At 38.6% G+C, this 72,089-nt stretch overlaps 1 protein-coding gene across 3 annotated transcripts; it reads right to left on the bottom strand.

Moving 5' to 3' along the window:
- Window positions 1–21,552: 21,552 nt before the first annotated feature.
- Window positions 21,553–50,016, bottom strand: LOC148029651 (DNA-directed RNA polymerase). Of its 3 annotated transcripts, none has more exons than XR_015692069.1 (6): window positions 49,808–50,016; window positions 27,305–27,459; window positions 26,990–27,102; window positions 26,704–26,786; window positions 22,949–23,117; window positions 21,553–22,498 (listed from the first exon to the last, which is right to left on the bottom strand). XR_015692069.1 is itself a non-coding variant. In XM_087685896.1 (6 exons), the coding sequence occupies exons 1-5, from the start codon at window positions 49,921–49,923 to the stop codon at window positions 22,396–22,398; spliced, it is 570 nt and encodes a 189-aa protein (XP_087542022.1). In that variant the 5' UTR covers window positions 49,924–50,012; the 3' UTR covers window positions 21,564–22,275; window positions 22,376–22,395. The 3 variants fall into 3 exon arrangements, 2 of the variants coding, with proteins under 2 accessions (XP_087542022.1, XP_087542021.1); XM_087685896.1 differs by lacking the exon at window positions 22,949–23,117 and having other exon boundaries at window positions 21,564–22,275; window positions 22,376–22,498; window positions 49,808–50,012; XM_087685895.1 differs by lacking the exon at window positions 22,949–23,117 and having other exon boundaries at window positions 21,570–22,498; window positions 49,808–50,009.
- Between the last annotated feature and the right edge of the window lie 22,073 nt (window positions 50,017–72,089).

Here is a 72,089-nt window from a genome sequence, read left to right as displayed (position 1 = left end):
ATGCTTCTTAGGCCACATAGGGTACAACTAACTATTTGTGCTAGACTATGCATTGATTGCTAGATCTTTGTACAAACTATTGATAGTATTCAAGGTGGACCGAAGAATGTCAGCAAGCTTATGAAAGGCTTAAATAGGCTCTGACTTCAACTCATATCTTAAGAGCCTCAGATTGGTCCACTACCTTCCATGTGCACATTGATGCATCAAAATTTGCTGCGGGGGCAGTGTTATGCCAACCTGGTGAGCATAACCTTGATTGTCCAGTGAGCTTTGCTAGTAGACAGTTCACTAATACAGAAATGAACTATTCCACAACAAAGAGGGAAGGTTTATCCATGGTGTTTGTTGTTGTAAAGAAGTTTAGACATTATCTTCTAGCAATACCCTTTACCTTTTGTGTGGATCATCAAGCATTGCTCTATCTTGTGAACAAACCCTATGCAATAGGAATTGCTCGATGGTTACTTCTTCTTTTGGAATTTGACTTCTTTGTGATAGTATGCAAAGGCAAACAGTACTATATGGCAAATCATATGTCCCGCATACCCACAGGTGAAGTGGCTAGATAGGATATCACTGATGACCTATCAAATAAACATCTTTTTAATATGTCCAGCAAATGAGACTTGTTTATAGTAGACCTCACATTGTATTGGGCGGATAATATGGTCCACATCCTAGAGAATGGATTGTATGAACCACCCATAGAAAAATTTAGGTTAAAGGGACTAATTTTGAAGATCCAACCCTATCAGTGGATTGCCGATCAATTATATCAATTAGGACATGATGGACTTTTAAGGAGATGTGTCTATGAGAACACAAATGCACGATATGCTCACAAAAGCACATGATGAGATTATTGGAGGATATTTCAGTGGAGACACCATAGTATGCAAGGTACCCTAATCTCAATTGTGTTGGCCTACACTATTCTGGGATGCAACTAAGTTTGTGAAGCACTGTGATGAGTGCCAATAGACCAAGGTCCCTATTCATATAAGGACAAAATGGAGTTGATCCCAATGATTGCACACCAACCATTTTTTTGAGAAATGGAAAATTGACTCCATTGATCCAATCAGCTCTGCGGCACAATACTCACAAGCCAAGTATATCCTTATTGCTACAAACTATCTCACCAAGTGGGTGAAAGCTCGAGCAACTCAAAAATGATGCTAGAACCACGATCAAGTTCCTTTGGGAGCAAGTAATCTCATGGCTTGGTTGTCCCATAGAGTTGGTTAGTGACCAAGGCACACACTTTATCAATGAAGTGATTGCTCATTTATTATCCACCTTCTTGATAATCCACAAAAATTCCTCACCATATTATCTTCAAGATAACGGTCAAGCGAGATCTACAAACAAGATCTTAGTGAATGTCCTTACAAAAGGTAGTATCTGCTTCACACAATGACTAGGACAACAAGCTCATGGCAGTATTATGGGCATAAAGGACGGAAAATGGCCATATGATAGACCCTATTCAAATTGACCTACGAAACTGAAGCAATTCTATTAGTGGAATTCTTTGTAGCAAGCTTGAGAACAACAATCCAGGAGAGATGGGAGGGAAAAGAAGCCTGGAAAAATCATTTGGTAGAGCTAAAACACCTATCCAAGACTTGTCTCATTGCAATACATGCCCTAATTTGTGAGAAATCACGATGCAAGAGTTGGTTTCACAAGTATATCAAACAACACAGCTTTGAGCAAGGAGACCTAGTCTTATTGTACTCTATTAAGGGATGCAAGCAAAAGATGAAATTCAAGGGATTGAAACCTCTCAAGGTTTGCAACATCAGTAGAATGGGCAATGTAGAACTCCAGAAACCTTAGAGGGGGAGGGCATATGCATTTTCAAGTGAAAGTCACATCAAAAAGTATAGCCTTCGTCACATCCACTCCATGAACCTCCAATGGTAGAACCACCAATGAATGTAAGAGTTGCAAACTATCATTGAAATAGAGGATGAGGATGAGGAAGCAGTAACACCAACCTACCTGCATATAATAGTGACCGCTCAAAAGATGTACACCTTTGATGGGCTAATTGATGAGGGAGATGACTATAATATCTTAACGTATGATCATTGGACCACTATTAGTCAACCCAAATTGCAACTAGCCACAATGCAAAACTTAGCCCATTTGGGTCATATTGCTATGTGTGTAAACATGCCTACTGATGGGCTAGACTTATAGGGTGTAGAGGGTACACTCTTGAATGAAGAGGTTAATAGAAAGAATGTTGATGCTTCCCACACCTCTCATGCTTTGATAGTTAAAGGAAATAATGGTAGGAGCAGTAATGACCATCGTGAGACTCTCAATAGTCTCATTCTCAGTCACCTAGATAGTCTCACCATAATGGAGTGCCATAAAATCCATGATGACAAGCATAAAGAAAAGGATAATAGTAAAGTATAGAACTCATAGTTTTCATGCCTTGCATTATAGACCTAAATGAAGGAGTAGGCACCCCTATGGTACATAGGTGACTAGGACGCATTGGGTCCCAAAAGCCCTATTTCGTACCCAAGGTTACTATGAAGGTAGCACCTTGGTGTGGCTGCCCAAACTCACAAGTGGCATGTATTACCCTCAATCTCAGGCTCCAAAAAATAATGCCTAGAAATGTAAATCAAAATAGGGTAAGAGCAATGGCACGAGGAAGGGTGCTCAATCCATGAGTGCTCCAATGGTCTATTGACCAAAAGCTCAACCAATTGTCAATGAGAAACCAATCATCGATGAGCTCCCATCTAATAACTCTGATGTGATCACCACTACACAATCCGACAACAAAGTGTCAACCAAAATTCAAACCCAATCAACCTCTCATATCACCAAACCCAATGATAATCCCAAAGTAGAAATACCACATACCAAACTGTCTAGTAGACAAATGTAGAAAGAAAGGCCTTAACGAGGTAGACAAATAAAGGAATGCATTTGCAAACTACTGGCTAGAAAAAGTAAGACAAATGACTATAATAACCAAGGAAGTGATGGCGTTAAAAGAGGCCTTAAAGGCAAGGAAGGGTGAAGATAGCCTATGAGACCTATATGATGAAGAAAGTGAGAGCCGCATTGCTCTAAAGTCATAATGTGCTCTTGCATCTCAACATAAGAGATGCCTTGAGGAAGAGGTCAATAGCTTGAAGAAATAAACAGAACAGCTATCCAAAGAACTACAAGAGGCAAAGGCACAAGGTGAGCAAGAAGCAAGGAGGAAGAAGACTTAGCTACATAATCAACTTCATGCAACACTCCATGAGCATGCCATCCTAAGGAAAAAGGTAGAGTGCTAGAAACGACAGAAGGAACAAATGAGTACATTATGGCAAGAGCAAGAGAAAGAGCAAGTAATCACTACCCTCACACAATACCAAAACCAAGGATTTGAGCAAGTGAAAGGGAAGGCGGAAAAATGGGCAGCTAAGAATGATGACAAGATTAGAGATTTAGCTTACCGTCTGGCACATTCAACCTTCTTGAACATGGTATTGAATGTCACCCAGAAAAGAGAGGAAGAGATGATTGATGAACTCAAAAGGAAATTAGAGCTGGCAAGGAGACCACTTAGACATGAACTCCATGCTAAGGCACCCAAACCTAGCACCAACTTAGGTGAGGAGGAACAAAGATCCCATTTGATCGTGGCTAGATTATCCATGCAGGAATTTGAATTGCTAGGGTTTGGGAAGCAAGAACAGCAAGCACAGCCTCCCCTTGAGGAGGCGAGAGACCCAATACACAAAGAGAGGCTAGACTTTGAGCAATACCACGCTAAGAAAGAGCAACTATATGAACCAAGCCCCCCACTGTAAACACAAGTACTTACAGAAGAGCAAGGTGAGGAAACCATACCCCTCAAGAGAATGGTGGAAATGAGGCACAAGCAAAGAGAATAGGTAGAGCTAGCATGAAGAAAACTCCAAGCCAAACTACAAGTACCTAATGTAGCCATTCCTCAAGGAGTAGAGTGCTATCCTGTGAATTGAAACCGGGAACTTGCACTATAGGAGCTGTGGGGGAATCATAGCCAACCCTTTGAATTTTCCTTTACTTCGGTCAAACATGGGACAGAGTGTTATTTCCAAGGGAAGTGGAGGAAGTGATAAAGCTCTTAGCAAGGCTGGGGAAGTGATGGTCAAATGAGAGAATTAGACACCCCACAAGGTGGCAACAAGAGCCTACATACTATTGGGAGGACAAGGTGATGGGGGTGCCCAAGAAAGTGGAGGGGTATGAAGCACAACCAAAGTGACGAAGAAACTTTTGGAACTCTAACTTAGATGCCTAGATGGTGTTCTGTAACACACTACCATATGCGAGAAATAATCTTACCTACATGCCCTATCCATGGAGAATTGGAGTTGATTTCAACCAAGAGGTGCATGGCAGGTATGATTTTCCTAAGATCTACAATGTAAATGCCGCATCTTTGAAGGAGTACATGACCTTCATAGAGAGGAACCTCCACCCATCCATTGCACACTTCCTCAAGGAATTCTCTTCTTGCCCAATTCATGCATTCATCAGCACTTGTAATTATCTCCGCCTCTTGAGAATCTTACTAAAACAAAATCCTATTGTAGAGGAAAAGTGGTTACCGTCCCTCTTCTTTGACATTAATACAAGGATAGATAATTGCACAATGACCCGCCTCATGATGAGAGCCACCCTCTTGCCAGTGTTTTGCATGAGCTTCATAGAAGATATAAGCGATGGTAGGTTTACTAGGTGCAACCACCCATTTTTGTCCACCGCACCTCTCAATGCATGAGCTTATTACAAGATATGAGAGATACTAGATTTACAAGGTACAACCACCCGTTTTTGTCCACCACACCCCTCAATGCGAGAATCAACTTGAAGAGCCATATGCAAAGTTGACCGTTCCTAAGCAAATCCCTCAAGCCTCCCTCCTGTAGCTTAGCCCTTGTCCATGAACAGGATGCCACTTAACATGCTCCCTTGTAACCACAAAAGAGAGAGAGAGAGAGAGAGAGAGAGAGAGAGAGAGAGAGAGAGAGAGAGAGAGTGTGTGTGTGTGTGTGTGTGTGTGTGTGTGTGTGTGATAAAGAAAAGAAAAGAAAAATGAAATCCATCCATTTGTACTCTATGAGCATCACAACCACTACACCTAGGGAACACCCTAGCCCCTCCCCCAATTCACAACTTAGGGCACATCAAGGGTAGGACATTTTGATAGACATATCTCCCTAAGTCACACATAGTACCTCGTGTTACACGAACTGGGTCCTCAAGTGTGGGACAACACCTTAGTCTTTCCACCATCACTTCCACAATGCATTGCATGGTGAGGTAGAGACAATCCCCTAGGAAGTGCACTCATTCTCCTTTTCAGGTACATTATGCAACAGTGTGGCAAGCCAACAACTGTGGAGGCCTTCTTCAACCACCAATCTGTCTTCGATATCAACAACCTTAAAACTTGCTTCACAAATCATCTCCAACATGATAAACCTCCCCAAAGGCTCCAAGAACCATTCCACACCAACCCTCAACATCTTCAACCCATACCATCAAGTGCCATGGTGCTGCCACTCAACTAGAAGGGGTGTAATGTTGACCCTCAGAAAAACAAGATGAAAAATCCAGAAAATCAAAAGCAGAAGATAATTCCAGAGAAAGAGAAAGACAAAGGACAAATGCACACTAACAAAAATTTCAAGACATAAAGCATTTGAAATTTTTCTAAATGTAAGAGGGAGGTGCACAAGAATAAGCACACCTTAATATTTTTACAAAAAGAGCGCCAGGCACATTGTAACTTATTTTGTAAAAGAGTTCCAAGGTCTCTCCCATGCAAGTTGTAAATAATAAGAGGCATAGATTAAGGCCATGCTAATAGGAAAGGAGGAGAAAAAAGAGTGGAGAAATACCAAAAAAGGGATGGCTGCCCAAGGAGGAGGTAGGGCATGTATAAAAGTCAAAAGTGAATGAAGAAATCCATTCTTAGTGTGTGGCCAAACTTGCTCTCTTCTTGCTTCATTCTTGTGTATGAGAGAGGGAGAGAGGGAGTATGACAGAGGAAGAGTATGTGTGTGAGAGAGTGAGGGACTGTGGAGAAGCTCTTCTCCTCCTCTCTTCATCTTTCGTGGGAGGAGGCAACTCGATTGGATTCAAAGGTAAGCTCACTACACTTTTGTATGTGAGAGCATGCATGGCTATGTGAGAGGTAGCCATAGCTCTCAAATTAAAATGCTTGAAGCAATAAGCTGTGCATAGGTCTTGGTGGTGTGCTCATGAGAGCGCAGACGATGTGGAACCCACTTGTTTTGAGTATGCAGTGGGTAATGAGTATTGGGATCATGCTCTGGATGAAGAAATGGCTATACTTATGGAGACCAAAGTTTATTCTGGCTAGTTGCCTTCATAGTCCAACAAACATGCCCTATCCCGCCCATATAACCTAAATTAACAATTGCATATCCAACTAGAGAAACATAAAAATTAATGTAACATTTTAATAAGAGAGATTCATAACGTATCAATCAATTCCGTTCAAGTGCGCTAAAAATCTATTTTTTTGGAGTTTCAAAGGCGCTAGTAGCAACTCCTGTACTATAGAAATGAGAACGACGGTCACCTTTACTGAGGGGCCTACTCGATGACACGTGGGAGTTAGTGCCCTTATCTAAAGGCAAGAAATCTATTGGCTACAAATGGGTTTACAAGATCAAGCATAAATCAGGTGGATCTCTTGAGTGTTGTAAGGCATGGCTGGCTATCAAAGAATATACGCAGGCTCAAGGTATTGATTATGAGGAGATCTTTGCTCTAGTGGCTAAAATGGACACTATAAGGGTTGCCATAGTAGTGGTTGCATCCAAAAAGGTTGGATCATGCATCAAATGGATGTTGAGAATACCTTCAGTAAGGGGAGTTGCAAGAGGAAGTTAATGTGGAGTAGCCACCTAGTTATGTGAATGAGAATCATATAAAATATGTATGCATTCTTCATAAGGCCTTGTATGGGCTAAAGCAAGCACCTAGATCATGGCATGACAAGATTGCAGAATACCTTATCAGCATTGGATTTCACAGAGCATAGGTTGATCACTCACTCTACATATATGAGAGTGATACAGGTATTGTGGTCATTACTATAAATGTGGATAATTTGATCATTGTGGGTGATACTGAGACAAAGATTGACAATGTGAAGAGTCTTCTCAAGACTAAATTTGATATGAAGGATTTAAGAGAGCTACAGTATTTTTTTGGTATAGATATTATCAAGATTCTAAAGAATATATGGTTGTCACAAAGACAATATGCATTGGATATGTTGAAGAAGTATGGTATGGCTGATTACAAGCCTATCTCTATACCTTTGGATATTAATGCTAAGCTTAGTGCACATGAGGGTGACTTAATTGAGAATGTCACTATATGTATCCAAAGAATGTGGGCAGCCTTATCTACTTCATGACTACTAGGCATCAAACCTAAACTACATGATTGGTTTGCATTATTCTATGGTGAAGGTATATCATTAGACTTGCATAGTTACGCGTATGCAAATTGGGCTAGATTATTTCAAATAGGAGATCTACCACTGGTTTTATGTTCTCCTTTGGTAGTGGTGCTATTACTTGGAGCAGCAAGAAAAAACTAATTGTTGCCTTGTCTAGTAGTACTTACAGAGGCAGAATATAAAGGTGCTACAATTGTAGCATGTGAGGTAGCTTGGTTACACAGGTAGCCAAGCTACTTGGTGATTTAGGGATGCATATGGATAAGAAGGTTATCATCTATTGTGATAACCTTAGCAACATTCAATTGGCTAGAAACCCAGTCTATCATGCACAGACCAAACACATAGAGGTCCATTACCATTTTCTTCGAGAGTGGATTCTAACATGTGATATTGACTTGGTTTATGTCATGATAGAGTATCAAACTGCTAATATTTTTACCGACTTGGGGATTGAAAAAATTCAATGCTTCAGGACTATGCTTGGAGTTAACAAGCTCATGTTGAGCTCGAGGGGGAGTGTTGAGATGTCAAGCTCTACATGAGCTGGCATCCGCTACATGCCTTGGTGATGTGGCACGATATTATTTACTAGCATGTTAGGTGACTGACATGAGGATACACCCGTGATTCTACAACTAGACTACACCCATGTAATCCAACCTTGGTTATGGTACATTTATTGTGCTACATCTTCCTTCCTAGCACGTTCACACTTAGTGACCCATGTACATACGTTGTGGCACTTTCATATTAGTCTTTTATCATGTTGTAGACAGTTCTTTTGTGTGAAAGAAGAAGAATAAGAATTCAGCCCTATTTCTTTGTGTTCTCAAGTCTCTATTGATTGTGTGTGTGTGTGTGCGTGTGTGTGCGTGTGCGTGTGCATGTGCGTGTGCGTGTGTGTGTGCGTGTGCGTGTGCGTGTGTGTGCGTGTGCGTGTGCATGTGCGTGTGCGTGTGTGTGTGCGTGTGCATGTGCATGTGTGTGTGTGTGCGTGTGCTCTCTTGAGTCCTTCACCTCCCTCTCCTCTTGTTTGTTTTCAATGAAACTCATTGAAAAGTTCACATTACACTCTCCAAATTTGAGAATATTTTCCTTGTGGTGGACTTAAAAGCATCAATATATATGTGGAAAGTGATTGTTGAATCTAAGGCTTGTAGAATAGGTGCAGTTATGAGAGACTATTTTAAATTCATATAAGCACATTGATACTCCTCAACTGATTCAAGCACAACAAGCAAATTGTATAAAGCTCTAGTAATCAGCGTGTAATTGAGCACAAACCACATGTAGTGTCATGTGTGAGAAAGTACGCAATAGAGTTGTAGTTGGTTGGAGGTGGAAGCTCAATGATCCCTTTGACTTTCTAGTAACCTATCGCAATACCATCCTCAATACAATGTACCCTAGGATACATCCATGTTTGATCTAGAATTGGCACTTCAAGGGGCTCAAAGAGATACTGTATTGTCTATATCTTTCAAAAACTAGCCAAATTTCTTTTAGGTATTATTTTCAATTCAAGTTCACATAGTTCAATGACAAACACTTCACCCTACTTATTCAAGTGTCTTTGAATATCATGCATACAAGTCATTGGAAGGTAGTGAGAGTATCATATATCAAGCAAACATGCATGACTATGTGTGCAAATACTCCTCACTATGTGGCTAATACTATCTCATGTCTATCATTTAGATAAACTTGCACCTAGTTGTACCTATATAATCCATCAAGGAAGTTGTACGATTCCTTTCTTCTACTATTTCCAACATATGTTTTATGTAAAATAGAGGATAGTTATCTCTCTTTGTAGTGGCATTAATTATTTCTAGCATATATTCTATGTACAATGGAGTATAGTTGTCTCTCTTTTTTAGTGGCATTAACCTTTTCTTAATTAACACACTAGATCTTTCTATTCCTTTTTACCACAATGACGATTGATTAGACCTAATCTATGTGTTCAATTTTGAAAATGAATCCAACCCTTAGAAGTTTGTTAACTTCTTCCTTAACATCATGTCCATGCTTAGGATTTATTGTATAGGTCATACCACTATGGCATTGAGAACCATTGGTATATTGTGTGTAACAATGCTAGGATCAATTCCGTTCAGCTCTTCCATGGGCCATGAAAAGACATTAGCATCTTTCTCTTCAATCAGGTCACCAACAATAAATAGGGGTCAAGGCTTCTATCTCTTTTCAGTGAAATTTTACTTTCTTGACTTTGGCACCTCCTTTGATATGTTCATTCGCTTGTCCTTTGCATCTTTCCCCTAGCAATACCACAATATGATCTTATTTTTTAAACTTTGTAAACTATACAATATATATTTAGGTTTCTTATGGCTTTCTTCATCTAAGTTTGTCATTTTTCTCTCTTCTCCTCTTTTAGCTTTCTACACCTCAAGTGGATTGGCAAGTCTTCCCCCTTGGTGATTCTAGCTTTAAAATATTGGGGAGTCTCCATGTTGCTTTCAATGCTAACCTCAAACTCAAAGTTGAAATTTCATCATTTGTTAAATGAGGGTGTTTCACCTTAAAATTGTAGCTTGAATTCAATTTCGATCTCATATATCAATGTTGGGTTGGTTTGATTGAGTCTTGCTTGTTCATATTCAACTATTACAAGGTACTCAAGCCAAGTCTAGTTGCAATCCATTTTGACTACTCATGTAGCAACACATTAGATTATTGTGGTTTTGAATCTATGGTAATTTATGCTATCAAATTCCATCATGTTGCCAAGCCCATTATCACGTCTCTTCATCATTTGACTCATCATAAGGTTGCTCATCATTGGCTAGAACTCAATCTCCAAATAGTTGTACATGAGGGTCGTGCACTTTTTTCCACCTCCATTTTCCAACCTCCAAGAGTTCTTCTAGATGTTTCAAGTTTGTTGTTGGGCTATCTTTCAAAGCCAGTTTAAGCATATCTAGAATTCTACTCAACTCTAGCTTTTTGATTATGACTTTGAATTTCATGCCAGGTACCCTTACTTTCCTTGCACTACCTACCATCATGAAAAGGAGTAATGAGAGTAGGGATTCATTTGATACTTTGTCTACGATCACTATCTTTCCATGCACACTAGCTCATTTGATCATCATCTATTAATCCTCCTTGACATTCAAGAAAGATAGTTGATGTGGCTACAAGGATGTGTATCCAATCACACTTATCCTTTGGACACAAGATGTATTTTGCAAAACACCCATAGTTAAGAGTGCTTTGTAAGTCTACTTTAAGTATCACAAAGATGGCTTCTAGATTGACCACGAAGCCTTCCAAGTGTCCATCTCGATGCAAACTACTTCCATTTGATTTATGAAGAGCATTAACCCATTACCTAAGTCCTCATCATGACTCCAACATTCCTCATCCATGGTCTGCTACTGCCTAGTAGGATGTCATACTCCACTCTCTTCATAGTGATGAAATTTACAGAAAATTAGACACTTGCAATCTTCATAGCTAGTCTGTTAAGTCTCTGAAAGGTCTAACCTTTGTTTCACTAGCCAATGTAACATTTAAATGAGTTGTCTCCATAGGGATATTTCTCCATGGTTGTAAGACGGTGTGATCGAGGATACTCACAACAACACCAATGTTAACAATGCCCCTCTCAAGTTGTATCTCCTAATCCCACAATTGGTAGGACTATATGCAACTTTGTTCCTTCCTAGAATGTATTAATTTCCAAACTTCAAGGCACTGGACTAGGTATCAAGCTAGGTATATGTATATCAAGATCAGGCTCTCGCATGTTTGCACTGGTCAATCAACCTTGTGAGTCCATCTTTCCAAGCTTTAAAGGCTTGGTACAAGACCAAGTTCAATGGACCAAGACATAGTGAGACTTGAGTGAATGCTAGGGTGACTATTAGTCCTATGTCTACCTAATCAAAGTTGTTCCTCCAAATTCATAACCTCTCCCTTGAAAGGGCAAAGTTAGTTTTGCTTCTCACCCTTAGGTAAGTGAGTTAGATTCTCAATTCTTAACCGATCTAGGGTAAGTTAGCAATGATGGTAATTCTACATGAAACCTTTTTATTATCTTGATCTAACTTTATGTCTACAATTCTAAGGTGTGTTTAGGCCTCTTCTACCCAACTTTTGACTTTTTCCCCAATTTCCATTTGATGGTTGGGCTCAAGATATTCTCCTATCATAGTGTTCAGATATTCTCCTATCATAGTGTTCTCTTTCTTTTCAACTTTGGGGACTAACATTTCCAATTCAATATCCGTAACATGTCTTCTAGTTGTGATCATGGTAGCATTGTCAGTCTTGAGGTTAAGTTTTTCTCTAGCTTTGTTTTTCTTTTTCTTCCTTTTGATCGATCTAAGTTGCTAAGTCAAGCAAGGTATTGACAATCTTGCTTTATTTGCTTAAGCTCAAGTCATAACTTTAAGCAATATTGGAGTTTCCTCTTCATTTAAGGATTCTACTCTCCAAAGAGATCTAAGGGCATAGATGGGATGATCACCTTACTAATGGAACCTTTTCATTTTGAGTAATCAACATATAAATGTGTGACACTACATTTATTGCATCATTGTTGTGTCTTGTCTCTATTAATTTGATCTTTTTCCACATTGAGATAGTATGTGCTCGATGTGACCACAATTCCAATAGGCTATTGGGTGTTGACGTTGCATACCTCTTAGTCCATGGCCCCCTACTCTACATAACGTCATCACTAGAAATAGTCTATAATCCATAAGGATTGCATTACTTTCTTTGTCATATGAGATATAAGAGTTCGCATATGGCTCTTCATCCCGTGGCTCCTCCACATAGTGAATAGGAGCATCACTTTTTTGCGATAGTATTATAATTGATGTAGGGGGACTTGGTATCTTTGTCATATTGATGTCAACCTTCGATACTAATTGACTTTGATAGTTAGGCACCAATAAAGCTAGCATAGCTCCTCTAGTATAGGGAAACTACCAATTCATGTAAGGATCCTAGTAATAGGATTGAGGGTCAGAATGTCTCCTCAATAGTCTCCAGTTGGTTTCATCATGTTCATACCTCCCATAGTTTGTGCAAGATCTTGGTCACGAATCAAGGCATTCCACTAAAAAATAGTTGTCTCCATAGTGCACACAATGGATGTTGGGCCTTGTAGTCATCCTTTTGACACCTCCAAGATCCTAACAAGCTCTAACTTAAGATTTGAGACCTCCTAAGAGAGATCCATCTCTTTCCCCTTCTCATATTCATCAATAATTATTTACTCACTATGGGTAGTAGCTTTTGATGTGAATTGTGATGACATCTATGGGTTGAACGGCTTTATTCTTCCTCTCCTTCAACAATTTATCAATTATTATGGTATCTTCATATACATCTAACAATCTATCACATCTCAAGCTAGAATTGCTTACTATATATTTTTACAGTTCCTTCTTGTTGATCCAATGAAGATAGCAAGTGCAACCTTTTAATTTAACCTTTCAATAGCATGGATTCTCCTTTAAAGACTATAAATGTGGGTGATGTAGTCTCAAATTTCCTCCTTGCCTTTTTGGCTCACAAAGTTTGGACAATAAGGTTATCCATGTATCTTGCTTCAATTACCTCTTTATCAGGTCTTTAAGCACATTAAAATTGTTCTTTTTGGTATTGTCAAGAATCATAAACCAAGTCATGTGTGTGTCTCTCTCTCCCAAACATAGGCTAAAGGATTGTGCTCTTTTGTTAGCATCTTGGAGGTTACTAGCCTAGCAAGCTCCCCCCATAAGGAGACTTTGTTGGTCATAAGTGAATATCCACATATTAAGGAGGTAGATTGTATTACTATGTAATATACCCAAACTTTCCTAATAAATGTGCATGATCATGCTAAATTTTCTCCTCCTTGCATCAAAACTATCAAAGTTTACACTCAGATATATGTTTAAATACTTACACACATGCTTAAATTAATTTATTTTACTTCATTCTCTATTTAATTGATTTATATTATTTTTCTATTATCTCCTTTTAATTTTTTATCAAATCATTTAAATTTATCATAATTATCTCAATTTTACTTAAATTTTTTCCAATTTATTTTGATTTTATCTCAATCATTTTTGTTTTATATTTCTTCAACTTATTTCAAAATTAAATCAATTATATTAATTTCTCCTATTTATTTACTTATTTTCTCAATTTATTTAAATTTTTATTAATTCTCTTATATGATTTCAATGAATAATTAATGTTATTGACTTATCTTGAATACTTGTTACTTTTCTTAAATAATTATTACATTTTATAATTTTTTATTAATTTTTATCTTAAATACTTATTACTTTTCTTAAATTATTATTGAATTTTAATTTTTTATAAATTGAGTTATTATAATAAGAATTTTACAATGCAATTTTTTTCCTAACTTATCCCATTTTTATTTAAATTATTTCATTTAGTTTTTCTAAATTTTAAACTAATTTTTAAATGTAAAATTGTTTTCTTTCTTTAATGGAAGGGCGAAAAAAGACATAATACAAAAAATATTTGCTAACCTCCAACTATAACACTCGAGCTTTGAAAACTCATGAACACATTATGGATATTTCAATAGAGGTCACGTACCACCATCAAAGTATTCTAGACCCAATTGAATATGCTCTAATTATGACCATTTCACCAATGATGCAATTGATTATCCATCTCTTACATATCTTGTCAAACAACAATACATGAGGAGTATGGATGTGGTGAGAGAATGCTTCAACACACACACACACACACACACACACAATATGCAAATAAGCAATAGTAGCTATTCATACAACATCAATCTAGAATTCTCCTTGGTAGTACTAACATGGCAAAACAAAAGCATGTTGGAAATATGCACCTCTCTTTCATCCCTAATGCCCAAAACATGACAATCGACACAAGTCAAGTTTATTGCTTTTATTTTTGGAAATTCTTAAACAAATATGTTTACTTTAAAATTTTTATAAATTAGAATTAAACTTAAACTTGCATCCATTAATTCTTGATTAATGTTAATGTTTCTTAAATACTAACATTAATAGCATAAAAATATGCTAAAATATCAAAATCTACAACTTAAATATGAAAATTAAATTTAACTTGCATCATTAACATAAAATTATAAATAGTCAAATAAAAATAAAAATACATCTAAGATTATCAAAATAAGTTACAAGTAAATTGGATAAGAGATCAAATTTTAATTCCTCTTAAGTTATTAGTAAAATTGCTAAATATGCATCAAAAATTTAAGAAAATTTTAGATTTTAATTTCATTAAATTTTCAAAAAAATAAAAACTATTGTGATTATTAAACTCATTGAATGATTATCTATTTAAATTATCATTTAAATAATAGTTATATCATATAAATATTTTTAACAATAATATAAAAAATATTTCCTAGTAATTAGAATTATTCTAATCTCCTTTGTATTTAAATATTGTGTGTATATGTGAGTAGATTAAACTCAAGTCATGAGTCAATTGAAAAATTATTGATTTGAATATAAATTTATTGAGATCACATTGAAAAAGTTACATTAGATTTAAGATAAATATTGCTTGAAAATGACTATTTTATTCAATTAACTCACATGATTGATTTTGGTTGAAGCAAAATCTTGTAAATGATACTAATAATGTATGTGCTTTCGATAATTGGATAAGGTGGCTCACTGTTGGTTAAGTATGTGAGGTCATCCATATAGGAAGATAACCAACCACTGCTTAGGTATGTGAGGTCATCCTTGAAGCTAATGTAAATATGATAATAATGTAAATACCTTGTTTTCCAAAGCAATATATTTGTGTTTATACATAAGGAACGTGTTAAAGAACCCTATACTAAGATAATTAAGGAAGATGCCTTTATTTATTTCATGGTGTGGGTAGCATGTCTATTTTGAAAACTAAAATATGCCATGTCTGAATACGGGAACTAGGTGGATGGTTTTCCCAATGAAATCATCATATGGCTGGATGGACTTGGTTAGTTGGGTGGCTTCTTCCAAAAATTTAAGAAAATGACTATGAATGGTGACAATCCTAGGGTCGAGTCCTAGAACCAGTTTAGCATTGTTTTAGGATGTCAATGTGAAACTATGTCTAATGGGCAAAGGGGTTGACACTCAAGTCTCGTTTATTTCTTACTCTCATGGGTTGACACTCAAGTCTCCCTTGTTTGACCCTCATTGAACTAAGTGTAGCACTTCTATGGCCTCAAGTCTTTGACAGCTCTTGCAATAGTGACCATCTTAGCGAGCTAGATCTCAACATGGGGCAAAGAAGATGGATCGAAGTCCTATAAGAATTTGACTTCCAAGTCAAGTATTGCTCTCACAAGGAAAACATTACAGCTAATGCTCTCAACCGCAAAGCCTTGCATAATGCCCTAACAATGAAAGACTCTTCATGAAAAGGAAGCCTTGCAAGTCTTCTTTCTATGCCCAACAATCCCATTCTTGATTATGTGGCCATTGAATCTCCTAATAACTCGGAATACCTTGAGATCAGAAAGATTATCCAAGTAGAGAAGAAGACCCCAAAGGATGAAACCAAGTTCAAGAATTATCTTCTTCAAAATAAACTTTTGTGCTATTAACTAAGGCTATTTGTACCAAAAATTTGGGATTTGAAAAATAAGATCTTACGGAAAGCACATGATAGCCTTGTGTCAAACATCCAAACTATGTAGAGACCTTGAATATGGTAAGAATGAGCTACTTCTCGCCAAGAATGGAAGCTAACATTCTTAAGTGTGATCCATTGCTTGAGTTGCCAAAGGGTCGAGACCAAGAGGGTCCAACTACTTAGTGAATTACATCGTCTAGATATTCCCCAAATGAAATGAGAGTATATCAACATGGATTTTATAGCGGACTCACCCACTATGCAAGGAGGGTATAACTCCATCCTAGTGGCTATGGATATTTCAAACAAAGTAGCTCATGCTATCCCTATCAAAACAACTCATAAGGCCTTGGATACCACTAGGATATTCAACAAGTAGATATTCATTATACGGGCTTCCAAAAATAATATTCAACGATCGTGATATCGTTTTCACCTCTAAATTTTGGACTAGCCTCTTTCAAGCCATTGAAACCTAATATGTTTCACCATAACCTATCACTCCCAAAATAATGTGCAAATAAAAAGAGTCAATCAAGTCTTGGAGGATATTTTGAGAGACTACTGTAGTAGGAAATCAAAAAGGTGAATTGAATACATTCCATTGGTGAAATACACCTAAAACTCCAAGCATTATATATACAAGAGTGTATATATAACAAGCCAAGGCAATTCCTTGAGACATAAAGGTAGCCCAAGAATAGCACAAGACCTACATAGACCCAAAGAGGAAAAATCAAAACTTTAAGAAAGGAGAGATTGTCTTTCTAAGGGTTTGGCCCAAGAAGAGTTCATTATCTCTTGGAAAAATCAAAAAGATCAATCTGAGATATTATGGGTTGTACAAAATCTTAAAACGACTCCAAAAGAAACTAGATGACCTACAAGAGCAAGTCAAGGCAATCTATCAAGCCTTAAATATTGAAGCCTCCAAAAGATTGATTTCCCACCACTATAAAGGTTAAAGCCTCCAAAAGGATATTAGACAACAAGTAAGAGCAAGTCAAGGCAATCTATCAAGCCATAAAGGTAGCCCAAGATCGACACAAGCTCTATATAGACCCAAAGAGAACAAATCAAAGCTTTAAGGAAGGAGACATGGTCTTTCTAAGGGTTCGGGTCCAAGAAGAGCTCATTATCTCTTGAAATTTTCTAAAAGCTCAATCTGAGATATTCTAGGTTGTAAAAAAATCTTGAAAATGCCTTGGGACACATGCTTACAAGTTAGCTCTGCCTTTCCATCTATAGATTCATTATGTATTTTATGTCTACCTACTAAAGTCTTATGTTCCCAACCCTAACCATATCCTTGATTATAAACAAATTGTAATGCCAACTCAAGGGAAACTTCAAGTCCAACCTAAGAAAATCTTGGAAGTCAAACAAAAGCATTTTAAAAACCACACTTTGTAGGAATATCTATTCCAATGAAAGGATTTCCTAAAGCAAATGAGACCACGATAGAATCCATCCTCTAAATGAAGCATATTGAGTTTCCCTCAATATGAGAGCATCTTAATTTCTGTTAGGAAAAGAGAATGTAATATATCCAAATTTTCTTGAAAAAAAACCAATGATAATGCTAAATTTCCTCCTTGCATGGAAAATATTAAATTTTACACCTATATATGTGCTCAAATACTCATACTCACATTTAAACTAATTAATTTTAATCCATTTTCTATTTCTTTTATTTTAAATTACCTTGATTGATTGTTATATTTATCTAATTTATTTAATTGATTTATGTTGTCTTAATTTTTTCTCATTAATTTAAACCATTCTTAATTATCTCAATTTAATTTCTATTTACTTTAATTTATCTTAATTATAATAATTTCTCATTTTTAATTTATTTCAATTTTTTATCAATTTTTTAAAGATATTCTAATTATTTACTTTTTTAAAAAAATATGTGAATTTATTATTAATTCTTTTAACCTATACAAATTTCTTAATAATTTTTTTAACTTATTTTATAATATTATTACTTATTTAAATTGTTATTAAATATTTACTAAGGTTTTATTATTTTCATAAATTAAATTATTTTAATAATAATTTTATTAAATTTTAAGTAAAATATTTTCTTATTTTATCCCAATTTTTACTCACTTTTTAGTTGAATTATTTAATTTCTAAATTTAGACTAACTTTTTTTTCAATTATTTTATGTAAAATTGTTTTCTATTTATCTTTTGGGATGGGCTCTTAAAAGCAAAAAACAAAAACCTCTCTCTCTTCTCTCTAACCATTCAACCTTCTCCCCCTCAAAATGAAAAAACAAAAACCTCTCTCTCTAAACCATTCAACTTTATCCTTTTCTAATAAAGCAAATCCCCCATCCCACTCATTTTGTGATGAGAGACTATTAGAGAGAGAGAGAGAGAGAGAGAGAAACAAGATCATGTGACTTGGATCTAGTGTTCTCCTTTGATTACCATGACTCCACGCAAGCACATCAAAATTGTGGATTCCTCCTTCAACCTCAATGTTGAAAATATAACCATTAACAACTCTCAAAAAATCAATAATAAAAAATATTTTAAAATATCAATAATCTACCATTCAAATATAAAACTATATTAGCTTGCATAGTTAGCATAAAATTAAAAATAATCAAATAGATATTTTAAATAATTAAAACATCTTATTATTAATTAAATTAGAGGTAAATTTAAAATTTCTCTTAAGTTATTTGTAAAATTACTAGACACATTGAACAAATAGAAAATTTTTAATTTTAATTCTCATAAATTATCAAAAATTTAAGAAAAAATAGTATTGGGATTATCAAACTTATAGGAGGATTATCTATTTAAACTCTCATTAAAATAACTAAGTAGGATTAGTCTTTTTAGCAATAACATAAAAATTATTTAAATTTTAGATCCTTTATGAATAACATGTGCTAGTTCATAATATCCATAACTTAGTTGAAAAGGATAAGTAGATCACTTAGTTTTTTTTCTACCTTTTCAATAATTAAAATTATTCTAATCTCACATTGTGTTTAAATAGTACATGTATATACAAGTAAATTAAACTCAAACCATGAGTTAATTTAAAAATTGTTGATTAAAATAGAAATCTAAAGAGATTCCATTGAAAAAACTACATTGGATTTAGGTAAATATTATCTAAAAATGATTATTTTATTCAATTAATTCACATGATTTGTTAAAACAAAATCTTGTAAATGATACTAATAATGTTTGTGCCTTCAACAATCAAATGAGATTAAAGCATCGTACCTTTATAGGGCCACGTTAAGAAACTCTTCACCTAAACTAAAATTAAAACCACCTAAGATAGCTAACCACTACTTAGGTATATGAGATTGTACATATAAAAAGGTTTCCTTATGGCAAGCGAGGACCAATGGAACTCTAGTCAAACGGCATAATCACATACCCAATCCTTTAATAGAAAAGAAAACCTATACAAGATCGACATGGTTTATCATCAAAAGGCCCAAGATGGTTTTATGCTGGTTTTGCTTCTAAAAGCTTATATAACTATTATAACAACGTAAATATCTTATTTTTCAAAGTTATTTTTGTGTTTGCACGTAAGAAACATATTAAAGAATCCTGTGCTTAGATAGTTATGGAAGTTATCTTTATTTGCTTCACAACATGGGTAGGATGCTTGTCTAGAATGATAAAATAAATTTCATTTAGATGTGGGAAGCGAGTGAACATTCTTCTCAAGAAAACCATTCTGTATCTCAATGGACGTGTTTTCTAGATGGCCTCAACCGAAAATCTAGAAAAAGAACCATGAATCGTGATAATCCTAAGATTAGTTACTAGAACCAATTCAGCATTGTGTTAAGGGGCTAGTGCGACACTATGCCTTACCAACAAAGGGGTCAACACTAAACTCCCCCTCCTTTCTCACTCATTAAATCAAGTGCAATGCTTGTGGGCCTCGAAGTCTTTAACAACTCGTGTAATAGCGACTGTTTTCGCTCAATGCTAGTATACTACTAGAGATCATAGATGTGTCATTACTAGCTTGCAAGTCGATCCTCATGGATGGGCTAAATGCTTTGCTTACAAGGTAAACCTAGGAAACACCTAATTGTGTAAGTCCACACGCTCATGAGTAGCACAGATGGTGACAACTAATATCAGATTCCTAATGATTGCCAAACTACCCTCCCTATTCCTAATGTGGATTACATTAATATGGCATGTCCATACATCCATATATGCAACTATCAAATCATGTTCCAAGAAGCTAGGCTTGTATTATTCTCTCAATGGATAGTTTGTAAATTTATGTTCACACATTGTTTAACATAAATACTTGTCTTGTCCATGCAATGTTTTAGGATATGATCCGGTGATTAATTTCATCCATGTATTAAAGTCTAAGATGTATGAGAATGTTTGTATGGCATGGCACCATATGCAAGAAAATTTTCATAAATCAAGATAAAGAATGATATTTTGGAGGGCAAAGATATTAAATCCACTAATTGAAATGTGTATTGCAATCTCTTAACAAACTAGGTGAAAAGCATTTTTAGACTTGTTATGAAGAGGATCACTAATTGAGCATGTGAAATATAAATTGTGTGAAAACTACCTAAGGGGATAGTATCTGTAGAAAATACTTTATAGGATTACTCTTGTATATATAAATTGTGTGAAAATGACCTGAGGGGATAGTATCTATAGAAAAGACTTTATAGGATTGCTCTTGTATGCTTTTCTCCAAAGAAAAACGAAACAAAGGCCATCTTTTAATTACAATCAAATTACAATACATAATATCATTACTTATAAGCTTTAATGTCTAAAGCTTACTAGCATGACTTTGGATGAGCTACCTACCAATGAAAACAAACAATGCAGGCAAACAATTAGAGCAATAATGCAATCCTAGGTTAGGATACATCTCCCTTACAAATTCAGAACGCGTTCCAATAACCACTCTCGATAATAAATCAAATGTGTATTCAAGTCGATACATCTATAAGACTTTCACCCACAAATTCTCTCTAAAAACTCTTGGATAAGAGATCTAGCAATGCTGGGGCTATTACACACTTGTCCAAATAAAGGTATGATCATATGACCACCAAACACAATAGATTAAGCCCACATTTAGAGGTTTAAGAACATTTCTACACCAACTTGCACCCTATGCATAGCAACTTAGGTGATGCCCCACAGGAGCAAAATGCACCTCATTCCAATTTAGTGACCAATTTGCACAAAGAATGCATCCTTATGAGCCACTTGAAGCTATGACACAAGTGCTCATATATTATATATAATTTAATGTGATCCAAGTACTTCAACCATGTAAAATTCTCTTTACATTTTTTTATCATATCAATCCTTAAGATTGTAACACCCTTCTTGAGTGTCACTCCATCGGCCCGACATTGTCACTCTTTTGTGGCCCTTAATTAATATATAGACATATATATTAATTAACTTATCGAAACACCCCCAAAAAAAATGTATGACTTTAACTTTTCCAAATATTAGAGAATTCACTTTGGGAAACAAAAAGATCTAATGGAGAACCATTAAATGTCACACGATCGGCCACTTTGACCTTGGTGTAAGGCACCAAATGTTGATCGCACAAAAATAGCTCAAGCAAATGTATTTTGGGCCGAATTTTTCCAACCACCATTCATTGCTTTGGCTGTGGAAAATTTTGAGGTGTAAGCAGGTTGTTGAAAAGATGTCAGGTGTGCGCTTCCTTTGTTGTGCTGTTTTCCTTAGGTTGATATCTTGGGTGATGTTTTCTTTAGCTTGATAATGCCACCTTGAAGAGGACCAAGAATCGTTGCGATAAGTAGTGCACTCAGAGAGACAATCCTGTGTCAGAATCCTGTTCCTTCCATAAGCAGAGAGGCTGCAGCATGTGTTACAAGATACAAACCCTACGATGGACTACGAATGTCTTTGGAATAATCCCTTAAAGAACAAAAGGACAGTACTGTGTAACCCTTCCTCCAACTGTTGGAGTTAGGAGTGTAGCAAGCCTGGATAGAATTAAATAAAAGCTGGGTCTCGCTTGCTTGTGTATCCTGTCATATTGTTCAGGGTTCGCGCTACCCTCTTCAAGTCTGCAGTTGTTGGCTGAATAAAGGAGGGAAAGAAGGGATTGTAGAACACAGAACAACTCTAAGAAGTGGGCACACATAAAACACACAAAATTTTCAAGCAAAACAACACAAACCGTCCGTCAAATAAGTTGTCCTAGAGATCATGATTCGAGTATTCAGAAATACACGCCAGAGAACCAGTGTCCATTGGTTGCAGTGACCCTGTTATGTCTAAAAACTCATCTCTTTCTTGTACACTGGCACCAAAAAAAAAAAAAAAAGGTTAACACCTCTACCCCTCCCTCTCTCTCACAAAACTAGAACAAGAAGAAGAAGTTTGAATAGTGAATTGAAATATTTACAAAGGGCCTTTTGCCCAACCAAGCAGACTCAGAGACTGGTAGAAGACAACACCTTGAGCCAAAAGGCTACAAAACACACAAGGTTACAAAAGGATCTCTTTTTCCCGTAATCAAGTAGCTACCCTAGTGGTTACAGAAGGATCTCTCTCTCTCTCTCTCTCTCTCTCTCTCTCTCTGGTAATAGGTGGTTGTATTAATACAAAAACATATATACAAGATTACATGATTGGAAGATGCAGGATGACTCTAGGCCATAGTGCATAAACTCAACTCTCTTTTACAAACAACACATGAAAGGAACACGAAGGAGTACAAAAATCAGGGCAGGTTTACTGAAGAGACCACCTGAAGCCAAGGTATCAAATCCTCTACAGACAAAGTATCGACATGCTGAATAAGATCAAGCTGCCACCGAAGAAGTCCTTTAAGCTTGGCCACATAATTCTGTATGCCTGAGGCAGCATCAAAAAGGAAAGCATTGCACGTGACCCAAATATGCCAGCAGCCCTAGAATCTGAGAAAGTGAAATAGAATCTTCATGTGAGGTCGCAACAGACCATGATGCTTAGGCTTACCCAAAACCCAATCCAAAGAACGTATCCAGGCACCCACCACAGCATGCCAAATGTCAAAAAGAAGCCAAATTTTGCGGACAAAAGGACAAGATAAATCGGTGACAGGAACATTCCATTGCAGTAGTATAGAAAAAATAGCTGCCATTGGAAATACCCAGTGGCCAAGGGCCGAAGCAAGGGGAAGACCTCCCACCCACACACACCAAATGAATACCTTGCATTTGAACAGCATCTTGTTATGCCATCCTTCCATGATTGTGAGCTTCCACCACACTTTAGTTTTGTGCAGTCCCCAAAGTGCATTAGCTTTAGAACGATCTTTGATCATGACGTGGTAAAATCTAATTAACTGAAGAAGATTGGAGACTCAAGTGGCCTGCAAGGTTCCAATCTTGCCAAGGACAGAGGCAAAATCTAGGACAAGAAAAGTTTGTTGGTCCTGTAAAAGTCTGGAGACCTTGGCCAAAAGGGTACACTAGCCATGAGGAACCCAGAAAACCTGCCTAACTGTGTGAAAAGGCATGAGTGTGCATTGAGACATAAGAGTGGCATCAACCACCGAGACCAATCCAAGTCAAGCCATGCAATTAAATTGAGGTCTATCCTCTAATTTATCCTCCCATAAGAGCAAACGAGAAACTGCTAGAATTTCCATTTGGAAAGAATTAGAAGCCAATCTATCCTCGGCCAAGTGCCATTGTACCTTGGAAAGCACAATTTTTCATGAACATACCAAGTGGGTGAGAAGTACTGAAGCAAATGTAGAGTCAGCTTAAGGGCATGCCACCAAGAACCTTGAATCTTCATATTACCTTGCCAAAGGCTGCAATTTTCAAGAAAATAATGGGTAATAACTGTCCAGGGTTGTTGACCAGCACACATGGACTGCAAAAGCAACCAGCAAAGGGCTGTCATATGGGTATGCACACTGATTCTTTCTTCCACAGCACAAAGCGGAGGTGCCAAGTGATATCCCTCAAAGCCACATTAGTCGAGGACAGAAATCTCTCTCTCTCTCTCTCTCTCTCTCTCTCTCTCTCTCTCTCTCTCTCTCTCCGTGCGTGTGTGCTGCATGCGCACCCACCTCTTTTTTGCTAAGAGAATAGGTTGGTTTTGTACCTTTTGCCAAAAACCCAGCCATGTAGATGACAATTGTTACTCAGTGGCCAAGGATATCATACCTACACCCAAAATCACAACCTCCACAACTAAGGGTATTTTATCCACAACAAAGCTGAATCCAATCCCCATTGCCAAACCAATATCATCACAATGCCACTCCAAGGAGGTTGAGAGAGGTCTTCTCCATGGAGGCTGAGAGAGATCTTCCCCAAGGAGGTAGAGTAGTTTCTCCAACCCTTAGTATCCAAGTTCATCTATGGATAACAACTAGTATAGTGAATCCTGGATATCCCCCTTAGTATGTGCCTCGTGGCATCTCTAACTTGTTCAAGCATTTCCTCACAAGAGGGTAGTCTCTTAGAATTCCTAGATCATCCTTTAGAAACCTAAAACTACTTAAGACTCCCTTTCCTTTAGGCTTAGTCTGACTTTTACTTTTCAAGTCTTATGTCACATACCTAGTTACCTACCTTTATTTACTTCCATTGCATCTCACACTCACTTAGCTAACATTGTGAGTATTTTACCAATCCTAACTGGGCTAAAGGTTTTTTTTTCGGCTCTTGCCTTGGTGACTATTGCTTCCACCAACATGGAGACGAAGATAGCATCTTCTTTCCTGAGATTAAGTCTTGGATATCTTTTTTCTCATCTTGGCATCTATCTTTCTTTCTCTTCCATTGAGGTCTTTTTATCATTTAACATCATTTATTACTCCACCGGTTTATTTATTTTTTCATGACAAGTGGGCTACTACCTTGGTAGTTGTGCCCTCGCATTCTTGACTAGCATAGGAGCCATATCTTGAGGTCAAGTCTCAAGGATGCCTGTGACACCTAGTCAACATTGAAGCCATCTCCCAAGATCAAGGCCAAGTACATCCCAACTACCTTGGTGGTTAAGTCATGTGACTGTAGGACAATATCTATCTAATACAATAATTCATATCTTTATTTTCTCGCTTAAGAGCCAACACAAATATGAATCATCGATAAGTTATAAGCCTAAGAAAAAAATCCAATCTTTTGATGCTCAAAATGCCAAGGATGATCCTATTTTAAAAAATAAAATGCAATAATGGATGGTCATGCTATACTAACAATCGTAAGTTCTTGCATCGTCGTCCTAGTATGCAAACTTATTAGAGCTATGCATAAGAGTATAAAGTATAACAAAAGATTGCAAGTAAAAAATTTAAAGCATAAAACAATTTCAATGAGTACTTTAAAAACATAAATTATTGTACTCGCAAACTATTAACATTTTCACAATTCAAATGCAAGATAAGACTTTTTTCCTTTAAGATTTCATTGGACTAAGGGATGACTTTATGAAGTGGTTTAAAGAAGGCCTACACCGCTGGAAAGCAAGACCACAATTATAAATGAAGCCATAGAGAAGAGAAAGAGTCATGTCCTAGATGTACATGAGGATGACAAGGCAGTTTGAACCAAAAATGGGGTGGAAGGGTTAAGGGTGACAGAGATAAAACAAGAGATCAGACACTCATTTTAAAGCTCTAGAACACACTAAGCATGTTGAGAATTTCCCACACATTCTTAGGCTCTAGAAGGGGTAAAGATCGACCTAGATAACCACCTCGCACAGACCCAAGCAACACATTATCGACAGTGCATCCCATGCATACTCATGACATGCCAATAGGGTAAGTGGATAATCTACTAAATGGGCAGGCATTTTGTTAGAGAGGTGAACAGCATAATAGTGCATGGCCTATGCAATCCAATGGTGTTCCACGCAAAAATATATCAGTGCTAGGGCAATAGAGGTTGGGGGTCTGGCAATCCTACAAAGGACAGGTCACTTCATGCACTATCCACAGATGGGTCACATCCACATATAAGCATTGTTCGTGTGATATAGTGTAGTGCTTACTTTTGGTTTTTTGCTTTCACATACGACACTGGGAATAGCATATAGTCTTGCACCCTTCCACATAGTCAAGCCCTTCATAAATCCTATTCCCTATGGAAGTGATCATGGAGGGCCATGCATGTGCTGCCTAATGTAGGCAAAAGGGCAGAAAACAGGCCAATCTCTTGCCTATGGAATGAGTAAACCCGCTGCCAATACAAAGTCTAGCTGACTTCATCATGAACAAGCTGGCAGAAATTCAAAACTGGCCACCCATTTGGGAAAGATGTTGCCCAGGCTTTCATCCCGCCAAAACATGAAATGCACCCCTGAAAACAAGCTCTGAACAGTGCAACCAACTTCATTTGTACTAATCAAGAAATCTGTAGCCCGTGAGCTACTTCACTAGAACTCTTAGCAAGGCAAGTGAGTCCGAAATCCATGCAACTATAGTGACTAATACTTTAGCCACACAAGAAACAACATCCTAAACAAGAAAAATCAACATGAGCAACATGACACATGTACCTTTTCACAAGAAATCGGATTACTGTACCAAGCTTTATGGTTTGGTGCTGAGGTGTATCACCAATCCATGCTCGCTCAATATTCTGCTAAAACATATGGTAAAATAATATGCTCAAAAAATGGGACTGCCTGCAGCTTGTTGTTCTATGTTTCATGCAATATTTATCAAAAAATCACATCAAAGTTGCTGCCCATTTGAAGATGTACAACTTATCCTGGAGTTGTGGACAAAGAGCACACCATAAATTGGCAAAACAAAAAGGCTCTACTATTTGCCTAGGTATACCTCTTTTGAGAAATAAAAACCAGTCCTGATGTCTTCAACACGGATTGCTGCATTGAAAAGCCCTAAGACCAAGACGCCAATATAGTCCTCTTCAATTTTATTGACCTTCCCCTCTACACACACCATTCAGATGTCAAGTTACTTGGTGCACTTTCAAAAGCGAACAAAAATCAGAAAGTAATACAAGAACATATCCTGTAAGGGAAAGGAAACATCCATATGGTTGCAAAACTATGATCTTGCTGAAAATCTAACATTTCTAGTAGCTTATAAGTAAACCTAGAATGCCCAAAATTTGTTGAATTTTAAGTGTACCTAGCATCATTCCCATTTTGGGTGCAAAAAGCAAAACATTTGCAGTAAGGTTGACCTTGAAGTATGGAGACAGCCCTGGAAGGATTTTCGCCACATGGCTTGGAATACATAAGTCGGAATAAGCAAGAACTACACCATCTAAATCCTCATTATACCTGCAAAGGCAACAAGGCAGTTTTACTATTGTTGCATTATAATCATACTTTGTAAAATTGTATAATCATCATGTCCTTAAAATCTTAAAGCTATCTATAACTGACTGTGGACAACTCAACCAGCACTTTACAAAGGGTAATAGTTATACAACCAAAGCAAGAGGAAACTTTTATTACATATTTTATTGCCTATAGGCTATAACATGGCACTCTCACCATTTCATAAAAGATGCAACACCTCAAAGACACTATCCACGCAATCGAAGACACAAAACAATCCACTAGTTGTCAAAAAAAAAACTATTGACTTCCCCGCTCACAGAAAACTGCTTGCTTTTGTTCCCTCTCAAGTAAAATCACCATCATTTCATTTATGTTTTTAAAGGTAATAGAGCAGGCCCCTATTGCTGATTGAAATTGAAATACAGTGGTAACCATGAACTTGACTGTAAAAATAGTCATTTACTGTCTAAAGACTCCCCTCATAAAGAAATACAGGTTTAACTGCTATACACAAAACAGCATATAATCAAGTTCTCTGAACAGTTCAGAGAGCCCAGAATTTTACTGCATCCAAAGGTGAGGATTGGTCCTTCCTCCTCAGATGATATCTGCCATATATTCAAGGCCCCTAAACTACACAGTTGAAATTGAGGGTACCCTTATGTTTCTGCCTGTTTTCCTCTTGTATTCAGCATGTTTGTTAGGAGTGAACACAAACAAGCTCTCCTTCATCGCAAAAGGCTGATTCACCTAATTGTGTGGCTTTCATCTGCGATCCATGGACAAATTTTTTCTTCTCTCTTGGTCTTTCAAGACAAATTTTGAAGAAGTTTTTTCTTTCCCCTTACAGATTGTGAGGATGGGAAGGAAGAAAAGCCAAGAATGGGATTATGTCACCATTCTCCAACAGCTTCCAAGAGGCATGTGTACAATGAAATGCGAGTATTGTATGCATACATGGGAGGGTGAAACCAGCCTTCCTTCTCCTATAGGCTATAGGGTGGTAAAGAACCTAATTAAGCACCAAGTACGACAAGCATAAAATTCACATAAACTAAAAAAGCAAATGTTACCACTTAATCTTGGACAATGGACACCTAGTTGGCCCCAAAATTAATGCTCTTTATAGTATTTCTTTATCTTGAATTGCAACTGGATGGAGATCAATTGAGATTCACTAATCTCCTCTACTAATCCAAGTGCCTCTTGCTATCATAAATAACTAGCAAACCTTCAAACCAATTTGCCCTTGGTTTGCTTGGGGATTGGCCTTCACCCTACTCCTTATGAGACAAATCTAGCCCCAATTTTGATATTGCTTGGCTGGCCTCTTAAATCTCCTCAAAATTTTTCAATTTCAGTTGTTGGAATTCAAGTCATAGGCCCTCAATTGTGGGCATACATCGCGAGGTAGCTAAGTTAAACCCTAATTTCTACTATAAGTCAGGGTTTACAACAGAGCTTAACCAAAATCTCCACCTCTAATGACTCAAATGTCTGGATTTTGCTGAGATAACTTGAGAGATGGCTAGAGGATAAGAACAAATGCTAAAGAGAGAAAATTCTGACTTCCATCGTGAGAAAATGAAAAAAATTAGTTGTTACTCCATCTGGACAGCCATAAAAGTTGTCACATTGATGGAACACCCTAGATATGATATTGCCTAGTTGAAACAGTTCTCAAAACGTTGTTACCTACAACTATAGTGTTTTTCGGGCATGTTAGCAACTCTTGCAAGGCCTCCTACTACTGGCTAGAAATTGCATGTCAATTGTTATAGCAGCAATGGTAGCCTCTCTCTCTCTCTCTCTCTCTCTCTCTCTCCGAAAACGTTTGTTCCACTTGCATGGATAAGTTTTGCCAAGTGACAGCCTTATAATCTCATTTTTCAACATTATCCAACTTATTGAATTAATTTTAAAATATTAATTTTGACTTGCACTCATCCTCAATTGCACTACAATCTGTCAAAAGCATCTATTACCACTACTAGATACATGCTAGCATCATGGTCAAACAACATGTTCACCAATTGCTTAACCATACGTATGCTCTCTGTATGTCTGAAATTCCAATCACTTAAACCAATTATGATCCACACACATGAATCAGAATCACAAGGAATGCATCCACATACCAAATCTCAACAATGCTCTAACCACAAAGGCATTGTGATGAATAAACTAAGCATAAACAACACCTTATAGCAATTATATACCACACAATACTCATGTAAAGAATACATTAGTCTACAAACCAAATGTAACTTATGCAATTGTACTTCTCTTGCATCACTTGCAGCTGTATACTACATTCCATCCATATATCCATATATGCCTTGTGAATGTACATCACATTCAAATGTACATTCCATGTATTCCATACATGCTAGCAACCTTGCAAATGTATAGTTTCAAAGCTTAGGTGCAAACCATACATATCTGCATACCAACTCGCAATGACTAGTATATTGAATAGTGATCCCAATGACAAGAATACTATCAACATACACTACCTTGGATGCAAACCAAGTGCATTCAAGATCCACTACATAAACAAGTTATCCATCACTAGGGAAGTGGAGATGCAACCTCCGCCTTGACCATCATGCAATACTTTGGACCTTCTCTACTCTACTCAACGTGAACAAGCCCAAATCCAAAGTCGGCTCTAACTAAAACACATCAAGATAAAGTGCAACATTGAGGATAATTTGCCAAGTCACCCTCCTCCATCCATGGCATCCATCATAGGTAAAACAATACTAAAACTTCACCTAGAAGCACATGGAAGCTTACCTCTAACTTCACTTATCTCAAATCCTCCGCTAGGTTCTTAGCCTTTGTCTCTCTGTAGCGTGGAGATTCTTTGTAATTTCACATTGCTACAATTCTATCTTAACCAACATGAAACCTCGCATCTAATTGACTATCCTCTCATTATATACCTAACATGCTAGGAGCACCATATGCAGTAGCAATCATTCTTGTTTGCATACTTTGGACTATTGCAATGTGATTGTGCATGGAAATTTGCATACTACCAATCATCCCAATATACATTTTTCCATACATTGCATGCATTAATAGTTGTATTTCCCTCATGACCAACACTATATGGAGCATTTGCACAACTAGTATCAATATCACGAGTCCCAAATAGAGTGGGTTGCTAAAACCAGCCTTCCTCCTCGGATAGGGTGATACTAACCTGATTTAACACTAATTATAGCAAGCAATTAATCTTGGACACTGGACAATTCGTTGCCCCAAAATGGGTGTCTCTTGCAATATTTCTTTAGCTTCTATTGCAAATAAATGAAGTACAACTAAGATTCTATGATCCCCTTTGCTAACCCAAGTGTTTTTTTATGTCAAAACTTACCAACAAGCCTTCAAACCGATTTGCCCCTTGGTTTGCTTGATGATTAGCATTCATCTTGCTCCTTGATAGACAAATTAGACCCCAAAATCTGATATTGATTGATGGCCTCTTGAACCTCCTTGAAATTTTTTAATTTCAACTACTCTAAAAAAACAATTCCACTAGCCAATAATTAAATTGGCTAGGCCAATTTGTTTACCCCAAGTGTCCCTGAGCAATTATTGACCCCTAGATTGGCATTTATTAATTAATCAATGCCTAGTCGTTGATGTCACCACTGACATTAGTGGCCAATAAATTGGTCTAGGACCAAATCTAACATCAGGTACCACCTAGTACCTGTCATACATAACTTATTACAACTCTTGCCTTTGGCAACACTTAATATCTAGAGGTCCCAAGTCCCACACTACAAAATGGACCTCACATGTGCAAGTTAGATTAGCACATTTAATTAACTTTTAATCAACTACTAAGCAAAACAATATCGTGACAGACCATCCCTTTGAAATCCTTGCAATCATCCTTAATTGCATTTGCAATGTGCCAAAGCATCCATTGCCACTATTGAAAATACATAATAGCACCATGGTCAAACAACATATACACCTATTGTTAAACCATGTTCATACCCTCTGCATGTGAAATTCCAATCACTTAAACCAATTACAATCCACGCACATGAATCATAACCACTGTCAAAACCATAAGAGATGCATCCACATATCAAAACCCAACATTGTTCTAACCACCAAGGCATTCCAATGCATGAACTAAGCATAAACAACACCTCATAGCAATGATGTACCACATGATAGCCATGTAAAGTATACATCAACTTTAAACCACATGTAGCTTATGCAATTGTACTTCTCTTGTATAACTTGCAAATGTACACTACATACCATCTATGTATTTCATATATGCCTTGCAAATATACATCACATCAAAATGTACATTCCATGTATTTCATACATGCTAGCAACCTTGCAAATGTATAGTTTCAAAGCCTAGGTACAAATTATACTATATGCATATGAACTCACACTGACTAGTACACTGAATAGTGATTCCAATGGCAAAAATATTGTCAATATACAGTAGCCTGGATGCAAACCAAGTATATCTGAGATCCACTACATAACCAAGATATTCATCACTAGGGAAGTGGAGGTGCAACCTCCCCATTGAGCATCAAGTAATGGCATATTTTCATCATCTTTATACTAGGGCCCTTGGACAAGTGAACAATTTTCCCATGAGAAACACTATCCAAGTGACACCTACTGCATGAGCATTCTTCAGCATGTAGCATTCCATATCCACCTCACTCTTCTCTTCTTTCTCTTTTTAGACCTGACAGGGTGTTGAGAAACCCTTCACCCGCAATTTGCGTTTTTGTGTTTCTGTGTTTTGCGTTTAGGGTTTACAACTCCAAAAAGGAGCGCCACCCTAGACTGATTGTGCCTATTTATAGGCCACTCTCTCACTCATTCTTTACGGCTGATTCATTCAGCCCATCACCTCTTCTCTCTAGCCTCTCCACTACCCTCACACCCCTTCAAGAGGACATTGTGGTTCGTGGTTGGTGGCTGTCTTCATCATCTTTCTTATGCTATGGCACCCTTGTTCCCTTGTATCACATTCACTCCATGATTCAGAACTTCATCATTCCATTCATCATAGATTTTTCTCTCTTCTCTTCTCTTCTCCATGTTTGCCGAGTTCACTCCATGTTCCTCCCCACAAACCCTACTATCTCGCTGGTACATCGTCTTTTGACATCAGCTACTCTCTTTTGATTATCCTGTCATCCATGCTTTCTACATAGCAATCAGCCTCAAAGATCTTATATTTTGTGTGCAAAATAGGGGGTACTTTCTTACTACCTTAAAAGGAGCCTTACCAACGAAACTATGCACTGTGTTGTTGTATGCAAGCTCAACCAACGGCAAATATTATTTCCACTATGCTTTGTGGTCTGATACATAGAACTTCAAAATATCTAACATTGTGGAATTTGCCTCCTCAGACTAACCATCAGTTTGTGGATGGAAGGATGAAGAGAATTTCAATATTGTGCCCATGTTCTCAAACAATGCTTTCCAAAACAAACTTGTCATCTGTGGGTCATAATCACTAATGATCGACTCTAGCATACCATGATACTTAAACACATGCTGTATAAAAAGGCGTGCCATATAATCAACCTTCATCTTTTTCCTCACTGGAATGAAGTGGACCTACTTACTAAACCTGCATATGATAGTTCATATCCCATCATTCCCTATAGATATGCATGGAAGCTCAAAGATAAAATCCATAGCAATGCTCTACCAAGGCCTATCGAGAATAAGCAAGGGCTGCAATAAACCCAGCATCTTTTGCCTATCATACTTAACTTTCTGGCATACTACGCATGTCCTGACAAATTGCTCAACATCATGCCTTAAAGCTGGCCAATAAAAGAAGTGCTCAATTGCCTTAACTGTGGCATCAATACCCCTATGACCCGCATAAGGAGGAGCATGACTCTTAGTCATCACCTTAGCCCTCAACTGCTTTGTGACACGCAATCGTCCATGCATTATTAGAAAGCCCTCTCAAAGTTGCCTCTAGCCATTGCAAAGCTGATCATAGGCATTTCCAAAGTCAGAATCAATAGCATACTAATCCTTCATGGCATCCAACTCAGTGTAATAAACCATACTAACAGCCGACAACTGAGGTTTACGAGACAGTGCATCAGCCACTACATTCTTTTTGCCATCTATATACACAATCTGAAAGTGAAACATAGACAAAAAGTTTGCCCACCGCATGTGCTTCTCAGATAACTTCATCTGAGTCTAAAAGTAGCGCAAAGTCTGATGGTCTGTCTGCACTATGAAATCAGCCCCTAAGAGAGAGTGTTTCCATGTGAAAAGTGCATGAATTACAGCCAAGAGCTCTTTCTCATAGACCTGTAAATTCCTCTCTGCACCATGGAGAACACGACTCTCATAAGCAACCACACGGCCATCTTGCATTAAAACAATCCCAATGTTGTTTCCACATGCATCACACTGCACAACAAATGACTTCCTAGGATTGGGCAATACAAGCACAATATCTGAACTCATCGTTTCTTTTAATGCATCAAATGCTAAAATTTCCACTGCTGTCCATCCAAATGGCACATTCTTCTTCTGCAATGCATGCAATGGAGAAGCAATTTCACCAAAGTTTCGTACATACTTCCTGTAGTACGAACATAGATCCATAAAGCTACGGATCTCATGAACATTTCGAAGATATGGCCATGAGCAAATTGCCTCAACTTCAACAAGATCCATACAAATGCCATCAGCCAATACAATGTGGCTCAAAAAGTGAATTTCATGCAAAAAGAATTTACTTTTCTTGTCATTAATCAACAATTGATACCTACGCATCTCATTGAATACTATGGCCAAATGCTTGCGATGCTCGGCCCTCATTCTTCGAAAAGACAATCATGTCATCAAAGAAAGTGCCCACAAATTCCCTATGCTGCTGAAAGATGCAATCCATCATTCTATTAAACATGGCAGAAGCATTTGTAAGTCCAAATGGCATGACAAGAAACTCATACAAACCAAAAGATGTTGGAAAGGCTATCTTGGATGCATCTCCGAGCCTAATCCAAATCTGATGGTAACCACTTTTCAAATCTATACGGCTGAAAATGGCTGCCCCCTGCAATCTATTCAAAATATCATCGATCCTAGGGATCGGAAATCTATTCTTTATCGTGATTTTGTTCAAAGCACAATAGTCGATGCACATACGCCATGACCCATCCTTCTTCTGCACTAGAAGCACTAGAGAGCAAAACGGAGATGAACTGGACTGAATCAGCCCTTTCTCTAACAGCTCATTTACTTGGCTCATAATCTCCTCCTGTTGTGCTGCATTAACCCTGTAAGGTGGCTTATTAGGTGGGCTATAGCCAGGGATCAAATCTATGTTATGGTCCTCATGTCTTTCAAGTGGCAAGTGTCTCAGAAGTGACTGAGAAAAGCAATCAGCATACATTTGCAAAAATGACATGCGATCTTTATCCAAAGTAGTCACATTCCCAACATTTCCATTATCACGTTTATCCTTAGTGAAAACTAAGTAAGCTGAAATATGATTTTTAATTACTTTAGAAATAAGAGAAACAAATACAACAGAGACAAATTCCCCTTTCAATTTTACATCCAAAGTATGAACTTTGCCTCTATGAAAGAGGGTCACAATCCTATCATGAGTATCAATCATTGCATGCACACAATGACACCAAGGCATACCAAGCAAGACATCACATCCTTCCAATGGAGCAATAAAGAACTCTTCGTTGTCCACAACTTTGAATGTGCAAACGAAGCTTTCCAATGATAGGAGTGACCAGCTCTGCCTGTCCCTTGCATGCCATACCAATCTCACCCATGGGCCCCATCTTATCCTCTCTGATGCCTAAACGGGCTGCCATATCAAGAGAGATGAAATTTGACCATGCCCCTGGATCAAGAAAAATCAATGCATGCTAATCTCTGATTTTGCTCCATGTCTTACAAAGTTCAATACTATCTTGATTAGGCTAATCTACCACTACATCAAGCACTAAACCAACAGTGGCTTTGCCTTTCTTTCCCTTATTATCATCATTATCAGCTTGCTGTTTATTAGGACAGTTGCATGCCATATGCCCTTCATGTTCACAAATATAGCATTTATTTGCAACCATCAGCTCCCTACGTCGTGCATCACTTTTCCCACTCTATCTCTGCAATCTATTCCTCTTTTCAGCCTAATTTTCAGATCTGCCCTGATTTTCAGCTTCATTTTCAAATTCACCCTTTTTCTCAGCCTTTGCCTCACTGACATGTGACTTGGCATCATCATCATGGAATCATGCATCCTATCCATGTAGCAATGTGTCGGCTGTAGTAGCACTTTCTATAAGCTGAGACATGCTAGAAACAGTGGACTTAATACAAAAATCTTGAATACCCTTTGGCAAACCACAAATATACTTCTCCACCTGCTCATAGAGGGGTACCACCAGATACCACCAAGTACCTATGCAACATAACTTATAGCAACTTTTGCCTTTGACATCCTGTGATTTTCTCAAGTCTCGAGCTTGTAAATTTACTCTAACCTCAATTGCACAACACATGTGTAACATTTACTTAATCATGTGATTAAAAATTAATTCACATGTTAAGTGAGGTTTCAAAAACACATGTCCTCATAGTCATGCCTACTATTACTAGCTATTTTAGACATTTTATTGTGGCATATATGATATTAGTCAACCTGATGCATTATTTTCATTCTTTATAGCCTATTTATTCAAGCTCCTTCTCCCCAATCTCTTATTCATCACTTGCAGATCCAATACTTACCTTGGTGGAGAGAGGAACCAGTGTTGTTGGTGCCCACGTAGCTAGTGACTCGCTATTAAACATGACTGTCTCATGTTTGGTATACAGATTCCATTTTCCAATCATTCTTTATATTCTTTGCAATGTTCTCTTTCTTTCTCTTCTGTCATGTGTTCAGCAGTTTATCTCAGAGTAGTGGAGAGACTGGAGAGAAGAGGTGATGAACTAAATGAATCAACCATGAGGAATGAATGAGAGAGTAGCCTATAAATAGGCACAGTCAGTCTAGGATGGCGCGCCTTTTTGGGGTTGCAAATCCTAAACGTAAAACGCAGAAACGAAAAAACGCAAACTACGGATAAAGGGTGAAGGGTTTCTCAACAAAGGATACCAAGAAATGGCATAAAGCTATGCTGTCAGAGATGGAATCTCTAAAGAAAAATAGCACTTGAGATTTGGTGAATTTTCCCAAGGGGCAAAAAGTCCTACCATACAAATGTGTTTACAAAATGAAAATCACTTCTAGTTCCTCGCTTCTAGTTCCTCGCCAAAGTACAAAGCACAGCTTATTGCAAATGAGTACAAGCAAGAACATGGGATTGATTTTGATGAGATCTTCTCTCCTATCGTCAAGATGGATACTTTGCAAACCATATTGGGCTTGGTTGCATGTGAGGATATGAAACTCATACAAATGGATGTAAATAATGCTTCTACATGAGGACATATATATGCAACAGCCAAAAGGTTTTGTGGCAAAGGGAAAGGAAAAGTTGGTATATAAACTCAACAAAAGCTTATGTGGGCTGAAACAGACACAATGTGAATGGTATCATAAGTTTGATACATTAATGCAATCTCAAGCATTCAAAAGGAATCAAGTGGATCACTGCTTAAGGCAACAAAAGGCAACGGATGGCAGCCTTATTGTGTTGGTTTTTTGGTATGTGGATGACATGCTCATTGCTGGTAGGAATGTTTATACTTTGGACACATTGAAATAGAACCTACACAACAATTTTGACTTGAAGGATCTTGGTGAGGCCAACTAATCACATTTTTGGCATGTGTATACTCACGGACAAATTAAAAGGTCGTCTTTATCTATCACAATAGGAGTATGTATCCAAGATTTTGCAACGTTTTCAATATGGAGGGGGGAAAAGCAATTGGTCTACCATTGCCTCCATATGTGCAACTCAATACAGAGCCAAGCCCTGCATCTAATGATGAAAATGTTAAAATGGCCAAGGTTCCGTATGCTTCAACTATGGGTAGCTTGATGTATGCTATGGTTGTTACATGTCCTAACATAGCATTTGTGCAGTGGGAGTGGTTAGCAGGTACATGGCACATCCTAGCAAAAAGCATTGGAAAGCAATAAAAGGTATCATGAGATATCTTAAGGGTGCTAAGGATTTGTGCATCTACTTTGGAAAGTAGAAGGCATTTGTTGTTGGCTTTAAAGATGCACGCTATGCTGGTCATGCTAACTGCAAAAGTCTACTTTAGGGTATATATTCACCTTCACAGGGGGAGTAGTTTCCTAAATCTCCAAACTACAAAAGTGTGTTGCATTGTCTACTACAAAGGCAAAATATGTGGCTGCCATTGAGGCATGCAATGAGGCTTTATAGCTTTCACATCTAGTGAGAGAGCTTGGAATTACCGAGGTCCTTGTCCTCCATTGTGATAGTGAAAGTGCTATCATAATAGTACGAAACCCCATCTTTCATGCAAAGACGAAGCACGTACAGGTGAAGGATCACTTTATCAAGCATGTACTTGACAGACCCTGCAGAGGTCTTCTCACGAAGGGTCTTCCAACAAAGAGATTTACTCATTGCCGATAGATGATGGAAGTTGGATAGTATATGTATTTCAGCTTTCTGCACACTTGGACTTAGCTAATTCTTTTCCTCAACCTTAAGGCACACTGCCTTTAGGAGGGAGGTTGTTGGAAATAAATGGTCATCATACCTTTCATATGTACACGGAGTGTGAACACAGTGCGCACCCTTGGCACTTGTACTTTTATATATCTATCTCAAAAAACCTAAAAGAGGTATACTCTAGTGTACCCACACATCGTGCATCTCTCTCACTCTATTACTCTCCACTGCTAGTCACGTTTTTCTCTCAATCTGCCAATGCCATCGCTAATCATTGCATCTTAGCTACGTATCACTCACTTCATTTACCAGCCTTCTCCACATTACATAGCTGCTCACACACATTTGCAAAGTCCTGAACACCAACATATTATTCCTTCATAACATTCAACTCTTAAGTGATAGGCCATAGTAATTGCCAAATTTTGTGGTTTCCTTGATTGTGCATCAGCCATTACATTTTTCTTACCCTCAATGTGCCTAATCTAAAAATGAACCATGCGTATTATGATTAGCTCCATAAGAGTCTTAATGCTTCAAGAAACCAAGGGCATAAGAAATAAGCATCTTTTTCAAAAAGAAAAGCAGGAAATCAACTGGGAGAAAATTAAGTATGAAGTATGGAGACTATTGCTTGTACATTAGGTACAATGGAAAATAAAGACCTGGTTGAGTTAAACTCCCTTTTGAACTAGCTAAGGCCTGATCAATGTATGTGACTGTTATCTTTTAATCTAATACACATCTTTTCACATCTAATCTTTCTAGCATGTACTTCTAAAAACCCCCTCTCAAATCTAGGGTGGAGCTAAACAGCCAAACAAAGGAAGAGCCTTCATAGAAAGGTCACCAACATCATCTCTCATAACACAATTCACGGCTCCAACTTCTGATCAAAAACCCATTCTAAATTGTAGTAATACTTGATCTCAACATACTTCGTGACTCAAGGTCATTGTCTATGTCCAAGCAACTTTGATTGGCACATCAAAGCACTATCAATTATGCCACTATGAAAACCTAATGTTTACAAGAAGTTTCCTCAACAATGGAATGTCCTATATAGCCAGAGACTCTTGCCTTTTATAGGAGTCAAAGCAATCATAGGTTGTTTTTGTGAGCATGAACAGTAAAACCGAATTGCAACTATTAAACACTAAGAAAAATGAACAATGAAAGAGAGAGAAAAGAACTCAAACAAAGAATGAAAAAGCAATGGAATTCATAACATGATACATGAGATGTGCCATACAAACCACACATGTAAATGGCACATGTGGTGACCAAAAATACCTCCAATCTCCCTCTCAAAGTGGATGAGATATGATACAATAAGAGTAGAGGAGTGGAAAATATATAGACCCGAGACAAATAAGCTGCCCAATTGCCCACAAAGGTGCCAATATAGGGTGTGGGACTCTCTAAGGTAAAGCAAAAACTTATAGTGGATCATCGGGAGTCAAGATGTGGTGACCAAAAATACCTCCAATCTCCCTCTCAAAGTGGATGAGATATGATACAATAAGAGTAGAGGAGTGGAAAATATATAGACCCAAGACAAATAAGCTGCCCAATTGCCCACAAAGGTGCCAATATAGGGTGTGGGACTCTCTAAGGTAAAGCAAAAACTTATAGTGGATCATCGGGAGTCAAGATTGATTTCACATCTAATACAACACACCCATCCATGTAACTTTGAGCCATACATGTCTACCATGTATCAAACACCAATCATGACAGCTAAGGAGAGGCCTCCACATGAAGAGATGGATGAGGAGAGGCCTCCAAATCAAGGAGCTAAGGATCACCAATCCTCATGATTCTGATACAATGACCAATCTAATTTTGTACAAGACACACCCATGTAGAGAAATATGTGAAGGTATTCGATTTATCAACCATTAAGAGCAATAGTAGATGCTGGCCCACAATTATCAACGTGAATCAATCTAAGGGACTCCTCAGCTCTGTCTGGTTTGTTGAGGAAATGGCATGCAATGTTGCTTTCCAGGTTGATATGCTCTACAAACATCCTTGGACAATTTAGACGTGCAAGGCCCTCAACCATCTGATGTCGTGACAACTCATAGAGCGAGTCACACTCAAGGTGTCCAAAGTGGAAATGCCAAAAATGCTCATGCTTCATAGGCTCCCATGTGGTGGCTAAAGCCCGGAAACAATGGAACTTAAGAGTTCACGGCAATCAACTTGGAGAGAAATTAGGTCATCATATAAAGACCACTAGGCTATGACTCACTAGAAGCAATTACTAAACCAATCTGAGAGTCTATGACGTCAATTGTGGCCACCGTAAAGAAGGCTCCTCGCCCCAATCGGCAAGTTGCTAAATGAATAAAAGGTTCACCCCAATTTGGGGTACGTAGTACATATCTCCAACAAAGTGAGATCCCGGCCCTCATCAATATCAAGCTTGCTGCAACCTAGACCATGGATGTTACATTAATTAGGTAAATTACGGGAAACAGGCGCGAGGGATGACCATCCGGAGGCCTTGGGCACCCGAACGGAGTTTAGGGGAGCCTAAAACTAAAGGGAGTCCAAGAATAGTAGGACTCACCAAGAGTTGACGGCTGGCAATCAGATCACGATGGGAGTTGCCAGCAATTAACTAGGCAAGGTTGGGAGGAGAAACGTATCTCTCGTGCCTCTGTCTTGAATCGAACTAAGTTGTATTCTATTTTGCCCCATCGTATCAGTTATCAGACTGAATCGCCCATCTCGACACAACACCGGTATCAGAGCAGGCGTTGGATCCTCTTTCTTCAGAGCCATCGGGTCATCCTTTCTTCAGAGCCGCCAGGTCCCGCTTCCGTTTACGCGTGAAGTTTTTTTTTTTTCCGGCGCCCACACGACACGTCATACAAAATTTAGCGTGAAGTCGTTACCCGACACGTCATCCGTCATCCAACGTGAAGACGGTGCCCCACACGCTTAACGCCCGTATTCTGGACATGATCTACTTCGTGAGGCGCAACCAATTAAAAACGGCACTACCGTCTGGCGTCTCTGTGACCAGCTCCGACTACAGTTGTATGACAAGTACAGGTTGGGCAGAGAACGAATTCAGGGAAGGCGCATAGATGGTTCACGTGACCATTAAGAAGGGGTATATTTAGTCCCCTCCTTACTACCTGTTTCTGCCAATAAGCTTCATTTTCAGCGTGACCTACTCAGTTCGGGAAAGATAAATTACCCCTCACTCTTCGGGGTTATTATTAAAACCAGCAACAGTTGCCCTGTCACTATAACCAAGGAAGTACTTTACTTTGTACGCAAATTTCTTATATTTGCTTTCCAATTCCAGTGTATTAATGGAAGAGAAAGGGAAAGAGGGAGTAATTGAGGGTTCTAGTTCGGGGGACCACCCTATGGTAGATCCCCATGAAACGGAGATACAAGAAGAACAGTGGGAAGAATTTTTTACCACACGAGAACAATTTGATGATCTAACTGCTCGTGTGCAGGCATAGGGGTTTCAAATGGAATTTTTAACTCAAACACTCACCGAAATAAAATCTCAATTAACTTTATTACTAGAAAGGGATAAAAATAAGTTAGAAACCTCGGATATCCCATCTTCATCGAAAGATTTGGATGTGATTATGCGAGATCCTAAGGAACCCCACCACAAGTTGAGGGATAATCCAGTTTTAAAAGATATGAAACCCCCTCAGTTTCACGGGGAGGAAAAAGATAGAAATAAAGATACTATCTTTAATTTTCTCCAAAAATGGGAAGATTTGCACAAACTTAAAAATACTCCACCACATCTCCAAGCGCTGGAGGCCAGTTTAACTTTGGGGCCAAAGGCATATAAATGGTGGCGAACTTTAAAGGAGGCAAATAAAATACCTAAAACTTGGGCTCAATTTGAATTGGTCTTTTTGAAAAAATTCCTTCCTGAAAATAAAATGGAAAGAAATTGGGAAGATTGGGATTATGTCAAACGAAAGGGAAGACCCCTGCTGACATATTTGGAGGAATATCGTGAGATAATTCTCAAACTGGAAGAAATAGATGAATTTCAAAAGACAAGAGGATTCATTAGGAGACTAGATAAGGCCTGTAAAAAGGAAGTAAAAAGGAGTTCACCTAAGATGCTTGAAGAGGCAATTAAATTTGCATTAATCAATGAAGATAGTACACGTCCAGGTACACTCACTAGTCTCACTGATACGAAGCCCAAGACTAAGGAATTGAAAACCTCATTATTTGTAAGCCAATTTAAAAGGAAAATGCTATTTTTTAAGAGCAAGAAACAACCTTTTAAAAAGAAACAATATGTAAGGCCTCACAAGGTGAAGCCTAGTTAGATCGAGTACCTTGGTATTCCATACATAGCAACCTTTAACATACAGGGCATGAAAGGTATAAATCTTTAGAGGTTTTGCACAAGGATGTACAACACGTGTTGAATGTCAACTTCTACGTGGCAGCCTACCTTTGGGCCACATAATTTAGTTAGAGTGCATGGATTGATATAGCTGGAAAGAGGGTTAGAGTCATGATTGATGACTCTGCTACTCACAATTTCATAAATTATGCACTTGTCAAAAAATTGAAACTTCCCCAACAAAAGAGTAGGCATCAATATGTTGTTCGTATGATGCAAGGTCAAGATAATAAAATATGGGATACAATGGTATCCAATTTGGAAATTGAGATCCAAGGATATAAAGATAAACTTAATTTCCAAATTATGAATATGGAAAGAGCCGATATTACTTTAGGGAGGGAGTAGCTATCGGGATTGCAGCCATCCTTAAAACGCAGTTATCATCATAATACACTGGAATTTGAAAGGGATGGTAAGACTTTTGTGATTCAAGGTGAACATGAAGTATCTGATAATCCTTTGTTGTGTTCCACTGAGGTTCAGAAGCTGATAAAGAAGGAAGCTTGTGAGGTATATATGTTATGGTCTCTTCCTGTACAAAACACTTTTACTTCCTGTAATATAAAGCAACAATTTTCTTATGTTTGTGAGTTGAATGTAAATAATAAATTAAGTGGTTTGTTAGATGAATTTAAAGATGTGTTTCCTTCTGATTTACCAAGTGGCCTTTCACCAGATAGGGGTGATATAAATCACCCAATTGACACAAATAAGGATACACACCCTATTTCTAAACCACCTTATAAGTTAAGTGAAACACAGTACCAAGAAGTTGAAAAACAAATTAAGGATTACCTTAATAAAGGGTTTATACAACCCAGTAATTCACCTTGGGCTTCGCAAATTTTATTGGTAAAGAAAAAAGATGGTTCTATGCGACTTTGTGTTGATCATAAAGCACTTAAAAGTTAATACGGTGAAGAATAAATTTCCTATGCCCAGAATGGAAGATCTTTTTTGATCAATTACAAGGGGCAAAATTCTTCACAAAGATAGATTTAAGATCAGGCTATCACCAAGTAAGAATTAAAGCACAAGATGTTCCTAAGACAGCATTTTGTACTAGATACCGGCATTATGATTTTTTGGTGATGCCTTTTGGCCTCGCTAATGCACCAGCTACCTTTATGAAACTGATGAATAGTGTGTTACGGCCCGATCTAGGACATTTTGTAGTAGTCTTCTTGGATGATATTTTGATATTTAGTAAATCAAGAGAAGAACATTTGGAACACTTACAATTGGTATTCCAACTGTTAAGAACGCATTCCCTTTATGCAAAGAAAACTAAATGTGAATTCTTCGCACAAGAGGTCAAATATTTGGGGCATATTATCTCAAAAGAGAGAATAAAGATGGATCCAGAAAAAGTAAGGGCAATTATTGAATGGCCATCTCCAAGGAACCTGGAAGAGCTGCAGATCTTCCTAGGTTTATCTGGATTTTATCGTAGATTCATTCAAGATTATGCCAAAATAGCTGTTCCAATGACACACCAACTTAAAGGGAAAGGAAAGAGCTTTAATTGGGGAACAGACCAAAATGAAAGTTTTCAAAAACTTAAGGTAGCTATTGCTACAACTCCAGTACTATTAATTGTGGATCCCAATAAACCATTTGTGGTTAAAGTCGATGCCAGTGATAAGGCGATAGGCGCGGTCTTATTACAAGAAGGTCGACCAGTTGCTTTTGAAAGCAAGAAATTAGACCGTGCAAAACAGAATTATTATGTTTATGAGAGGGAGTTGTATGCAATAGTACATGCAATGAAGAAATGGAGGCACTATCTGTATGGTGCCAAACTTTTCATCTTGTCGGATCATGAAAGCATTAAGTGGCTTAGTGACCAACTGGATCTACAAGGGCGTAAAGCCAGATGGGCCGAACTCCTCCAAGAGTTCGACTATGAGATAAGGTATAGAAAAGGAAAGTATAATATAGTGGTTGATGCACTCAGCAAAATGCCTATCATAAATGAATTGAGTTTTACTCAGTTCACATCCGATTTGCTTGAATCCTTAAAAGGGAAATGCCAAGTTGATCCAGCATATTCCAACATATGGGAAGCAATAGAAAATAGGGATCCAAATGGAAGGGCCTCCATTGAGGAAGAAATATCTGAGGATGTTCAACAAGGAAATGGAGCATCAAGAGTTGCTCAAACCGGATTCAAGTGGAAGAATTTTACCATTGATAATGGTTATTTACTCTACAAGGGTAGGGTATGTGTCCCGAAAGATAAAGAAATAAGGCGCCAGATACTCTTTGAGTGTCATGATACCCCTCGCGCGGAACATCCAGGAGTTAATAAGACTTATAGTCTTATTAAAAGGCAAATCTATTGGCCTGGAATGAATAAGGACGTCCTTGACTATGTGGTCAAATGTAATAAATGCCAGGTTAATAAAGCTAAAAGATTGAAAATGGGAGGACTTCTCCATCCATTAGAGATTCCTTCAGGAAAATGGGAGAGTATCTCCATGGATTTTATTGTTACATTACCCACAACACAGAGGGGGCACGACTCTGTGTGGATGATTGTGGATAGGTTAACCAAAATGGCTAGGTTTATTCCAACTTCAACGGATGTTAAAACACCAGAATTGGCTAGATTGTTCGTAGAGAACATATACCCATTGTATGGCCTTCCGGCAAATATAGTTTCTGATCGGGATAGAAAATTTGATAGTCAATTTTGGCGTGCAGTATTTAGGAAATTGGATACAAAACTTAGCATGAGTACGGCGGACCACCCGCAAATAGATGGGCAAACTAAAAGGGTTAACCAAATCCTTGAAGATATGCTTAGGTCATATGTAAGTAAAAGGTAAACTAATTGGGAAGACTATCTACCGATAGCAGAGTTTGCATATAATAGTGCCAAGCACTCTTCCACTGGATATAGTCCATTTATGTTAATGTATGGGTTTCAACCCAGAGCTCCTCATACAGTAGGACTGCATAAGGAAAAGGTTCAGGCAGCTAAGGACTTTTTGGAGGATATGAATAGTATGTTAAAATTTGCTCAAGAAAATATTAAGAAAGCTCAAAATCGTGCTAGAGCTTATGTAGATCCTCACCGAAGAGACGTCTCCTTTGAAGAAGGAGAATTGGTCTATCTTAAAGTGCCAGAACAAACCAAAAACCATGAAAACGGGACAATGTTCAAAACTTTCACCCAGGTATTGTGGTCCTTTCACAATACTTAAAAAGGTGGGAGAACAGAATTACAAGCTCCAACTACCTGCTGGTAGTAAAATACATCCAGTTTTTCATGTAAGTAATTTAAGGAAGAAGCTGGGTGATTTGAATAATCTAATCCTAAATGATAGCATTGAGGAGTTTTTAGACGACCGATCTAATCCACATGAACCAGAAAGAATATTAAATGTTTGTAACAGACAAACAAGGAATACTATTTATCAAGAATGTTTGGTCAAATGGAAAGATTGTTCATAAGAAAGCTCAACATGGGAGCGAGTAAGTACCTTAAGGAAAAGGTTTCCCAATTTACAATTAGACCTTCCAAGTATCGTTTTCGAGGACGAAACCGATTCTTAAGGGAAAGGAAATGTTACATTAATTAGGTAAATTACGGGAAACAAGCGCGAGGAATGACCGTCCGGGGGCCTTGGGCACCCGAACGGGGTTTAGAGGAGCCTAAAACTAAAGGGAGTCCAAGAATAGTAGGACTCACCAAGAGTTGACGGCTAGCAATCAGATCACGATGGGAGTTGCCAGCAATTAACTAGGCAAGGTTGGGTGGAGAAACGTATCTCTTATGCCTCTGTCTTGAATCGAACTAAGTTGTATTCTACTTTGCCCCATCGTATCAGTTATCAGACTGAATCGCCCATCTCGACACAACAATGGATCTTAATTGAGAAGTTGTTTCCACATCGAACATTTCCACTGCAAGGAACCGAGAGAAAAAAAATGTGCTGGATGGGAATCATATGATGGGTGGCCACTAGCTCCACTATCCACAATACAAGTCCTTGGTTGCATAAAGTGGGCTTCTATGGTCACCTCATCAAGAGGTAACTCGCGAAGCTCGCATCCTTTGATGACTCTACAAAGACAAGGTGAACTAGTGGTCTAGCAGACAAGTAAAACATGCCTCTGGAGTGGAGAATAAAACTAGTTGTGATAGTTTAGTTGCCCAACAGCAGCGTGGATTTGAGTCCTCCACTTCCCCCGATTTTGGTTGCCACTACTCTACGTCCCCTGCTTGGGTTTACCCAACTAAGGGGTGGGATCTGATTCTTGGGTTTAGGTTGGATGCCTCTTACCTTTGATCAACACTCATCATCAACATGATCAAACTTTTGACAATGTTGGCAATATCTATTTTTCTTATATACATTCTACCACCAAAGTTGAAAAGCAAACTTGATATTTCCTTGGGATTCACTTGATTGGTGTTGTTTTTTATTGTGATTTTGAGTTTGATTTTCGTTTTTGCTTCAACCCTTAATGCCCCCTTTGAGAGATGGTGATCATAGAAACTATGGAACTTATCGAATAGCCGAGCATAATACAATAGCTGACACTTAAACTCATAGAATGTGGGATAGTCAACTATGAATCACTTATTGTATGAAATTAAAATATTTATTAGAAAGCTTGTCCAAGAACAATGTGACCTAGTCATCAAGGTAATTAGGAGCCCTTGTGGTGGAGAACTCAACGAGTCGCTAATATTTAGCCAATGAAACTAGCCTTCCTCCTCGGATAGGGTGCTAGCAACTTGATTTAATACTAATTACAAGAAGTAATTAATTCACATAAATTGAAATGCACACTTTATCACTTTAATCTTGAACAATGGAGAGCTTGTTAGCCCCAACATTGGCGCCCCTTGCGGTATTACTTTAGCTTTTATTGCAAATGGATGGAGTATATCTAAGATTCTATAATCCCCTCTACTAATCCAAGTACCTCTTGCTGTCAAAACTCACTAGCAACCCTTTAAACCAATTTACCCCTTAGTTTTCTTGGAAATTGGCCTTCACTCTACTCCTTACAAGACAAATTTAGCCCCAAATCTAATATTGTCCACTTCTCTAGACCGAGGAAAGGGCTTAACCACCCCTTCCATTGCTGCTTTCTAATCCAAGTGATGCGGTCATCCTTCACAACTCTCTAGTGTCAGAGAGAGAGTGAGAGGACAATGAGATGGACAATCGAACCTCATATATATAGGTATACAAGTGCTCAAGTTCCAAAGACAAACATTCCTAATGCGTCGACCAAAGTCTAGTAGGTTCAAATCCTAAAACTAAGATCGACATCCAAGTTCATGATGAGCTAGTTACTTAACAAAGAGCAGAATTGGCTCCTAGTCCAAGCTCACTTGAGGGGAGACTTTGGCGGGCTTGGCCAAAGGTGCAAAATCCATGGTCACGTATGTTCAAAGGCATTTTTGAAAAGCTGGTCTTGTCTCTTACTACGAGACATTGTTGACAAATACAAAGATCTTTTATGACTTTTCTCTATTTTCAAGAGCTAATACGATCGACATCAACATCAAGTTCTTTCGAGACACCTCGGTGGTGGCTTGATCACCCACTGCTTGGGTATCCATGGTTCTATGTTATATGGATTGCGATGAGTCATTATCATTGTATCCAATCACCCATGATCCAAGCGGGATTGTCAACTCACGTGTGAGTCTATACATGCTAGATAGGCAAGGCATTTTAGTCTATATTTTAGGTATTATTTAAGTGATTTTTTATATAATATTTATGATAAGTTATGCCAATAGACTAGTATTAAATACTAGCCGACCAACAACCATATTTGGTATATTTTTTACGTATTTATTCTATGGCTCCTCCTCCTCCCATTCAATCATTGTCATTCTTCAAGTGGTCTTTCAATTGGAGAGAGGAGCTAGTGTCAGTGTCCACATAGCCAGTGACTCACTGCTATATGCGTCATTCTTGTGTTTAATATATGGATTCCATTTCCCAAGCACATCTCTAAGTTCTCTTCTTTTGCAATATTCTTTTGTTTTCTTTCTCTTCTATCTTGTGTTTAGCGATTGATTTCAGCACTTGTCTATGCTTCCATTGTTGCACTACTTCTGACAATAGCTTGTCCGTTTTGTGATGTATTGGGTCTAACCATCCCATTTATTCTTCCCTAAAGGCATAGATTACTAAATATGATGAAACTATGATTTAAAATACATTTTTTTAAGAAAAGAAAATGTTCAATGTGATTCCATCCACCTTTCCAAGTCCTAATAGGCTATTAGGTAACCAACAAACACTCTTTGTCCAATGCCTTGGCCTCTTTGGGGTGATCATTTGGGCTCCCTTGATAAGATAATCATTGCCTCTATAGTCTTGGTAAGTGACTGGGCAAGCAACGAGCACCCTTTCCTCAATGCCCTAACTGCTTTGGCATGGAATGCATTGGGGTCAAAAAAACATTGAACTTAAGTTATCTTGACTATCCCTTCGTGGCTTCAATTTTAGATTTGAGAGGGGATGTTGAGCTAAAAATGCATTCTATACTTAATTAGCTCTTAATTATTCTAAAACTCAAAATTACCAAACTTTTATTAAAAAGAATCACAATCCTAGAGAGTGTCCATGTCCCATAAGCCAAATTCTAAATTTGGAAGGACCCATTTATCTATAAATAGACATTTTACTTACCACTCAGTCCAATCTCATGTTTGCCAATTATAGATACCTAAACTCTATTGTCCACACCCTGCATGGAAGATATCTTAGTTCGAGTCGCTAAACTCTGTTGTCTACACACCCTGTATGGAAGATATCTTAGTTCAAGTCGTTGTCCACTGGTACTTGTTGTTGGCACCTGCTGTCCAACCTTCCAGATCAGTTAGCAACTTGATTCACCCTACATTTACTGTTGTATGACCTTCTGCTCTGCAACTGTTCAAGACTTGCCTACTATGCCACTTGTGGGGAGGCCACTTGATTGAGTTATGCTTCATAATTATGCAATACACACGCCTACTTTATAGATGGCGTTCCTCATAAACGTTAAGCCATCCATTTGTGGATAGCTAAGCAAAATAAGCGTTCACTCCGGCTGCATTCTCCCAAGTAATCGAAAAACAAAACTTGCTGAGCTCTCAACAAACATGGTCGATCACGAAGATGACCCCAAGGGCCAGAATATAGAACCACACCTCCCCAACACACACACACACACACACTCTCTCTCTCTCTCTCTCTCTCTCTCTCTCTCTCTCATACATAGCAGTGAGGATTACCGGAAGAGCAGCGAATTGAGAGTGTCTTGGACACCCTTGCGGATGTTGCTGGCCCAGGCAGGATGCACACACACTTCCAGCTCTGCTCTCGCCACCTTCAGCCATTCCGGCTGCATCGTCGCCCCACCAACACTCGAAGCAGCGGGCGCGCGAAGGTCTCGACCTAAAAATTCATAACGTTAGACAATAAAGAGCTTGTTCACACGGCACCGAACTACTTTGTGACAGGCCGGTTACACGCGGCCAAAACCCCCGCCCGCGGCGCCTCGTAAGAAAAGGTGCTTTGGTTTACATACCGATGCCAAGAAAGTTTTAGACAAATTCTCGCTATGATTCCCACATTGTGAAATATGATAACATCGTGACGCACCTAGCTAGGGATATGGTCCCTCCCTTGAAGAATCTCATGATGTTGAATACTAGAGGGGAAAACAAGGGAAAAGAGCCCTTTTTCCCACATGGAGAAATATCTAAACTTCTTGTGAAGGCACCCATGATACCAAGTGTTACGGTCCGGCCCTCAAAGACCCATGCGGGGCCCTCTCTTGACCCCGTTCGGCAAGCTCCAAACAACCACTAGACCCGTTGCACAACATTGCACTTTCACCAACTTAACACATCACGAGGTCAACTCAACACAACACAAAACGCGACATGAAACTCACAGAATGCTCGCAAGTTTGCAGAATGGCCCATCGTGAGGGCAGAAGCTCATATTCATATCAAGATCGAATTTACAAGGTAGCAGAAGGCATAGCAAGGGACTATGTCACGAGTGAGGATGGAGCTATCAGCTACCAACTCAACTCGATGTCGTGGGATGAGGGAGTTCTCAACTAACATGGCCTAATGGTTGTGACCCTCCTCTTTCACTCTATTGATGGCAGTTTAATTCTCATCGAATCCAAACTACACTTTTTGAGTATGGTTACTATCTCTACCTAGGTGGAGGGTTTTGCCCACCTTAAACTATCCACCATCTAAAAAATGCAAGCCAATTTATCGATAAGCCACATGGCTACACACACCTTCCTTTTGCCTCCTTTGTTCACAAACAATCTCAATGTGTAGCTAGCGTAAAATTAATTGTAAACTAAGTATTGATCAATATAGCCTCCCTTTAGAAAAAGAGAAGTGTAAAGCTTCTATTCTTGAGCTAGTTACATAGTAGATGATAGACATCCACTTTGTACATTTTAACCAACCAAAATACTTATTTAGGGGTTAGACATTCATGTCCTTTACACACTAGAGGGGATAGGACATGTTATTTATCTGCTCAACAAGTGAATTCCCCACCCACCTTTGGATAAGGAGTCTTCCCAGCCCACTTATTGTATCCATGTCCATGCCCAAATTCAAAAAGTGCATGCCAATGCACTAATGAGGGTAAGCCATCCATCACTCAATGTGTAACCATCCTTATTCCAATGAAAGGAAGACAACATACATTGAAGTTTTTGTGTTCTATTCTTGAGTTAACATAAGCCTTAACAATGTTCAAATGATAGTTATGCTACTTGACCATCTTGATGGAACCTAGTGTAATTAAATGGCAGACCAACAACTTAACCTCTCTTCCTAATATCGACACCTTCAAATTGTGAAGTGCATTCCACATCCCCTAAGAGAAACTCTTTTCTATTGAGGATTTGAGTGTTAGCAAGTGAGATTAGAAAGTAGCAGAAGCTTCGACACCATAAATTATGCAAGATGTTGATTCACATCAATGGACAATGATCCATTGACAAATTGGATGGCACCAACTTCAATTATTGGAAGCCTCGTATTCGACAAGTATTAATGCAGAGGAAGCAAATTCGACTATTGAAATGCAAAGGCATAAAACTTGAGGAGGTTGATGCAAAAGCATGGGCTAATTTGAATGAGATATGCAAGTCCACAATTATCTTATTGTTGTCCAAGTAGGTTTATTTCAATGTTATTGAGAGAGAAGGTGGTCCTTATGCTTTATAACAAAAGATATGTGATCTTTATGACAAGAAAAGTCTTGCATATCAGTTGTATTGGTTAGAGAATCTAGTGGACCTTGGCATGAATGAGGGCACTCCTACGTCCACTCATTTGAATGAGTTCCACTCCTTTATCAGTTAGCTTATCTCACATGGCATTAAGGTTGAGGGTAACATAAAGTCTCTATTCTTACTTGTTACACTACTTGAGTCTTAGGATACATTTTGTATCAATGTGAGTGCCAATCTCCTAGAGATGAGTTGAAATTCTCTAATGTAGATGGAGCTTTGGTTATAGAAGAAGCAAATAGGAAGAACATTGATGCCGTCATACTTCTCATGTGTTTATAGTTAGAGGCAAACATGATGGTAAAGGGAGTAGTAGAGACTCATAGCTCAATAGGTGCATGTCTAAGTCTCGTGGGCAATTATGCAATAAGTCCTATAGTCCTAAGCCATCTTTCACTTGTCGTTATTTTGGGCAATAGGGTCACATAAGGTCGCAATGCCATAAAATGCACAATGATAAGCATGAAAAAGGCCAAGGGAAAGTATAGGATAATGCCAAGTCTTTTGGTGATCGCAGCATTGTTCTTAAGACCAATGTTAAGATTGAAGAGATCAATGACTTAGAGTACAATTTAGATGATTATATTATTGCAACTTCTTTAGTTGAGGCTATTGAGTTGATTGATATTCAATCCTCTTACTACCTTCTTGATTTAGGGGTGTCCTTCCATATAACCCCGCATTATCATTGGTTTTATATCTACTACACTATTAGAAGTTCAATTTGATTGGTGATGATCACTACGTGACATTGTTGGCATAGGTGATATGAGATTACAATTTGGTACTAGTTCTTTGTTTGTGTTGCATGATGTATGTCATGTCCTTCTCTTGGTTGGACAATTGGATGATGATAGGTATCATGTATCTTTTGGTGATTCTGCATGGAATATTATACATGGCAATCTTATTTTTGCTAGAGGTGCTAAGGTTGGTAGCCTATATTCCTTGCTTGTATTTGGATCTATTGATTATATTTTGGCTATGACTAATCTTCCATACGTCTCTCTTTGGCATCACCATCTTGGGCATATGTCCCTTAAATGGATGACAGTCCTTACTCGTTTGTAGTACTTAGTGCCTCTTGATGACTACTCATGTTTTGATTTATGCCGTCATTGTTTATATGGTAGGCAGACTCATAACTCACATAAAAAGTCTAGTTCTATATCTGTGGACAAGCCGTTGACTATTATCATTCAGATGTTTGTGGTCCCATGCCATGTCAGTCACTAGGTGGTGCAAAGTATTTTGTTATATTATTTGATGATTATTCGCATAAGGTTTGGGTAAGTAAGAAGTTTTGCCTATGTTTCAATGCTTTCTTGCTATGATTGAGAACTAATCTAAGCATGGATTGAAATTCCTACGATTTGACAACAATTGGGGTGAATATATTTCTAAGGTATTTGAGCAATTTTGTGATGAGAGGGATATTAAGTTCAATTCAATTTTGTGATGAGAGGGATATTACGGCTGTTGGGATAAAAGGCCTCTGGGCCTACCCGTGTATACTGTGACCACCCATTCTTTATTCATATATAATATGATAATGCAATAAGGCTATCAGTTCAGTTGGACAACACCTACATTGTGTGTGCTCTCCTCTCCTGCATCTTCCTCTTCTCCTTCTCCACTACCATTGCATCCCCTTCAATTGGTATCAGAGTGGGTCTTCAAGAGCTCATCCTGGCCTTCCACACAAGGTATGAGATCTTCATTCTCAGTTTTCAACTCAATAGGGTTTTCACAAGTTGTGGGTAGCCATAGCTCACACCTCTTGGAGCTTCCTTCACCTGGATCTTGCTTCTAGCCTATCAAGGTTTGCTGAGGCTTGGTGTAGGCCTTCTTTGGCCCCCATTTGTGCCCCCTTTGGGCCCCATTGTTGACATGTGGGACAACAGACCCCCCCAACCAGCTCACATTTTTTTTGTGGCTGTTTCAAATCTGGCCCAAAAATCACTCTTTTTGTCATATCATCTTGGGCATTCGGAACCCGATTCAAGCAAGGCAAGAGTCTAAGTTGGGGTTTTGGCAAGCTCTGGACGCGATGGTGATGTTGGATTTTCCAAATTCTAATGACAAAATATTCTGCAACAGATTTCAAGTCCGAGACAACATGTATTTGTATGTCTATGGCTTATGTGATACTTCTACTGATGTCTGTTTATACCGGATCACTTGTGGATGTTATGCCTCTTATGTGAGACGCATTTGGAGCTGATTTAGCTCAGCCATTGACTATAGGGTAGCCACCTGTTACTTCAAATTTATGCTTACAGGTCTTGGCATTTGATGTCCGATTGGTGCCTATACATACGGGAATGTATGCCTATAGTTTGCCTATGGATTTGAACTTGGATTGAGCACTAATTTGCTCATTTTAAAGAGGTTATATGTTGCTAGAAACTTCAGGGCTGAAGCTATTTATGCTACAGTTGGGTTATACCTATTGGTCAGGGGGTGCTCCCGGCTACTCGATATGATGTCATGATGTATTTGGACTATGCCACATGTCTTATTTATGCTCTAGAAAGCTTTTGAGCTGAGATTAGAGCTCAATTTGGGTTTGACTGTCACTTCTTTGCAGCTGGCATTTCATCTATGACATGGTTTATGCCTAGGCTACCCAGTACGGGTTATGATGTCTTGGTGAATGCTTTATGCTTTGGTTGTGGATGGCAGTTGTTTGAGCTCGTCTCGACATTCATTTGAGTATTCCCTTGAGCAGTTGGACATTGGATTTTTCCATTACGACTTGGCTTTTTCCGTTACGACCTTGGATGCTATATGGGATTTGATGCTCCGATTATGGATCTTGGCTATTACTTGGATGCACTTACATGTATTGAGCAGTGAACTGCTCCCTTGTTTTGGCAGTTGCCTATTGAGCTGTGATTGCTCGTTTGCATTTGATATGCGGGATACTTACTAATCAGTGGACTTGGATAGTGCTTGGGATTTACAATTATGGCTTTCTTGCTCCTCTGTTGTCTAGCTTCTATGCTAGTTGGGCTCCTGTTGCCCGTCCATGTTAGAGAGCATATGTTATGTATGCTTACCCATCTATGCACATGGTCTACTATTGTATACCTTACAGAGCCACTTATTTAGATGTTGTTGTATAGATGTTTGGGCTTCACCTGGAGCTTGACTCTTGCAGGATGCTTTGCCACTTGTCGGTCTTTACTTGACTTGGATGTTCCTTCGTGGCATGATGTACTGCAGAGCTATGCATATGCATATGGTTATGGGCTGATTTCATGGCTGAATATCATATGCTCTTATGATAGATGTCTTATGCTTTACTGTACTGTGGTTGGTTATGTCATGCAGTTGGCTACGACTCTTCTTCATGTGGGAGCTTTTGCATCCTTGATTGATGCCTTTATGTCCTCCCATCCATTGAGGTTTCATGAGCATTTGCAGCATGCTTCTACCACTAATGTACTAGCAGATGATTGTCTTTACGAGTAGGTTCCCTATGTTGGGACAACCCTCAATTGCTTGAGCTCCATGGATGCTATGGATAGCCCTATTCATGATGACTTGGATTCCTTGTCATCTTCTACGGGTTCTTCTACTTCAGATGTTGTTTGCTTCCATTGTGGGAAGCTTGGGCATGTTCAAAGAAAATGCTTTAGATGGATTAGAGAGTAGCAAAGACAGAGATGGACTCGACATGAGTAGAGAGTTAGTGATGCAGCAGGTATTACCATTCTTTCTAGTGGTGAGGTACGTGCAGTTACCCATGATGATGTAGTTGAGCATATCCTCCTGTCATCTAGTTTCCCTATAGCTTACTTGCGCAATGATCAGGCCCATGCCTTTGATTGGCTTTTTGACTCTATGGCATCTTGTCATGTTACCCCTCATAGAGCATGGTTCTCTTCTTACAGGGAGGTTGATGGATGTATTGATATGGGCCTTGAGAAAACTTATGCTATTGTTGGTACAAGAAACATACACCTAGCTTTGCCTAATGGGACTTCTCTTATGCTCAGGGATGTTCTACATATTCCCATGCTCAGTAAGAGCCTGATTTCTGTCAGTCAGTTGCATGATGCAGGTTACTCTATTTCTCTTTAGGATAGGTCATTAAAAATTTGTCATGGTTGCTTGGTTTTGGCTAGAGGTTCTCGAGTTGGTTCTCATTACCTAGTTCATGTCTCTCATGTGGGAGATTCTATGGTTGCAGTTATCCGAATACCACATGCATTGTTATGGCATTATCGCCTAGGCCATATGCACCACAGAGAGATGGAGATCTTGTCTTGTTCAGATTCATTGCTGCCTCCTATGTCACTTATAGATCTTGATGTTTGCCTTGATTGTACTCTTGGTCCTTGCAGAGCTCCCTTGGCTTATGGCGATTGTATGAGGCATGCTCCTCTAGATCTTGTCGATTGTGCAGTATATGGACCTATACCTTCCCAGTCACTTGGTGGAGTGTCGTACTTTTTGACCTTTGTTGATCATGCTACCCATCGTGTTTGGCATTTTTCCTTGGTGCAGATTGAGGATGCTGTAGTTATGCTTGATAGGTTTATGGATTCTGCTAGTAGCAGGCCTAGGTGCTTGCAGATGGATTATGAGAGTCATGTTCTCTCTCCTAGCTTTCGGACCTCTTGTCAGCAGTATGACATTGATTTCTTGTGCCCATGGTATTATGGGATTGCTCATGGCATGTGTCTGACCTTACAGGCAAAGGTTGCTTCTATGCTTACCACAGTTGGGTTGTCTTATGGCTTTTGGGCTGAGGCCCTTATGACAGCAGTCTATTTCGTTAACAAGACGCCGTGCTTGACCTTGGATGGTATTACACACCCATGAGGCATGGAGTGGCATGCAGCCCTCCTATAATTACTTGAGGATGTTTGGCTGCCAAGCATCTATACATATCCCACATGAGCCTATGTCACGTAGATGTATCCTCCTTGGTTATGGAGATGGCGACTTTAAGGCCTACAGATTATGGGATTTGGATGCCCAACAGGTCATACGCAGCCGTCATGTTGTCTTCTATGAGATGCAGACACCTCTTAGCCCTCTTGATGAGCATTCAGTACGCTTTATGGCTGATTTTATAGTAGCTATAGTGCCATTACAACAAGTTGTTTATGCTAAAAATGAGGCACTTATTGGCCCAGATGACATAGCTATGCATAGCAGTTAGGGTCAGGATGTTGGTGGTCACTTGCTAGACCCCTTGTAGGCTCATGAGAGCCGTTTTCTTGTAGTTTTGTAGGCTAGATAGCCAGTCATATGTCAGTCTTCCGCTTCGCTGAGGCCACATGTAGTATTGAGACCCCGTTGGACGAGTGTCCGGGATGCTGGCCCTCTTTCAGTGATTGACTCTGGAGAGTTTGACTGCTCTCTGATGTCTTATATGCGCCACGCTGATGCTATGCGCGACTGATGCTTTACAGCCATGAACCGATGAGTTGTGCTTGCTTCATGAGAAGCATTCTTGGATTGCTCCATTGTATGGAGTTGCAAGATCGCTTATCTCCTAGATGTCATGGACTCGAGGATGCTTGACTCTTTTTCTGCAGAGGTTCCTGATACTTCTTGCACAGCTCGCTTTTCGATTGGGCGTTGGGTGAGATGTTATGATTCCTCACCTTGTCTTTTTCTTTTTTTTTCTTTGTTTTCACTCCCCAGCCACATTGGCCTTTTAATGGAAGGTTGTTGGGGTAAAAGGCCTCTGGACCTACCCGTATATACTGTGACTGCCCATTCTTTATTCATATATAATATGATAGTGCAATAAGGCTGTCAGTTCAGTTGGATAGCACCTACATTGTGTGTGCTCTTCTCTCCCGCATCTTCCTCTTCTCCTTCTCCACTACCATTGCATCCCCTTCAACGACCCCTTGCACCCCACCCCAAAATCATATTGCAGAGTGCATGAATAGGACTATTCATGAAAGAGTCCACAAGATGCTTAGTTAGGTAGGTTTACCATAAGATTTTTGGGCTAAAGCAGTTACTATTATAGTTCTAGAGCTTTATGGTATGGCCTGTAAGAGCATGCACTCCCAACCATCACAGCCATAACCAAGGAGCAGCAGCGCAATTACTTGCGACAAGCCGGCCTCTCCACCAATGAGCTCAGGGAACTTGGATTCGAGGAACAAGAGCAGCCCCATCCACCCGCAGTCCAACCCATAATGGAACAAGGCAGCGCGGAAGGGCATGCATTCAAAGAAGAATTGCAAATTAGAGAGATCACTGATCTACCCCCAGAAGAGCCAGAGGGTGCCTAGGTTCCCAAGCATGTTATTGTTGCAAGAAGAAGAAGATGGGAACTTGTGGAGCAATCCCAATAAACAGTGTGAGCACGGCCATAACAGCTTCATGGCGAGCCCATGCCATTATGCGAGGATCACCATCTCGTCAACTCGCCGTAGGAGCTGACTATCTAGCAACAGTGGGAGCTCCAATCCCAACCCTTCGAGTTCTCCTTCCTTTGCCCACAAGCCTTGGACCCAGTCTTACCCCTGGAGGTAGTGGAATGGATCATTCATTTGGGCAATACTCTAGCAAATCGATGGGTCGAGGAGCGAAGCATTGTAATCACACAATGGAGGCAGGAACCCACGGACTATTGGCAGGATAAGGTCTATCAAGTTCCCAAAACCGTTTGAGGTTACAAGGAGCAACCAAAGTGGCAGAGAAGGATATGGGACACCAATTTTGATACAGGGATGACCTTCTCTACGGTACACTACAGGAAGAACAGAATGATCCTATCTACATGTCCTACCCTCGTAGCAGACATGGAGTGGATTATGATAAGGGGGTGCATGGTAGGTATGACTTCCCGAGATCTACAATGTCAACGCGGTAACTCTCGAGGAATGCATGACCTTTAGAGTAGGGGACTTGCGCACATCCAGCAACTATTTCCTCGAGGATTTCTCTTCCTGCCCAGACCCAGCCTTCATAACTACTTGTAATTACCTTAGGACCATTAGGTTTTTTCTTAAACAAAAGCCAGCAAAAACTAAGGAAGCCCACCTTCCCCCACTCTTTTTTGACATTAACCTAGGAATAGATAGCTATGCTATGGCTAGGCTCATGATGAGGGCAACCTTGCTTCCCTCGTTTTGCATGAGAATCCTTGAAGACATGAATGATAGCCACTTTACGAGGTGCAGCCACCCTTTTTTGTCAACCACACCTCTCAACGGGAGGGCTAACATCAAGGAATACTTGCAGAGTTGTGGCTTCTTGACTAAATCCGAGTAAGATCAGGGTACAGTCTGAGAGCACCCCTGTGGCAAAAAAAAAAAAGCTAGCACACGTCACCACCGCAAGTTGCACATCCACAACAACCGCTGCACCTAGGGGTCCTCAAGTTAGGCGTGTTTGGTGACCCCGGTCAGCTAGCTCCGTTCCTAACCCCCTAGCCTCATTTTGATCCCCCACTTCATTCTTGCTTAGAGCACATCAAGGGTAGGACACTCCTAGGGAGGTAACACTCACCTGTGGTTAGACATGTTATCCTAAGCTCCATCCCACTAGCACGCACACAATGCACCACACGACAGTGGGACACACCCACACATAATGCACCTTTATTTTCTTTCCAGGTATAACTGAAGGCCACACTACCAGCTTTAGAGACCCCATCATCCATGCAATGCCCTCCCCATCCTACACCATGTGCCATCAGATAAAGTACAACAGCCGCAACAACCACAATCAGAAAGTGAATGATGAAGCTCATTTGGAACAGTGTAGGTGAACTCAGCCACACAGAGAGTTAAATGATGGATCCATCTAATACCATTTTGAATTTCAAAGATGGACTCGCCCCTCAACATCCCTCCTCCACCAAGGGTCATATCCAACTCCAGGGCCTCTCAGTTCCAAAAATCCCTCCAATACTAGGGCCCCCTACCCAGCCCAAGGGCCTTTCAATTCCATAAATCCCTCTAACAGATTCAGAAATCCCTCCAACACACCCCCACCATGGTATGTCCACAACCTCAAGAAATCCTTAGCATCCCAGTACCATTGTCCCCCTCACCACCAACAAGTGCCATGGGACAGGCACTCGTCTAGGAGGGGGTAATGTTAACTCTCAGACGAACAAGGTGTAAAATCGGAAAAATCTAAAGCAGAAGCTAAGGTCAAGGCAAAAGTGAAATGGCTGACGAAGGTGCACCAGGAGAAATATGGAACACAACAAGTGTAGAAAAGTCCTAGATCAAGGAGAAAGGTGCACAAGAAAAAGCACAAGTCAATACTTTTGTAAAAGAGCGTAAGGCGCACCATAATTTAATTTAAAAGTTCCAAGCTCTGACCTGTGCAAATTGTAAATGTAGATGGGCAGTGGAAAGGAAGCTAGGAAGATAGGAGAACAATGGAAAAAATGGCCTAGCCGGCCATGTCAAAAAGGGGATAAGGGGATGACCACCCAAAAGGGATTTAGGGCTTTGTATATAAAGTTCAAAAAGTGAATGAGAGCTCATTCTTGTGTGTGGCCAAAAGTATCTCTCTTCTTCTTCTTCTTCTTCTTCTTCTTCTTCTTCTTGCTTGAGCTTGTGCTTGAGAGAGGGAGTGTGAGAGTGTGTAAGGGTGAGGGACCAGGGTGGAGAAGCTCTCCATCTTCTCCTCTCTTCTTCTCTTCTCTTCTCTTGCTTGCGGCAATGGAGCTTGGAGCGCGGAGCTTGAGGATGGAGCTTTCTTGAATCTTGCACTTGAATCATGGAGCTACTGGAGTGCTCGAGAGATGAGGTAACTCGATTGGGCATGGAGGTAAGCTCACTACACCTGTAGAGATGGATGGTGCGTCGATTATGTGAGAGGTAGCCATTAGTGCTCAGCTTGGAATGCTTGAAGCAATAAGTGGTCCATGGGCCTCGGTGGTTGATCGCCTCTACACCTGCATCCATACAAAAGATGAAGGTAAGAACCTTACCATCTAATGCATATTACATGTGTCGATGTGGGACTTGATTGTTAGTCCAATCACACGGCGCAAGAAAACCAACCCTAAGAACTTAAGTCACTTTTGCTATGAAAAATAGAAATTAAGGTACCAAAACACCCATTTAAATCACATTTTAGAATCTATACCATTTCTTATAAAGTGTACTCATCCCAATCAACTATGTTCGTATTATACCTGAAGATCATAGCTACTTGATATACCAAAATTTACACATGAAGCCATGTAAGAAAATATCCAGTGAGCATCTTCTACTGCTATCTCACTAATTATATGATAAGTAGAAAAATGTGTAAGCTAATACTATGCAAGGGCCAACCCATGTACTAATCTATGATAACTAGAAAACATGTAAGTAAGTTAAATTTTGGAATTAAGAGGAAGTAATCTTACAACATACCAAAGGGTTAGATTAATGCATGATAGTGCATCTCCAAAACTAATCATTTCATGATAGTGAAAAGTCTCTTTATCCAAGAGAACTCAAGGAAATACCTGTTAGCTTTTGGGCAACTAAGATGAAATAAGAACTTTTTCATGGATTGATGCATTATGAAACCAAAGTGTTTCTTGGATCAAAAGCACATCAACATGCTATTGATGCATTACAGTCCTGAACATCAAAATTGATACATGTGTGCCTACAAAAACCAGTCCATTACTATATAGCTCAAAGTTAACCACCAATACCCACTCATGAATCCTATTGCATTGGAGTTAATCATTGTATACCTATTGCTGCACTATTATACCCCAAGTATATTATCCATGTGTACACTCACAATTTCCATACTTATCATAAGATGACAAATTAAAGAGTCAAGATATTGACTACCTTTTAACAAAATTGTATTCAAACCTTTAAGAAATTGTATTCTAGATTCAAGGAATAGTATTCAACATCAAATCATAGTAAATTAATTGTAGGTTGCCACCAACAACAATTGCAATCATGGATGCCTAATATATTACAAATAGAGTAAATAGTCTTTATAGTCCAAAATGGCAAACCAATTAGGATCCATGAACTCGTCATTGGTCCACAAAATAAAAAATTAAAAAAAAATCACGAGAAGAGACTAAAGAAGGCTATCCAAAAAATTGGTGAGAAAGGAAAACAAGCACCGAGTTAGCTTTAATAACTTACACAACCAAAGACTAAAGGGAGCTATGCAAAACATAAGGGTTAAGAGAGACTATTCATCTTGAAATGAGTCTAAATTTTACATTTATTATGGACCAAAGGATAGAAACCCAACTCATAAGATACCACTATATCTTTGCCACATCACATACATGTATGATAACTATCAATGAATTATGAATGTCACAATAACTATGCTTGAAATTACATTGATTATCAATGATACATCACAACATGATACCTATGGTCTTGAAACTACCTTTACAATAAATTTAAAAGAAAAGTTAAGTAGAGCTATAGAAATCGCCATGCAGGGAGACTACCTACCATTATGGGAATCGTTTCTCAAGAGTTACTTTTTTTACATTGAAAGAGAGGTGTCTAGTGCAAAAAGTATGCTATATATTCACATGCTAATGCCCAAACATTTGACATTACTTTGAGAGAGGCTCAATCATGATAAGGGGATCAAAAAACATTATTCTCATATATATAATTTTGACATAATGCTTATTAGTGCTAATGCATAATTTCAATGATCCTAAAAATTAGCATAAATCATTCGTGAATTGATTGATGATGGAGATCGTAAGAGCTAGCTGAGCATGGCATGGCATGCATTCTTGTAATCCTAATAACTATCAAAATTCTAGATGAGTGCCATTAATGTTTATGCACCTATCTTGTAACACGGCATAAAGAAGCAGTATCCAATATCCTATTTGTTTTTTGTTGATGGTCCTTAGGATAAGAATTCTCATACAACAACTATTGATGACAACCATTCTAAAATTGGCAAAATACTAGTCTTTCATCAAATTACCACATATTATGTTCAAAGAGTCTCCATAATATCTCCAAACTTGACTACGAGTGACAAGCATGAATGCTATCACATGATACTATTAGCATGCAATGATAGGTCTTTATAAGAAATAGAGGGTAGCAATTTTAATATGGCTAGCCAATGGTAAACAAAGTTTGCTAGAAATAAAGTTTAAACATGGTGAATCAACAAGCTAATGAATCAAACTATTGGGATAATAATCATTAATTTAGGCATGAGAAGCTCAAATATTTCCTAAAACTACAAAGCATAGACAAACATAAACCTATCAGGCCTAGAAGATTGGATTCTAATAGCATTGTTGGGGAGAATAATTTGTTCCAGAAGGACATGTGGGTAGGTAAGGTACCTTCATTTGGATTGGTATTCATATGTTGTCCTTAAAGCACCAATATGGACATGTACCATAACCTTGAGATACATCACAGATACTACATATGAAATTTGGATGACGTATGAGGAGTGGCACTATCTCAATTAGTATATAGATTAGATATTAATCCTCTTTATCACTCAAATATTCACATGATTGTGATATAGCATATCAAAAGTTGTAGATGCAACTCAAGCCTGCAAATAAACATTGGCATACTTGGAAGAAGGAAAAATAACCTAGTAAGTTGAGTCCAATGCCTAGATTTGATAAGCCTTAAGTTGCCAGATGACTATTTATCATGGGTGCATGACAAAAGATAAGTTGAGTCCTATAGTCGATAATCTAAAATGCCCTTTGCCCACCATTACCCATTGAATGAGAGGAGTATAACCATACTCAAGAGGTGAAAGAATTCTTATATAGGGATTGCATGGGTCTTCATGCTATATATGAGATCATTAGTTAAAAACCAAGCAATGTTAGTGTTGAGATATTCCTGTGATGTTAATGCTCAAATATTCTTGTGGTTGGAGCATAATTCTCTAAAGAAATAAGTGGTGCCAAATCTATCCCCCTTGACAAAATCCTACCTTAGGTATATTGTGCCTCCTACTAAGCGTGTCCTTTCAAATGTTTCATTGTAGGGTTAGGATTGGTAATACTGATTTTTTGTCTCTTAAAAACATCAAAGGGAGAGTAAGGGGAGTGAGTGTGTGTGTGTGTGTGTGTGTGTGTGTGTGCATAAGTGTTAGTTGTGTGTGTAGGTATCTAAAGAACAAGCAAAGTAAAAAATTGTGTGTGTGTGTGTAGTTTTCCAATGAGTAGCTAGTGCTTATATGTGTAATACATAGCACTAGATTGTGTTTAGTTCACACACACACACACACACACACACACACACACACACACACACACACACACACACACACAGCATGTGTGCTTGTGTGCACGTGTGTGCGTGCATGAGTTTGAGAAGGGCAAAAGCATAGTCAAGAAGGTAATGCATGTGTGTCTACAAATAACATGTAGTTCTGTGTATGAGAGACAATGAAATGTGCATGTACTATTGGTAAGAAAAGTGATAGAAAAAAGTAAAGGACACACATGTGTGTTGGGAAGGCGAGTGCCACATACACCGGGGGTGAGAGTGTGTATAGAAGGCATACCATAAGTATAAGAACACAAGTTACTTTAGTAAATGTTTTTCTGTGTGTGTGTGTGTGTGTGTGTGTGTGGTGTGTGTGTAAAAATATGTCAATGTAATACGAGTGCATGTGTATGTGTGTGCCCACACATTCCATATATAAGCTTTAAAGGCAAAATAAGCAAGAAGTTCATGTGTGTGCGTGTGTGTGCATATGTGTGTGTGTGTGTCTCTCTCAATCCATCACATACGTGTCAACATCTCATAAGGTCAATTTTGTGTGTGTGTGTGATAACATGGAAGGTTATGTGTGTGTATAAATCATAACCGATCGTGTTTTGGCCATGGATCTAGCTTAAGTGACTAAGGGAGGGAGGGGGTGTATTTCTCTTTCCCTCCCTCCCCCTTGATCACACACACACACACACACACACTCTCTCTCTCTCTCTCTCTCTCTCTCTCTCTCTCTCTCTCTCTCTCTCTCACACACACACACACACACACACACACACACACACACACACACACACACACACACACACACACACACACACACACACACACACACACACACACACACACACACACACACACACACACACACACACACACACACACACACACACACACACACACACACACACACACACACACACACACACACACACACACACACACACACACACACACACACACACACACACACACACACACAACACATCTATGTTTTGGCCATGGACCTAACTTGAGTGACGAAGGAAGGAATTTGTGTGTGTGTGGGGCCCATGGGGGGCACTAATACTTCATCTTTATCTTTCATGTGGGGCCCAAGGAGGGGCACTAATACTTCATCTTTTTCTTTCATGTGGACTAGCCCTATATCTTGGCCATAATAGTGATGTAGAGGGGAATAGTGCCATCCTTTACAAAGGAGTGGGGGGGGAGGTGTCATAAGCTTTAATGGGAGAGAGGCTACACTAGCCAAGACACCATATGAGCTATCTAGCTGGTGGCCAGGCAAGCCTCCCTAGCTAGCCATTGTGCACAATACCCAACACAACATTGGGAAGGAAGTGCAAGTAGTTTGTTGGTGTCCATCATGTCAGCAATTTGAGTGTGGGTCAATCGGCATTGTGTACACATAGAAGATGACAAAAGAGTGAGGGAAGAGATGATGTTGATAATTAGCATGATTATCTAGTATATAGGGGGTTCGTTATTACTGCTTATATAAGTATTAACCTTGGTACTAATCTAACTAGCTCACTAATTCATCTATAAATATTAACCTTCGTACTAATCTAATTAGCCTACTAACTAATCTACAAATACCAACCTTTAGCTCATTTCCTAATTCTATAGCTTTTAATAATTGACCATATACTCTTTGACATACTAACCCATTAGCCTAAGTTTCCAAAAAATGATAATACTAATAGAGGAAATTGTTACTATCTATCCTTATTTGTGTCCAACATTATTTGAGAATACAATTGGACTTAATATGTTACATGGGTTGATGTGCATTGCCATTGGGACATGAAGCTAGGTATATTAATCCTCTCCCCCTTAGGCAAATTGAGATTTCCTCATCTTGAGTCTAGATAAGAACTAGAATACCACACTTTGTCTTGCTGAAGTTGCATTACTAGTTCCTTGATTGTATGCTTAACGATATTATCCAATCAATTGATAGTTTTTGCTTTGATATAACATATAGCATCACCTCCACTAGCTTGGGGTGGATATGTTACACCTTTGCCTTAGAATGATTGGATGGATAGTGAAGTACCTCCTAAAGTTGCCATAGGATTATAAAAGTGCAACTCCTAGTCTTCTTATTATACCATTGGTAGCTCTTGTTATTATCCCCTTGCAAGGTAAGGACATCTAAGTCTAACCCCTTATGCTTTAGCATAAGTCTAGTCTTCCTCCTCATCTTATGCCAAAAGTGCCTAAGAGTTAATCAATCAATAGGTTACATCAACAAGTGATTCCCTTTGTGACAATTTCCCTTTCTTTCACAATTTATTAGCTCTACCATTCCTATGCAACTTGATATAGACAAAACCATATTTTAGATGAACTCAATTACACAACTATGATACATTTTACCATAAAGGTTATACTTGAAGGAGTTGCTCCAATTGTAGGTTTGAGGTCCCTTATATGCTTATTTGGTGTATTTATCTTGTTCCTTATGTAGGTTGAAGTAACGATTACTCCTTTTAGTGCCCAAGCCTCCCAAGCCTTAAGTGGTAATAAGGAATTGACTATTGGTGATGATGAAGATTGTGATATGATGGAGACTATAAGAGATTCTAACCTAGAATGTCCCTTTGCAACTCTACTACTAACACTATCACTTCCAGTTATTCACTTCAATATTGAAGCAACTACTTCATTGGCTAAAACAATTGAGATTGACAAGGATCAAGGATTCGATGAGCATTGGAGTGGCTTCTTAGACCTCTTCTACAAGATTACCTACTTTCAAATTTACTATGCCAAGCTCATTTGGCATTATTTTTCCTCATGCTCAATAGGCAAGACTTGTCAGTGATGCTCTTTCAAGAGGAAGCAATTTGTTGAAGCCTTGTAGGGTCAACAGGCTCCTACTGTGAAGCCAGGTAGCTCGAGAAACTAGAGAATAGTTCATAGAATTCATATGTATTTTTGTGGAATGGATAATCTAAAGTCTTCTTACAATAGACTAGGACCTGTTGGAGTCACTTCCTTACAATCCTCTTTAGATTATACTTCTTTTTCTCGTATGGATAATGCTTAAAGTACTTAGAATCATCTATAACTTTCGTTGCCGAAACAAGGTCTTTGAATGCTTTGAACTCGTCCTGGATGAAACCCAAATTGGCCAAAATTACCTCTTTCACATCGAAGGGAGCATTGAACATAACACTTGCATTATCAAACCTTGAAAAATGCCCAACCTTGTGAAGGAATGACAATAGCTTTTCTATAGGAGTTTCTTTAGCAATGACCTCCTTTCTGACACTAATATCACCTTGGAACGCAAGATCTTATTGAACCTCTAGAAGTGCTCCAAATTCACATTCTTCTTAAAACAAGGCTCCTTCCATAGCAAGTACTACTCACAAATGAAAATATCTTTTGAACTTGGGGAATCATTCTTAAATTCCATTTGATTTGGGATGGGAGTGCGGGAAGAAAAAAATTAAAAAACACATAAGGGCAAAAGAGACCAACCCAGATCCCACAATGAGCAGAAACAAAATCAAACTCTAATGAAAGACCAATATGCGCATTGTGAGGTTCAAATAAAAAAGCAATACATGAACATTAGTTTGTGATTGTATGGAAGACAATATGAAGAAAGCTCAATGAAAATATCAAGATTGAATAATGCTTGCCATATTGAAGGCTCGATGATAAAATGGGATTGGATGTGGAAAGCAAACCACATAAGTTTGGATATGGAAAGTGGAGTGAAGGCATCGTGTCTTCCAAGTGGGTAAAAATGGTACATCACGCATTGTGTCTATATATAGAGAGTCGTAAAATCATGATGGTGTTGATGGTCGATGGTTTACATAAAACCAAGGATGAGTGCGATGTGCACAATCATGTGCAGAGATTTGTGACATACTTGACACATGGCAACACAGAATTTTCAGCATGTTTTGCCATGTGGCAACCCGAGATTTTCAATATGTTTTGCCACATGGCAACCTAGATATTTGACATGTTTGCCACATTGCATTTGTGATATCAATTTTCTTGAGACATGGAAGAGTGACATCTCACACATGCGGCTCTCACTAATAAATATCAAGCACCTCTTGTTTTTTACTATTCACTTGCTACTCATGATGAATAATTCATGTCTACTCATCAAGTCAACTATTCATGCCCACTTCTCAAGTCAAACTTTTGTGTAATACATGTATTGTCTCTCATGTTCTCGATGCTTGTACAAGCCAGACCCAACATGGTGCAAATCATGCTTTCCTTTCAATGAAACCATTGTTTTGCATGCCATGTGGTTCGAAATATCAAGTGGTCATGTTAGGACAAAGTGGTGATCTTTTGGTTCCAAATTCTGAATTCATTCTATACGTTTTAGTCATACCCCATGGCGTGCATATCATGGTTCTGCTTGCTCCAATCCACACTTAAGCACGTCCTAAGGTTCAAAAAGGGTCAAAATCAATGTTTCGTTGAATTTCTTGTACAAGCCAAACCCAACACAATGCAAAATAGGGTTTTATTTCAATGAAAATCAGTTTGCATGCCATGTGTTTCGAATTTCAGACAAACCCCATGATGCGCGCAAGGGGGTTTTGCTTGCTTCAATCTACACTTATGTGCGTCATAAGGTCTAGATATCTCTAAAATGAATGTTTTGGTACATTTCTTGGTTTAGGTTCTACTAATCTAAACAATGGCAATAATAAAAAACACAATGAAGAAAGTGCACAAGAACATATTGGTAGTTAATCAAAAGCCACACTTGAAGTAGAGTCAACCTTAGGTGTCCAAACTCCTTTGCACATAGTAAATACAAGTCACACACTTGAAGCAGTACCTCTTGCTGAAGCTGAACTTCACGGCAAATAGGAAGAAGTACCACATAATGAGAGAGTTGTCAAAGAAGGAGCTAAAGCTTTTTATGCTAAAACACCTAGAGCCTCAATGGCACGCACAGAATCAACCATTCCAAGCTTAGTGGCATTAGGTGGTCGAACTAAAAAGGTAGGAAATTTTGAAAAGGGCAAGCAAGGTGCTTATAGATATGCATAAAGCACTAGCTAGTAGTGCCAAAGGATAGGGCAGCCAAGTTAGTGAGGAAGAGGTTGGCCTAGCAAATGAATGCATTGAAGAAAATTCACAAGGCCCAAAAGTCCTTTGACAGCCTCATTCCAAAGGCTTCATTCCTAAGGCTTGTTAAGAGCATCTACAATAGATTCAAGCTAAGGGTTAGGTGGCAGTCTTCAACTATGGCATGCATGCAAGAATTTGTTGAATTGAGGACCATCTTATTGATTTCATGGAAGATAGCTACATTTGTGCTACACATGGCCATAGGATCACATTAATGGATAAGGATATGCATACAACGAAGCTAATCAGGTGTAGATTTGACAAATTGCTTGAGCCTACTCACAATACAAATCAATTATGAAATTTTAAACATTGCTTGAAATAGAAGACCAAGAGAGTCAAAGAAGTCATTTTTAAAAGAATGCTCATAGAAGAGGTGGCTTTTGACAAAGAAAAAGAAATCCCTAATGAAGGTGACTTTGTTGATCATGGCAATGAAGATAATAAGACTGCAAATGAGGGACAAGAAGAAAATTTGAATAAGACCTTGGGTGAGCTAGAGCAAATGGTGGATGAAACAGTAGAAGACATTTCTGATAAGGAGAATGATAAAGACAAAACTTCAATAGCAAATGAGAACAATGTGCAAGATCCTCACATTGAGTAGTAAAAGAAGGCAAATGGTGAACACAAGGACACATATGATAAAGGCAATGAAAATAGCACATCATCCAAGGGGCATGACAAAAAAAACTACTGAAGAAGAAAGTACATTTGAATACCAAAGAACTATAGATCGTAATGAAGAGAGTGAAAAAATGAAGGTGCTCAAAATACAATAGAGCAAGGTCTTGTAAAGCAAGGAGAGCAAAGTAATGATAACCTAAAAGACCTAGAAAAGGAAAACTCTAAAAGGCCCAATCTGATTCCAAGACAGGTTGTTGTCAACATCACACATGATGAAGATCCATAGTACCTCAAGATATCTAGACTCGACAATGCACAAAAGATCCCCTTGTCCACTTTGGAATTGCCACATGCACGTCGTTGAGTCCAGGTCTTCAAGAATCTAGGACCCTACGGTGTGCAAAAAGTCCACCTGTCCACTTTGGATTTATCCCATGCACATCATTGAGTCCAAGTCATTAATGTCCTCCTTTCCAATTTTTGCTAATCAAATTTCTTGTACAATTTTGTCCAAGTGTCCTATTCTTACGCTCCCAACTAACAAGATCAATAAGGTTTATGTTGTTGATTCTCTTATTTCTACAAAAGCAAAGCAAACTCAATTGATTTCTTTCTACAATAGATAAATCCTGAAGAACTCCAATTTATAATTATTCCATATCATGAGGGATACACTCTTGTCTAATTTACTATCATGCAAAAAAAAGTTTAATCATTGCTCTAATATATAGTGCTCAAATATGTTTTAATATGTAGTTCACGTTGGAGCACACTAGTTTTGGATCTTAAATTCAGGAAAATTTGTTGGTGTTTTCCAAATAAATTTCTACTAATTGCCAAAATCATACCAAACAAATTTTCTAAAAGAATATCTACTACCATTGAGGAAAAAATTCCATATCTTAAAAGGGACAAAGATGTATTTGTCTACAGCTTGCAAGTCCCACACGAGCTTGATAGCTCTTCTTGTGGTTGGAGGGTTACTGCAAATGCTTGGAGATTTCTTCAAGCAAAGTTCTGCTTAAAAACAAATCAATAAAACGGTAAGAAAATTTCAAGTGTTTAAGCATTATGGAAATATATTTCCATTCTTCATCATATTTTTGCAGTTCACACGAGATTGCTACAAAGATGACTTTGTTTGGCTAGTAAGGGCACTAGCAATCAAGGTTCTTATTGAAACGCACATTGAAATCCTTGGCGACCTAGATTCCCCTGAACTTGAAAGAATACCTAGAGCTAATAAGAAAGGTTCATCCAAGAAATTGGACAGAATAAAGAAGCCAACTATTATAACAAAGGCAGATGCACCCAAGAAATCGACAACAACAAAGAAGCTAGCTATAGCTAAGAAGCTAGTTGCCAAGAAGCCATAAGCAACAGCCAAGAAGCCACATGTGCGTGCCAAGAAGGAACCTACCAAGAAGCCTACATTTGCAACCAAAAATAAGGAGCCTCTATCTAACAAGCGCAAGAGAATAATTGAGGAAACGGTTGGAGCAACCAAGGAGACACCCCTATCAAGAAATATAATTTTGGTGATGACAAAGGCCCAATGCCACCACAAAGTTCCCCCATAAGCATCACCACAAAGGGAGAGTAGAGCTCAAGTCTTCCAATGTGCACCTGAAGGCTCCCAACATGTCCCATTGAAGTCATCCCCATAAAGGGAAAGTGGAGTTCAAGTCCCCCCTAGAAGATCCCCTGGTTCAACAAGTAGGTAGCTAGAGTCTAGGTCATCTCCTTAGAAACATTGTAATACCCCAATAGTTGGGGATGTATCAAATAAGGCCCTTGTAAATATAGATAACTCTCTATATTCATAAAAAATCAATACTTACTTGATGACTGTTAGTAATTTATTGAGTTTCTCGTATTCTCTTTTGAAATGTTAGTTTTTATAGTTCTCTCTATTTCATTCCAACCATGCTAGTCTTCTATGCATTTAAAAGGCAAATGGAAAAGGACATATAAAAGAAATAAGTCCAAGTCTTTGAAAATCTTACAATGCCCTCCTGGGGTAGCTGAAAATATGTATGCACTTTTTTTGCCCTTCTTCCAATCAATTCACCATTTATCTCAAATCGAGATCTTGTATCCATGGTTTCTACAATTAATTTGCAGTGTTTCTTTGACATCTGGCAATGTCCATTTCTTGTTTACCGACAAACATATTTGATCCTCATCCTCCAAGTATACAATATTGATAAAGTTATCATTACTTTCCTCGGAGTCCAAAGATATCCATGCACCTTTTATATTCTTCCATCTCCTATACTA

Source organism: Lygodium microphyllum, chromosome 10, assembly GCF_053477565.2.
Source record: "Lygodium microphyllum isolate KBCC chromosome 10, Lygodium_microphyllum_v1.1.10, whole genome shotgun sequence".
Taxonomy (NCBI): domain Eukaryota; kingdom Viridiplantae; phylum Streptophyta; class Polypodiopsida; order Schizaeales; family Lygodiaceae; genus Lygodium; species Lygodium microphyllum.
Note: the sequence above shows the minus strand (reverse complement) of the source record. Positions and strands in the feature narration are given on the sequence as shown.

Excerpts from the sequence above, each read along its gene's own strand:
- LOC148029651 (XM_087685896.1), bottom strand. The coding sequence starts at position 49,923 with ATGCAGCCGGAATGGCTGAAGGTGGCGAGAGCAGAGCTGGAAGTGTGT. Across the intron at positions 26,787-26,989 it reads GTTTTTATTTCTCAAAAGAG|AATATTGAGCGAGCATGGAT; the intron begins GTATACCTAGGC and ends ATGTTTTAGCAG. Across the intron at positions 22,499-26,703 it reads ATCCGATTTCTTGTGAAAAG|TGTACAAGAAAGAGATGAGT; the intron begins GTACATGTGTCA and ends TTTTGGTGCCAG.